The 72,089-nt window shown below is 32.1% G+C and overlaps 1 protein-coding gene and 2 long non-coding RNA genes across 3 annotated transcripts; 2 read left to right on the top strand and 1 right to left on the bottom strand.

The window, feature by feature from the left end:
- Positions 1-4,577: 4,577 nt before the first annotated feature.
- On the bottom strand, positions 4,578-7,532 carry LOC127732594 (uncharacterized). The gene is made up of 3 exons (XR_007996332.1): positions 7,482-7,532; positions 5,929-5,998; positions 4,578-4,622 (listed from the first exon to the last, which is right to left on the bottom strand). It is a non-coding gene; the product is annotated as an uncharacterized LOC127732594 (long non-coding RNA).
- Positions 7,533-54,736: 47,204 nt separating this feature from the next.
- Positions 54,737-58,008, top strand: LOC127732599 (uncharacterized). Its single transcript, XR_007996337.1, has 3 exons — positions 54,737-54,811; positions 56,249-56,342; positions 57,825-58,008. It is a non-coding gene; the product is annotated as an uncharacterized LOC127732599 (long non-coding RNA).
- A 1,654-nt stretch (positions 58,009-59,662) lies between these two features.
- Positions 59,663-71,153, top strand: LOC127732586 (nose resistant to fluoxetine protein 6-like). Its single transcript, XM_052241659.1, has 10 exons — positions 59,663-59,774; positions 61,222-61,318; positions 61,730-61,822; positions 64,408-64,573; positions 65,547-65,626; positions 67,146-67,253; positions 68,065-68,188; positions 69,320-69,509; positions 70,446-70,588; positions 71,024-71,153. Exons 1-10 carry the CDS (start codon positions 59,723-59,725, stop codon positions 71,147-71,149), a joined length of 1,179 nt encoding a protein of 392 aa, XP_052097619.1. The 5' UTR covers positions 59,663-59,722; the 3' UTR covers positions 71,150-71,153.
- Positions 71,154-72,089: the final 936 nt, after the last annotated feature.

Raw genomic sequence — 72,089 nt, 5'->3', positions numbered from 1 at the left:
ACAAATAATGTACACATACCCTTAAAAATGGAATCAAGATAATGTTCATATGCCAGATTAAACCAGACCATAAGGCAACTGCATATAAGATATGGATTAACTCATTCTACTTCAGTCTGGATTATGAAGTTTTATATCAGGAGCATCCACTGCTAGATCTGTATCCCTGTGTTTTGTATCTGATGAACCTTTATATAAACTAGATCATTTTAGAATTCTAGATCTATTTAAAGACTTGGCAGCCAATCAGGTAATCAGCAAGTCCAATGAACATTTCTGTCATGTAATTCCTAAGTATCATTTGTGTCATGAACCATGATAAGGAAGTGGGACCAAATACTCTCTATGAAAATGAGACTTGCAAATGCCAATACAACTGCATACCAATATCAGATATTAATCACTCATCTTAAACTGAATCACATGTAAATAATGCAAAACATTCAGTCAATAAACCATGACTGAGGCTGGAGCTGAACAATCTCTATGGAACTGAGATTTGTCAATGCTCATACATCTGTGTACATCTGTGTACCAAATATCATTGACATACCACTTATAGTTCCCTTTCAATTGACCTAATCACAAACCTATACAATCATGTAAACTAATTAAAAGTTTTAAGTCGACTATGACTGAGGGATAGAAGCAAAATAATCTCCTTAGAAATAAGATGTTTCAATGCTTATATAACTGCATACCAAATATCATTGACCTACCACTAGTTGTTTTCTTTAACTTGAACTTATCACAATCAAATACACTGTTAAAGCTGCTGCTTATGGAAAAAGCATGCCCAAGTCTCGCTTTTTCAACTTCGTCCATACCATACAATAAATCAGCTGTGTGTTACCTACCCTTGACCACAGAAACCTCTTCCCCCTTTATTTGTCATTCAGACTCAAATAAAATATAAGATAGGTTTTCTCAATTAAATTTTTATTTACCTATTTATTTATATCATTATCATGCATCATAATATAAAATACCCAAATGAAACCAGACCCATTCTGCTCCATCAAGTGTGTATAAATACCAAAGAAATTGTAATAATAATAAGTTTTTAGTCCCTTTATAAATAAAAGGAGGAAAAGGATCTGCATCATGGGTAAGGTATCATTGGTTAAATATTACAATTATACAAAATAACTGACAGAGCTGAGGATTCTTTTTAGTTTCTTGATACCAGTTCCCAGACTAGCTGTTTAAATAGAAATTAGAAAATCAATTCTGTTCTGAGATACATGTCTTAAATTTTAATATCCTTAGGTCTTAAAGAAATATTTTTTTTGCTCAATATTAAACTTGGTGCTTTCCAATACTTTTAAATACCAAACTTAAAATAAATTTATATAATTCCATAAAATATATGAATCCTCAGTTTGTCACATACGAAGAGACATTTACAAATATAACGAGGAATAAAATGGTAAATACTAAGATAAAAAATGCATAAAAATACATGAATCAAATTCATTTATGAGGTGTACTCAATTTATTTACTGGGTTATTTAAATAAACTAATATTGTGATCTGTGCAAAAATTATTAGATCACCAAGGAAATAGTTAACTGCATTTCATTAAACATTTATAACCCCAAGCTCTTATATTGTATATAAAGTTTCTTTATAATTCCTCCCAATTTCTAACCAAAGTCAATTCTTTATATCAAAGAAGGATAGCTATTTAACAATAAAATTGAGAATGGAAATGGGGATTGTGTCAAAGAGGCAACAACCCGACCATAGAGCAGACAACAGCCGAAGGCCACCAATGGGTCTTCAATGCAGCGAGAAACTCCCGCACCCGGAGGCGTCCTTCAGCTGGCCCCTAAACAAATATGTATACTAGTTCAGTGATAATGGATGCCATACTAAACTCCAAATTATACACAAGAAACTAAAATTAAAAATGATACAAGACTAACAAAGGCCAGAGGCTCCTGACTTGGGAGTTGGGACAGGCGCAAAAATACATGTATGATATAAGTATTTTTTTTTAATTATTTTCTTGGAACCAGAACTTTTTGCCCAGGAAGTAATAAGTAATTATTTCATATAAAATAAAAAGAGGAGATATGATTGCCAACGAGACAACTCTCCACCAGAGACCAAATGACATAGAATTTAACAGCTATCAGTCACCTACAGCCTTCAACCATGAGCAAAACCGATACCCATAGTCCATATCCTTTAGGAAATGTGCCATAGTAAGCAAGTATATCATCTGTTTGCTCATCCGTCTACAACTTCCAATCACAATTAAAGGATTGAATTGTTTTTGCCTAAACTTTCAAATGATCTTCAGTATCTGTTGGCATTGTGTATATTTTTTTCACATCCAAAGGTTCCCCAATCGAAGAATGGACTTTTCCATTTATAAAATTTTATTACTCATATTGAAGGATAGGTTGGTTCAGCTGATAAGAACATAGATTTAGTTAGAGCAAGATTCTGCATTTATAAATCTTGTAATTTGGTCAATCTTCAACGACCACTTCAATATTTATGTTCATTCATTTTTCTATTTTATCCACTAAGAAGAGTTAAAAGCATAATAAATGTCTGATCTCATTATGTAAATTTATATTTTGAATTGCATGTATAATCAAAATATATAAACTCAATCATACTAAGGCTTGGTATAACAAGATTTGACAGTAAAAACAAATAAAATCACATAAAAACCACTAAAATCAGATAAAACAAGATAAAACACAAATCTTGTTATAGCAAAGCCTTATAAAATTTACATTAAAGCTACAGTGGTAATATATATCAGTGTGAACCCCAAATTTATTTTGAATTTAAGTCATTAAAATTTTGTCATAATGAGATCCAACTACTAAAAACATGATTAAAAACAAATATATTTGAACCAACCTATCCTTCACATGATAAAATGGTGGTATGAGAAGCTTCTTTCCCTTTTTTTTTCCAATACTTAGGAGGTCCATTCATTACAATTGAGAACCCAAAAATTTCATTATAATAAAATAAAATACACACAGCCATTAGATACAGAAGATAATCTGAAAGTTTAAATGAAAACCTTCTAATAGTTTATAAGCTGTGGATGAGAGATGATGATGGACAAACAGACAGACAAATCTTCTTTAATAACCTTTTTATGCTCAACATGAGTGCAGATGGGCATGGGATTTGGTCCTGCTCTGGGTCATATCAAAGAATTGAAAATTGGTATTTGATGCTCCCCTGCTAAGCATTCAGCAATTAGGAGTAGGAGCAAAGACTGGTCAGCTGGAAGTCAGAATAATGTGTTCAGGTAGGGTTAGATGTCTTGTGCAGACTTTTACATTATCAACTAGCACATTAAAAAAATCTTGCATTTTTAATTATCCATCCATCCTTCAAAATCAAAACTTCTTTTACAGGATCCCCAGGTTATACATGTGGAGGGGGGGAGGTAATTGTTTAGAAGCTGAGTACAAGCCTCAAAAATCAAACATTAAAATATAAATAATCATAAATGAGAAAAAATATAGAAATCAATCACACAAAAATGAGAAAATATGACAAACTGCAAATTTAAAACTATGTAATTATTTTCACTTGAGTGGTCTCAGATGCTGAATAATGCATTTATAATATATAAACAAAACCAATAAATAAAACTGACAGCCATTAATTTGTATGAATGTAAAGAATGCAGAGTCAAAACAAACCATCTACCGGTAACTAAACATTTTTATTTCTAGTTCATATTGCACCAAAAACTCAGAACGTAAATTGTTTAATAGGGGATTTGTTTTATTCCCTTTTAGTGTTTGGCCATCAAAGTCCTACTTAATAGGTTTCTAACCAGAAAAAATCATTTCACAAAGGACTTATAATTCTTAACCAGTGTACATAACTTAAAAAATATATGTAAACTGAAGCAAGTCTTATGGGTATCTTGTGAAACCATACATCATACCTTTGGGACCTCTCAAATAACAATAATTTCACAGTTTTTTTTTATATTTCTTCAATCACAAAACAATAATTGAATGCAAGAAAAAATAATGAAATGAATATTTATAATTTGAATAACAAAGCATTAAAAATTAATTGCATTTATAATTCATTCTGCTTATAAGACAAATATCTGCTGATTTTTTTCCAAAAGATAGCAACAGTTCATCCAATGGTTTGCAGGATTGTAGTCTGAAGATTTTACCATACAAGGAAGGCAGCAACAGCAACTCTTTCAACTGAAAAAGAAACAAAGTTAAATTTCAATTGTTGATTCTTAATTTTAAAATAATCTAACGGGAATAAAGAAACAGACATCAGTGTATGTTAAACAATTTGTTTATTACTTATATTGATTACTCAAAAATATATAGTATCAAAAATATCCGATTTTATTGTTATCTCCCCTTCATATATCTTCTTCAGATCTAGTATCTGCTTTAAGGGTACATTATTTTAAAATGAAAAGATTGAATACTGATTTTTTTTTAAATTGTAAATTAAAATAAAATATATATATTGAAATCTATTTAGTGACATTCATCACACTATAACATAAACACATTAAAGTTGTATGTTGATGAATAAGTTCTCACCTTATAACAGCTTTATCCCAGCATGTAACCCAATGGAAACCTGATGCTAACCTGGAATATAAAAGTAGTCAGTTATACTAAACTTTCCTAAAAAAAATTATTACACATGTACTAAATTTAAAATTGCACTAAGATAACAAAAAATTCGTAAGGGTTCCGCGGAACCCAGTGTCTCGCCTACTTTTTGCTGTTAATCACAGGCTCAGCAAAAATGAGGAAAAAAATTAATAAAAATATTCCTCTCTATACTATCTTTTGATTGTAAGTAGCTTCTGTCCAAGTTTGGTAAAAATCCAGGATAGTTTATGAATCTAATAAATGTTTTAAAAACTTAAACTGCAGACTGTATGTAATGTTAACTGGAAGAAAAACTAAGTCCATTTATAAGTAAAATACGGAAAAAATGGAACAAAATTTCCTTCTAGATACTAGCTTTTAATCATAAACAAGCTTCTGTCTAAGTTTGGTACAAATCCAGGATAGTTTAAGAAAGTTGTTCAAATTTTAAAAACTTTAACCACAGAGTGAATGTAATGTTAACTGGCAGAAAAACTAAGTCCATTTATAAGTAAAATACGGAAAAAATGGATTTTTTTTTTTACAAAATTTACTTCTGGATACTAGCTTTTAATCATAAACAAGCTTCTGTCCAAGTTTGGTACAAATCCAGGATAGTTTAAGAAAGTTGTTAAAATTTTAAAATCTTTAACCACAGAGTGAATGTAATGTTAACTGGCAGAAAAACTAAGTCCATTTATAAGTAAAATACGGAAAAAATGGAATTTTTTTTTACAAAATTTACTTCTGGATACTATCTTATGATCATAAACAAGCTTCTTTCCAAGTTTGGTAGAAATCCAGGATAGTTTAAGAAAGTTATTAAAATTTCAAAAACTTTAACCACAGAGTGAATGTAATGTTTCCTGGCAGAAAAACTAAGTCCATTTATAAGTAAAATACGGAAAAAATGGAATTTTTTTTTTACAAAATTTACTTTTGAATATTATCTTATGATCATAAACAAGCTTCTGTCCAAGTTTGGTAGAAATCCAGGATAGTTTAAGAAAGTTATTAAAATTTCAAAAACTTTAACCACAGAGTGAATATTTGTGGACGCCGCCGACGCCGACGGAATGTAGGATCGCTATGTCTCGCTTTTTCGACAAAAGTCGAAGGCTCGACAAAAATCATGGAAAAAATATTTGGTATTCTGAATTATAAACTCAAGTTTTATATTTACCAAAAAAATTCAACCGGTATCTCATCAGTGTAAAATTATTTTTTTTTGGTACTAAAGAACCTAATTATGAAATTGATTTCAAATATTATATTACTAAAAAGATGCTCGATTACCTACCAACATGTTAACAATATCAGACATCCAAGTCTTACTCCCAACACCATGAAAACATCATCATTATAACAACCTAAATATAAAAAAAATAAAAAAATAATTACTTGTTTTACAGATCAATCTGTCTCTAAGAAGACTAACAAAATAATGCTATGTTTCATTTATTAAAACCTGTTATACATTATCATCTTCACTATATAAACAAACTGCTAGAGATAGAAATTGACCTTGTGCAAGTGCACGTATATGTATAAGACAATGATTTTGGAATATTCAATTACAAAATCGGATGGTTTTGTTCTCTTTTGATGGTTCTTAAAATCATTTTCATAACAGCGTAGACAACCCCAATACTTATGTTGGTAATAATACTAACTCAATTACTGTAAATTCAGAAACTATTGCAATATTTTTATTATTGCAAAAAATGCAACATGGTTGTATTGGCAATAATTTAAACTAGCATTTTGAAATTTTTTATATGAATTAAACAGGATTTTTCTCAATATCGCAAAAATTAAAATCGCATTTCAGTCTAAAATTACAAAATCGCAATTAATGAATGGTTATTTATTTTGAATTTATTGAACCATAAAATTAATTTTTGACTCTTCACATTGAATAATCCGTGAAGCGTATTATGTAAAATGTGAGGAGTCAAAAATTAATTTTATGGTTCAATAAATTCAAAATAAATTATAGCCATTCATTATGAATAAATTTCTATCAAAAATAAGGCTCAAGGAACTTTTTATATTATTTATATTAACCATAACGTACACGGATGTTGGCATATGAATATACAACGTCAGAGTGGGCGTCGCCATAAAAATTGACAACACTGAAAATAAAAGTAATACTTTTAACCAATCAGAAGACAGTAAATACACCAAATTTATTTATCAACAATTGCAGGCAATAATTTCTGAATTTACAGTACCTTTAACTTGTTTGCCATTGGCTATCGATAACAGTGATTTTACGCTTACTCAGTCTGTCAGAGGCCTTCCAATAGGGATTTAAATAGAATAAAAGAGCAAAGTACATGTAGGCACAAGAGAAGAAAAAAGAAAATAATTATTCAACATTTAAATCAACACACAAGGTTTAGTCCTCTGCTAGTAATTCGTACTATTTGATGATGGCATTTCGAGAACCTTTGGCGACCCCAGTTTAAATGTCTATAACACATTCAATGTGACAAGTGGGCGTTACAAACTTTCACCTTATCTGACCCAGTCAATAGATAACATAAGAGCGCCAAGAAATCGTCTTGTCCACGCTTTTATGAAAATGATTCTATATCAATTCAATATTCAAACAGTTACAGACTTTGCATAAAAATTTGTTCGACCCAAATGTTTACAAATTCATTGATAATAACTTGCATACAGTTGGTTTCTATCCAACACAGCTCACTCGATACCAGACAGAAAACAAATGTAAGACTAGATACTCTAAAAATCAAACACTGATAGAAAAGAACCCTTAAAAAATAATGTTAAATGCCTATATATATATTATTACCATAAAATTTGTGGAATATATAAACTTACCACATATTTTTCATGGTAAAGCCTCAGACTTGGTGAAGATTAAATTGACCATGTCCCTTAGAGCTGCTCTCCCGGCTGACAGGGTGGCTCTCTTCATCATCTTAACATCTTTTTTTTTTAAATATAGTTTTAAACATTAAATATATCAGATGCATTTCCAATAAATCCCCTTTCTTGAAAATTTCAGCAAATCAATTGTTAATGACCCAAGATTTCTCCCACCCTGCATACTTATTATCTAGAGCTCTGCTTACATTTATTTTTTTTTTATTACAGAGCTCTAAATAATAGTCAATATTAGCTAGTATACATCTGATATTTAAAAAAAATGTACAAACATGAATATCCAAGTAGATGAAAATCCTAACATTGAGGGAATTTCAAGTATGTGGAGTTAAACAGGGGTATAATAAATTGCCTCCCTTTGACCAAAATTTCACCCTGTTCGGACTCCACATCCTTGTTATATTAAACAAAATAAATAAAATAGTACAATTAAAATTAAAAAATAGATTGATAACAAAAATCTAACACATTTCAATAAAATATTTCGTACTGATCGACTTATGGTGGCAGAGTGGTCCTATAAGCTAAAAATTCGTAAGGGTTCCGCGGAACCCAGTGTCTCGCCTACTTTTGCTGTTAATAGCAGGCTCAACAAAAATGAGGAAAAAAATTAATAAAAATTTTCCTCTCTATACTATCTTTTGATTGTAAGTAGCTTCTGTCCAAGTTTGGTAAAAATCCAGGATAGTTTATGAATCTAATAAATGTTTTAAAAACTTAAACTGCAGACTGTATGTAATGTTAACTGGAAGAAAAACTAAGTCCATTTATAAGTAAAATACGGAAAAAATGAAACAAAATTTTAACAAAATTTCCTTCTAGATACTAGCTTTTAATCATAAACAAGCTTCTGTCCAAGTTTGGTAGAAATCCAGGATAGTTTAAGAAAGTTATTATAATTTCAAAAACTTTTACAGAGTGAATATTTGTGGACGCCGACGGAATGTAGGATCGCTATGTCTCGCTTTTTCGACAAAAGTCGAAGGCTCGACAAAAATGACAAAAAAAGTGCAAAAAATATATTTCTAACTTCTTAACTTCGTAAATTCCTCTGCATTAGAGCACCCTTGTCACATATCTTAAAGATATCAAAATTAACATGAAAGAAAAGGTTGTAAGGGGATATATTTACTGCAGACCATTATTCATCTTTTTAGTTTACACTAGAGAGGCATTTGCTATGGTAAGGTATTTTGAAACGTTGCTAAAAAAAACAAAAATAATTAAAACTTTTGCTGAGAAATTTACTGGGAATATTCACATCGGCAGATTTAATTGCATTAACTACAAGTATAAAGTAACTTGTAAAATTTGAAAGTATCTCAAATCCTAAAATAACAAAAAGATGGCAAAAATATATACATTACAATTTGCAAAAAAAAAAATACATTTCAATAATCGAACATTTTTTCTTTTCTTTTTTCTTTCTTTTTCTTTTAGATTATCCATTCTTAAACTGCTGGAAGTGTTTTGACTAGACATGAGTATAAACAGAAAATAGAAAGAATTTTTGTAATGTCAAATACAAGTTAACCTACAACTTCCAATCTTGTTGAAAATGGAGAATCTTTACATATATTTTTTTTTTTTTTGTAAAAAAATTATAAACATTTTCTCAGCATACACAAAAATAGTCTGAATTACATTCTTTACTGTTGCAGTTATATCACACAACCATTTTATGCAGCCACAGTTATCTGAAAAAGAAATATACATTACTCATGAACATTGAAATAATATTTAATGCAAAACAATTATAACTAACTGAGCATTACAATTATAATGTATAGAACATTTCTTTTTCTTTGTTATAAAGTGATTTGTTGACATAAATTTTAAAGTACCAGTATTTCTTAGCAATAAAAGGATGAAAAACAAGTAATTGGCTGATGTCTTGACAAATATCTTTTTAACATTGTTTTATAGCTATATATAGTATATCAGGCTAACATACTTGATTGAATTTTTTAACATTTAGTCATGTTGAACCTTTATAGCTAACTATACAATATAGGTTTTGCTCATTGTTGAAGGCATAGGGTGACATTTAGTTGCATCCACATCATTTGGTCTCTGGTTGATAGCTGTCTCATTGGCATACATACCACACTTACATATTTTCATATATGGGGACAACTATAGATAACAAAAAAAAGATTTCGCATTATACATTATACTTTTTGACTTCCCTGATATATCTTTATATCTCCTTCTAAATTGTTTATTCAACTATAAGTAAAGAAGACATAAATATGTATTTACATCTGTGCCTAACAAAAATCTTGGGCTTTAAAATGCTCTTGGATGAAAAGTTCATAAATCTATGTATTGATTCTTACCATAAAAGTCAGCTCCAATGCCCACCCCAGTTTCAATCCTTACAGACAAGCTGTGATGCTAACCTGAAATATAAAATGATAATTCATTAATAAAACCCTGTAACTCGGAAACATAAAATCTAAAATTTATAAAAATCAAAGGGAGCTCGTGTCAATAGATATAAACAATTCACCACAATTTCTTGCGAGTTGGTGAAAGCAAACTTTAGTTATTGTCCGAAAACTGGAAAACCCCCCTTTTTTTAATGAATAAAACCCCATAACTTGGAAATGTAAAATCTAAAATTTATAAAAAACGAAAGGGAGCTCACGTCAATAGATATAAACAATTCACCAAAGTTTTATGCAAATTGGTTAAAGCTTTTTGAGTTAATGTCCGACATGTTCACGACGGACAACGGTATACCATAATACGTCCTGTAAACGGGCGTATAAAAACTGTTTAAAAGGTTCTTTGTTGGTATTATGTATGTATATTGAATAGATTGAATGGTTGGTTGTTGGTTGCTTAAGGTCCAGTGGCAAATCATTAAATAGAAATAGTCTTAAAATGTGTTATATATGTCAAGAACATATGGATGAGACAGCAATCCAACAAGACAACACATTTTTATGTAAACAATTCAGATCCTAAACTTTACTCTTATTTGGTTACTGATATAATAATAAGAGTAGATTCCTGTAAAAAATCTTTTAAGCGTTCAAATCTTGTTTTTCCATAAAATATTTATAATACATTTGAGTTTTCCAAAACAGGACTAACATACTGGTATATATACCTTTGTATTGGCTGTATAAGACCACCAAGTCTTATTCCCACACCATGAAAACATGTCTCAGAAAGAACCTGAAATGAAATTATAATCAACACATTATACATTTTGTTAATCAATTTATGTGTTACCGATAACCTAAAATTTACTAAATATTGTTCTGATTTCTTATTGCAGGTAGACAACTGTATCAAATCATTTTTTTTTAAATCAATATAAAAGATAGAAAAGTAAAAAAATGTCACGATTTAAATTTAACTGCACAAAAAATATCTGAATATTTTACAAAGTTATCTCCCATTGAATGCAAAATCATGTTTTAAATTGTACTGGTCTTTTCTTGAAGTTTAATGACTATTTTTAGGATTTACTATTGATATTTTAATAGAAAATCTTGTTCATGTATCTTGTATCTTTAAATACTAAACTGGTAAATTAATTCATCAATGGTGTTTTAAATGCAATATTTCAGAAGGGTCTGTTATCTTAAAAGATCTGGCTAAAATAACTTGCCTTTTCTATTTTCATGGTAAAGAGTCAGACTTGGTTGAAGATTTAATTGACCATCTTCCTAAGAGCTGTTATCCTGGTTGACAAGGTGGTTCTTCTCAATATCTTATTGTCAATCTATGTTGTGTCCATTTGTTTTTAGAAAATAAAGTAACATACATAAAAAATATCAGATGCACTTTCAATTAATAAACTTTTTGAAAAATTTCACATAATTATTTTAAGCGACACATAATTTTTCCCACCCTAAATTTCTATTATCTAGAAAACATCTGATATGTAAAAAAAGTGCATAAATGTGAGTATCCAAGTTAATAAAAATCTTAACATTGAGGGAATTTCAAGTATTTGAAGTTAAACACAGTATAATAAATTACCTCCCTTTGACCTAAATTTCACCCTGTTAGAACTCCACATCTTTGTTATATATAACAAAAAAACATAAATAGTATACCAGTAATCAAAATAAAAAAATAATCAAATTACAAAAATTCAACACATTTCAATAACATATTTAGTGCGGATTGAGTAATGGTGGCTGAATGGTCAAAGTAGTTCAACTACTGTATCACTAGCCTGTCAACACTCTGAACCCTCACATTGTAGGTGTGTTTAACGTCAATCTTAATTGACTAGATTTGCCAGTTTCTCTGTTGAAGGGGATGTTTTCACCAGGCTGTCTCCACAAATAAAAACTGGCAGCCAAGATACAGCAAATCATGCTGAAAGTGGTGTTAAATACCAAAAAATCAATCAATCACCTTTCATCAAGATATTTTTCAACTATGCTTCTTGTAAAATATTCTTAAAATAATATACCCTTTGTTATAAACTCAGCTAAAATGACACAAAGGTGAAAAAATATATTACAATTTGCAAAAATAAAAAACATTTCAATAATTGAACATTTTTTTCTTTTTCTTTTTTTCTTTTCTTTTCTTTTTTTTTTTTTTTTTAGATTCTCCATTCTTAAACTACTGGAAGTGTTTTGCCTAGATATGAGCATGAACAGAAAATAGAAAGTAATTTTTGAAATTTCAAAGACCTATTTACCTACAACTTCCAATCTTGTTGAAAATGGAGAACCTGTACATAATTTTTTTTTTCTTTTTGTAAAAATTATAAACATTTTCTCAATCATACACAAAAATAGTCTGAATTACATTCTTTACTGTTACAGTAAAATCACATAGCCCTTTTATGCAGCCAGAGTTACCTGAAAAAGAAATATACAGAATTAAACGGAATTTTCAAAATCTGAAAATTGAAACAATATCAAATGCAAAATAATAAGTAACTGGTCATTATAATCATGATTCATAAAACCTTTCTCTTACTTTGTTTAAAAGTGATTTGCTGATATATTTTTTGAACTACCAGTCTTTATTAGCAGTAAAGGATGAACAAGAGTGAACACGCTGAAATGTCTCGCCTTCTTTACTAATCATTGATATTATGTTGATAGTCCTAAATATAAAGCTTTATTACAACTGTCACATAAACTTAACATTAGCATTTGTTGATGTGGTTCATAAGTGTTTCTCGTTTTTTATATAGATTAGACTGTTGGTTTTCCCGTTTGAATGGTTTTACACTAGTAATGTTTTGGGGCCCTTTATAGCTTACTGTTCGGTGTGAGCCAAGGCTCCGTGTTGAAGACCGTACTGTGACCTATAATGGTTTACTTTTATAAATTTTGACTTGGATGGAGAGTTGTCTCATTGGCACTCATACCACATCTTCTTATATCTATTAACCAAGAAAACTAAACATTGACCAATGAACCATGAAAATGAGGTCAAGGTCAGATGAACCATGCCAGGCAGGCATGTACAGCTAACAATTCTTCCATACAACAAATATAGTTGACCTATTGCTTATACCGGGTAATTTAAGAAAAACAGACCAAAACACAAAAACTAACACTGAGCAATGAACTGTGAAAATGAGGTCAAGGTCAAATAAAACCTGCGCGACTGACATATAGATCATAAAATATTTCCATACACCAAATATAGTTGACCTATTGCATATAGTATTAGAAAAAAAGACCAAAACTCAAAATCTTAACTTTGACCACTGAACCATGAAAATGAGGTCAAGGTCAAATGACACCTGCCAGCTAGACATGTACACTTTACAATCATTCCATACACCAAATATAGTAGACCTATTGCATACAGTATAAGAAAAACAGAACAAAACACAAAAACTTAACTATAACCACTGAACCATGAAAATGAGGTCAAGGTCAGATGACACCTGCCAGTTGGACATGTACTCCTTACAGTCCTTCCATACACCGAATATACTTGACCTATTGCTTAAAGTGTCGGAGATATGGACTTGACCACCAAAACTTAACCTTGTTCACTGATCCATGAAATGAGGTCAAGATCAAGTGAAAACTGTCTGACGGGCATGAGGACCTTGCAAGGTACGCACATACCAAATATAGTTATCCTACTACTTATAATAAGAGAGAATTTAACATTACAAAAAATGTTAACTTTTTTTTCAAGTAGTCACTGAACCATGAAAATGAGGTCAAGGACATTGGACATGTGACTGACGGAAACTTCGTAACATGAGGCATCCATATACAAAGTATGAAGCATCCAGGTCTTCCACCTTCTAAAATATAAAAGCTTTTAAGAAGTTAGCTAAGGCCGCCCCCGCCGGATCACTTTCCCTATATCGAGCTTTCTGCGACAAAAGTCGCAGGCTCGACAAAAACAAGTCAATGGTAGATGTCTAACATATTTCTTTTTTTACATATTGTTTTTTTTGTATTGGTTCTTACCATAAAAGTCAGCTCAAATGCCCACTCCCAGCTTCAATCTTTACAGACAAGCTGTGATGCTAACCTGAAAAATAAAATGATTAGTCATTCAAGATTGTTTAAAAGGATCATTTTTGATATACTGTATGTATATTCCATATTTTGAATGATTGATTCATTTGATTGTTGGTTGCTAAATGTCCAGTGGCAAATTAAATAAAAGTCTATAAATATGTAATAGAAGTTGAGAACAGCAAACCAGCATCCCAACAAACTTTTACATAATCAAGTTAGATAATTAAATTTACTCCTTTAAAGGCAATTAAAGAAAGCAAAGACTTCTTACCAAACTCCAACAAACCTTCACGCTTAGAGCACATGCTATTTCCAAATACATTTTATAATACTTTTTCTTTTTTCAAAACAGGACTAACATACTGGTACATACCTTCGTATTAGCTGTATTAGACCACCAAGTCTTATTCCCACACCATGAAAACATATCACAGAAGAACCTAAAAAGAATTAAAAAAGACACATTATATATTTTACAAATCCATTTCTCTATAAATATAAAGTCACTATATAATGTTCAGATTTCTTACAAAATGTACACAATAGCATCAACACAAGTTTGTAAGATAAACTGTTGACAGAGATGTCTCGCCTAGCAGCGGAAAATGAAAAACATCTGATGATTAGCAACATTGCTAATTAATTCGAAATTTGTTAGTAATGCAAATAAATACAAATGTCATTGATCTATAGCAAGGAGTAACTATTAACTTGACTAAACAGAAAACTTGACATAATAAAAATAAAACAAGTCAAAGGTTTTTGTTTGGAATCTAACTGCACAAAAGTGATGTGCAAATTTAACAGTTATATCCCAGTGAATGAACAAATCTTGCTGTTAATTGTACTTGTCTCCCCTTGAAGTTTTAAATATTTTGATCAAAAATTTTGTTCAAGAAAATGGTAACTTAAATTATAAAACTTATTAAAATTAATACATCATGCAATGGTGTTTTGCATGCAGAAGATCAGAAGGGTGCTGGCGTGTTGTCTTAATATGCACTTCTTGTCGAATATTTCTAGAAAATGTATACAAATATTTGGCTTAAATAAACTTGCCTTCTTAATTTCTTGGTAAAGCCTCAGACTTGGTTGAAGATTTATTTGACCATCTTCCTTGGAGCTGCTATCCTTGCTGCTTTCAAAGGTTTTCCATCATAATTTTTTATGATAATCAGTCCACTGAATCCATTTTATCTAAGTAATGAAATGTCCTTTCCATTGTACATTATAAAATGTACAATAGTCACCAGAATGTTCCAAGGCATCTCACATTATTTTTCCAATCATGAAAACTAATGAAATTCTCAATTTAAAATACAAAAAATTTATTAAATTCATTTAAAAAATACTGTAAAAATACCAGACATGCTTTTAAACAGGTAACTTGTATTTCGATAATTTACTAAATGTATTCTGTACCCCAAAATTTCTTCCACTCATTAAAAGTATATTTTAGAACTATGTTTACATTTTTTTTTATTTACAGAGCTCTAGATAATAGCTTTTATATAAGTTACCAGACATCTGATATGAAAATACTTATACAAATGTAAGAAAAAAAGTACAGTGTAGTAATAGTATAATAAACACATATAAATCAACATTTTTAAAATATTTTGAAGCATAATGCAGTAGTTTAATAAAAAATATCTCATTTTCAAGGTTTACTACTCATGTACATAGTAGTCATGTATAGTCCCAAAATTTGTAAAAGCCTCTATAGATTTGCAAACTCTCTGTGAATTCCAAAAGATATGGATTAAAAACTATTTATTTTACCTTTGATGAAAAATTACTTAGTTCCCAAGTCAGGAAAAAAATTATCAAACAATTCCATAGTACCAAGTGGACGACTTAAATATTTGTACAATCATTGTGTGAAGTTAAAAAGATTGAGATTGAAAACTGCAGGAGTTGATTACACAAAATCAGTACCATCTTTGAAAATTTTGGAAAACAATCATCAAGATCAGAATTAAGGGGAAAATGGGGGGAAATTCCTCAAACAGTTCCATATAAGCAGGTACACAACTTCAAAATGTAGGCAATTATTCTGTGAAGTTTCAGTGGTACAAGAAAAAGAAGCTGAAATGAAAAAAGGAAATATGATGCAAAATGATATTACATGTATCAAGTATGAAATCTTTAGATTTAATAAAAAAATTTAGAAAGAAAAAATTAAGAACTCAAAGAAATGATATAAATACTGATTCTTTGTAATAAAAATCAATTTCAATACTTTATAATTTAAAGTAATTTCAAAACTCAAATGGCACGTAATACTTCAATAAAATAGATTTTTAGTAAATTTTTTTGTTCCCAGATTATTTATGATAGCATTTTTGATTGGTTATATCAAAATTTGTTTTATGTAAGATTACTTCCAATGACTTTTGTCAAAAAAAAAGGAAAATCACTGATATCTTGACAATAAATTGGACTGAGGCAAGTTTACTGCACTCTCCGGAATCATTGGTTCCTTAAATGGATAAGAACCAGAAGCAGCCAATATACAGACTTACAGGAATCAGCTCTTTTTTGCTACCGGGAAAGGAAAAGAGATTACCAGTTAAATCTAAAATAGTCTGGTTATCTTTAACCTTTTTAGTGATTAAATCCCCAAAGTCTGAAACAGGGTCTAATATAAATCTAAAACTGCTTGGTTAACAGAACTGATTGTATGCTATCGCTCAGGCAAAAATAATCACGTATATAATAAAATTGAGAATGGAAATGGGGAATGTGTCAAAGAGACAACAACCTGACCATAGAGCGGATAACAGCCGAAGGCCACCAAAGGGTCTTCAATGCAGCGAGAAACTCCTGCACCCGGAGGCGTCCGTCAGCTGGCCCCTAAACAAATATGTATACTAGTTCAGTGATAATGGACGTCATACTAAACTCCAAATTATACACAAGAAACTAAAATAAAAAACGATACAAGACTAACAAAGGCCAGAGGCTCCTGACTTGGGACAGGCACAAAAATGCGGCGGGGTTAAACATGTTTTTTGAGATCTCAACCCTCCCCCTATACCTCTAGCCAATGTAAAAAAAAATGCCTACCCATGTTAAAACTACAATAAAGTATAGCTTGCAACAATCATTTCTAAATTATTATGGACTAATGGAAAACTCCTTTGAACTAATGAGGCTAAAGTTGTATCCCTGTTAAAGAGACAAGCTCTTAGATCACTCTTTGTCTGGCCATGAGTTTCAAAAAGGATCCAACGAAGAATAGCTGCAGTCAGTTATTGATAATTGGGTTTTACTTATTTTATTTTTTTTAAGTATTTTATGATGGCAAGTGCTTTACCTATATTGTAATTACCAAATTTGAAAAAGATAGAATGGTTTGATACCAAGGAGCAAATTAATTTATGTTGTAATTCAAACGGTATGATAGGGTTAAGATCAGTCTAATACCTTTTTCAATAAAAGATCTAAATTGTATAAAATGAACTATATTTCAACAAACTTATGATTTGAAATTTGAAATTTTTGTGTTGTACAATCTACTCCTTTTCATGTACACATGATAAATAGAATAAAATAGACCAGTTTTCAGCTCCTTTTTTGTGATCTTGAAATGATCCTGCTCACTGTCAATACTTTTTGATTGCAAAAAAGAAAAATTGTTTCAAGAAGCTCGGGACAAAATTATCCTTCAATATATTGATCACAGAATGGCTTGGGAAGTTAAAAAGATTAATTTTCTATTAAACAGGAAATTTTTACAAAGAAATGCTTAAACTCAAGACAATTTAATTTTACAAATTACGATGAGCAATTGTTAAATGGGACTAACAAGTAAAATTAAAACATTAATACCAGTTGTCAATTATTGTCTCATAATAATGAAGTTATCATTAAATGTCTGGATATCTGTGGATGGAAACCTAGTGTTGAAGGTGAGAGTTGAAAATTAACCCAAGGTTGAGAAGCTTGAAGCAAAGGGAGATAACTACTGTAAGATATCGGGATTGATAAGTTAGATAACTCTTCACTTGGAGATGATGATAGTTTCAGATAACTCAAAATGAAGTTTTTAGGGTATTGGAAATCATTATAAATTTCATTGGTCATCTCGACGAGATTGATTTTTCTCCCTTGAGCCGGTACCGCGAAAGTGAGAAAAACAATAAAGTTGAAATGACCAATGATAATTTGTTTATCTCTATTTCATTTATGACGACGTTGAAATTTACATTGACAATGGCACGTGCAGCCTTAGTTTCTAGAGATACTTTCCATTAATTCATAAATTTTTTTTGTATGGCAGAATTTTCATTATGGCTTGACTGTTATAAAAATGTATTTTTACTTCTTTATTATCTTAATAGCGATCAGTGCTTTAAAGATGTAGATACCCAGAAACAATTTTGAAGAAGATAAAGTATATCTAAAAAACTTTTGGGATCATTTTCCACTTCCCCTGAATTCAACTTAATTTACAAGAATATGTTTTCTAGTTTTCCATTTCATCATAATATGTCAAATACAATTTAGATTTTGATTTTGATTGAAGATATTCATTTTCAATTTTGAAAATAAGAAATTAAAGAAAGTATGAAAATCGTACAGATTCAAAGTTCAAAGCAGCTTTATGCTCAAACATTTATTTTTTTTTATGACTAGAAATATCAAATATTTTTCATTTCAGAATTACATATATAGATTCCTTCGAATGGTAAACACCACACCCTAAATACCTCAAAACCAAAGAACCATCCAAAGAACAACATCAAACAAACAGAAGATATAACCAACCTTACTACTTAAACACCAATAAGCAACTTTGTTATATGTTAGTAAAGGCACGCAGCGCTCTAAGCATAATGTATTTCTGAAATGATCATTTGATATTTGTTAAGTCTACACTAAAACTCTGAAGATAAAGAATGTTTTGCTTCGGATCTTTGCATGCACTAGACTACGAGTTTAAATCAATTTCAAGTACTATGTTATTCTATAATCTCAGACAACTGCAATGCTTTGAAAAAGTAAAAATTTTAGGAAAATATTATTTCAATATAAATCTTAAATTTTAATTTTAATGTCTTAGGAAAATTTTCATTATAAATCTGAAATATTAATTTAAATGACATCTTTTTTTTTTAACTAAGAACCAAAAAAATTGCATTTACTCATTATCTTTTGATTTTGCCATTTGATTAGGGACTTTCCGTTTTGACTTTTCCTCAGCGTTCAGTATTTTTGTGATTTTACTTTTTTTTTTCACCACAAAAAAAGCACTGATAGACCTTTAATACAATGTTAAAAAAAACTTTCAATTGTTGGATCAAATGACAGTCTGTAGTGGTGAAAATACAGAGAAATTAATCATAATCAGGATAAACCTCATCTGAAGTTATTGCAACTATCATCATCTCTGTATTGATAACTTTTAATATTAAATTAACACCCCAAATATAAAGAAGGCGTTATACCATGGGTTAATCTCCAACTTCTATATTTTGCTTCTTATGTTGTTGCACATTAATAGATGCATAATTTAACTATTGAAAATTATGGACAAATCTTTTATTGCATTCAAGAAGAAAAGATAGACATGTTTTGAGTACAGGTACTTGGCCATCATGGATCAAATGATCATTTGGCTACTGTTGTAATAAATAACATGAAAACTTTCACATATAAAAAAATTGCTCATCATAATCCTTCAGAAATATTAGAAATGTTAATGGTGAATATTTATAACAAATATAAAAGAAGACTTTTTCATATAAAAATAACTAAATCAGAATTAAAGTATTTTTAATTTGGGGTGTACTGGATGACACACACAGTACATCTGTGTTATAGAAATTTCGCCTGCAGATTAACCACATAGTAGTAGTAGAAGTAAATGTGAGCATTTTCAAATCATCAAAAGTTGAGATATTTAAAAAATTACTGCATTCAAATTTTGTTCTAAATACCGGTACATATTAAGAGTAAAAATATGAAATTTAAATAATCTGAACCCAGTCATATTTTTTCAATTGATAAATACTTCACATAAATATCTAAATTTTGAGTCTGGGGGCTGGAATCCCTCCTTTTATTCTGATTCCTCTTTTTTTTAATATGTGAACGTTTCATGGTGTTCCTAGGTTTGGAACCCCCCTTTTCAAAATGGCTGTATCCACACATTGTACTGACTCAACTTCCCTAATGTAAAATAATATACACAAATGACTTCTCTGAGCATGGTCCCTGTGTCTTACTTTACAAATGTATAGCTCAATTGGATCATGTAGTTTAAATTCTTTCAAATTTGTAAATTCATTTCATACGAGTTACCTCCCCTTCACTCAGTGAAATTTTTAAATTTTCTATCATCATGGAGGGGCATCAGGATTTTTTACAGACTTCAAGGTTATTTATTTTTGAAGCCAAAGGGAATTCAGTATAAGGACTTTATTTTTTCGTGGGAATTTGATTCACCCTTATCAGAAATCTGGAATTTAAATGAGTAATTTTTCTGACTCAGTGAGTGAAAGCTTTATTCTTTTACACAAATTTTGGTAGCACCCCTTGCTAAAGCCCCTCATAATGCAAGATACCAGTGTTTTCATGGAGTAAGACTGAGTCATCATTATCTGAACTTGACTCACATGAATGTTAAGATAACCAATATTTTCTGTGAAAAAAAGGTGCATCAATTTAATAAATTTTGGAGCATATTTTTTTTAAGTTAAATTGAAGTTAAAATTTTGTCAAACATGAAGATACTTCAAAATAACAAACAAAGAATAATATTTCTAAAAAACTATATTTGAAAATTATGTGCCATCTTTATCTTGTCACATTTAAAATTTAGAATTGAAGAAAGATCAATGAATGGAAAAAACACCCTCGACTTTGTCAATTTGTAAATTTGTTAACATATCAATTACTTACCCACTTCTGTCCTGTCCTGGTAGTAAAAAACGCATCCTATTAGTACTTCTCTCCTGGGTCACCTGAGTTCATTCCCTGGTCTCTGGTTGTCTTGATGTTGTACATCTTTAGTTTTCAGTTTAGTGTTTTGTAGACTTTTGTCTGTCATTTCTTTTGGTTCCAACTTCCTGGATCACCTGAGTACATCTTTGGTCTTTGATTGGGTTGGTGTTGTACATTTTTTAGTTTGTGTATTGTTTTGTATATTTTTGTCTGTCCTTTCTTTTGGTTATGGGGTAGTCTGTCTTTCTTCATCCATACTTATAAAGGTATTTAACTTATTTTCTTCTGTGTGTTTTATCCCATTGACATTAATACCACATACTATTTCTTTATGACAAACTTACATAGGACCAAAAAAAAATTAAAAATACGGTATACCTATATTCTCTGTATAAACTCTGTAATGGAAACAGATAATAAAGATTAGTGATGTGTTTGAGAAAATTGTTGTCAATTCCATCAAAGCAGATCTCTAATAAGCCATATTCAAGGTTTATGACTGAATCTGCCTCTGGTCCCCATCTGTAACAAACATTAAATTTACAAATTAGTAGTGTTGGGGAATGTTGGCGTCACTTCTATCAAACAGGCCCTTTAACAATCTCAGAGTAGAATGATCTTGTTACTATTGTATAGCGTTACGAGAACTATATGCTACTCTCCCTAGTCTGCTACAACGGAGTCTATCCAAGGTCTATGACTGAAACATCCTCCCAGCTGCATCTGTAACAAAAATAAAATTCATAAATTAGTAGTTTTGGAGAACGCTAGTGTCACTTCTATCAAACAGGCCCTTTAACAATCTCAGAGTAGAATGATCTTGTTACTATTGTATAGCGTTACGAGAACTATATGCTACTCTCCCTAGTCTGCTACAACGGAGTCTATCCAAGGTCTATGACTGAAACATCCTCCCAGCTGCATCTGTAACAAAAATAAAATTCATAAATTAGTAGTGTTGGAGAACGTTGGCATCACTTCTATCAAACAGGCCCTTTAACAATCTCAGAGTAGAATGATCTTGTTACTATTGTATAGCGTTACGAGAACTATATGCTACTCTCCCTAGTCTGCTACAACGGAGTCTATCCAAGGTCTATGACTGAAACATCCTCCCAGCTGCATCTGTAACAAAAATAAAATTCATAAATTAGTAGTGTTGGAGAACGTTGGCATCACTTCTATCAAACAGGCCCTTTAACAATCTCAGAGTAGAATGATCTTGTTACTATTGTATAGCGTTACGAGAACTATATGCTACTCTCCCTAGTCTGCTACAACGGAGTCTATCCAAGGTCTATGACTGAAACATCCTCCTCCGAGCTGCATCTGTAACAAAAATAAAATTCATAAATTAAATGTCTGTGGTAAACCTTAAAATGAAATAGAAATACATATAAAACATTACACATAAAAACATAAAATAAAATGGATCAACCAACCTTATTTCAATTCTTTGAAGTAACTTAACCCCCTGAAATGAAATATAAATATTTATTATACCTCAATTATCATTTTCTATATAAAATAAGTACACAATATTTTGACTTACAAGCTTTGAACTATTGGACCGGTCAAAAGTTTCCAACTATTGGACCTTGTTGAAACTACTTGACTGCAAGCTTCATTATATTTCATGGGATTTCCAATGCAGCTATAATGGACGATTTTGAAAATACCGGGGAGAGTAATTTTTACCTATTGTATCTAGGGTTGACGTCAGTGCAAGATGTAGCCTTAGCATTTCAGAATATTTATGAAGTAAACGTTATGGTTGGGTTTCTGCTTTATATATTACGATAGTTGATTTATCACAGCCATTTATTGTCTGTTGTCTTTTTTTGATATAATAGAACACTTACGGACTGGATATTTGTGGAAAAGTAAGTTTATTGTCCCCTCGGATACAACTATTGCCCTCGGCTACGCCTCAGGACAATAGTTGCACCATGAGGGACAATAAACTTACTACTACATTCATACACAGTCAATAAGTATACAATATGCATTACACATAAACATATAAAAAAAAAGAAGATTATTATTTCTTTTAAGTGACTTTAAACCTTTATAGAAACTTGAATTATTTTTTTTCAAAGTTTTTTTTACCTCACTTCACCATAAAATTTGCAGTGAATAAGACTGCTGTCAAAAAATAATATAAGATTTTTACTTTCGAAGAAAATTTCTCTCAAGCTAGTCAAAAATGGAAGCATAAAAATTTTAGTTTTACCTGTGAAAGAATATTTTATGGGGACCAAATTAGTCAGGGATGCAGTTTTTTGTGGTTGCTTCCTTTTTATTAAACTTTGACATTTCTTTACTTTAAAGATCTGACCATGCTGTACATATGTGCAACCATCCACTACTATTGGTCAAATTAAATGTTGCATGCAATACAGACCAAAATGAGGTTCAATTTTCGTCTTGGAAAACAATAATATATCAGCTATGTTTTTAAGCTCAATTTTACAAAATTTACCCAAGTGGCTGCTAAATAAATCAAATTATTACTTCATAATTTCATTTTAATTAATGTTTTAAAAAAATCCTGTTACACTTTAAGGGATAAATATTTTAAATGTTTTTTTTCTTTCAAACTTTAAAAAAAGAGTGGAAGCTGGCTAAAATACACAATATAATTAAATGTTTTTTATAACCATTTCAACCTCAAAGAAAAAAAGATAGTCTTTCCTAAGCGTGCTTTGCTTTACAAATTTGTTCGTTAATTTTTTATGTTGAGGAACAGTGACAACCTCTTTGTCCAAAAAAGTTTACTCTAGTGCATAAACCCTCAGCCTTGCTATCAAAAGTTAAAAAATATAAATTAATGGAATATTGAAATCAAATCTTCTCAACACTTGGAATAGATTAGCTGGGTTTTAATCAAACTCATTTAAACTCTGCAGACACTAAAAATAAGTCTACTGTCAAAGTCAATCAGATGTCTGGCAGTTATAATGCACTGAACATTTATATGAAACTAAGGAACATATGTTTCTATGTGAGACCTCATCTAAGAGATCAAAGCACTTAAAACTACCAACAATGACAGAGTGCTTTCCACTTCCTCAAACCCGGTCTCCAATAGTGCATTCAACTCTATTGAGTACCGGTACTTATTTGTCAGAAGTCTCTGTGCATCAGTCAAAGTGCTGGTGAAATAGTCTCTACAGAGTAGAAATGAGTAAAATCTTTTAAATAAAAATTCTTTTTCACAAACTTGTTTATTAACATTATTAAATAATATTTGCATTATGAAGTAGGATACACTTTTGACATGTTAGTGTGATGATGTGGGTCTCCATGCTGTGATGTTTTGTTAGAATGACATCCTACATCACTGCCTTATTTTTGTGAAGAATGAAAAAAAAAATGTATTGATGTAAGCATGGCAAAGGGTTATGTTATATAACCAATTTCTGTAATTCTTTATCTTCAGTTATCAATTATGAATATAAAAGACATTACAAATAGGAACAATTGAGAGAAGAAATTCAGTTTCTTTTAAAAATGAAATTTTGCTTCATTTAAAAACACATAAGAAAAAGCTATCAAAGTTACCTCCCATTGATAAAAGGTGATTTTCATCAAAACAACTTCCATTTACTTGTAAAAATTTGAATAAATTAAAGTACCAGAGCAATTGATAAATTAACAATGTTAAAGGCCAATGATAAAGTTTTTAAAAAAATAACAGGATTGAATTTTTTCTCTTGGTGTCATCTCATAGATTTTCAAAAATGTTTAGTTGCATCTGGTAGTTTTGTTTAAAAGAACATAAATTAGCAAATCTAAACTTTGAAGCCGTTCAAAAATAATTAATTCTGCTTGAAATTATGTAGTTTGATTTAGGCATTGCACAAGTTTTCATATCAACAGGTCTAAAAATTTGAGCATTCTTTAATTCATTTCTAAGGGTGGGCTTTGAGATAATGAAAAAAACACTTTCGTTGGGTTGCTGCTTCATTGATGTATACCTGCATCCCCTTTTTTCCTAATGAGGATCTAAGAAAAAATTATAGTGTCCTGATGCATAATTTTTAACCAACAAAAAAATACTTACCATGTATAATTATAGACGAGGTTCTTACCACACTCTTTGGTAACTACAAAGATGGATATCTTACTGTACACATTGCTTACTCTTCAAGGTCATTGCTCAATTTTTGGGTTCCTGAAAAATATCGGTTTTGTATATAATATTTGAAAGGGTGGAAACTTATATTATTTCTGGTTCTTTAAAAAATTTCTATCTAAGACAGTCATCATGGTCATATGTTTTCTTTGATGCATCTCCTTTAATCATTGCTATCTTTCACTTAAATTCTAATACTGTAAATTTAGAAATTATTGCAATGTTTTTATTATACAGGATTTTCTCAATATCACAAAAAATAAAATTGCATTTTAGTCTAAAATGACAAATTCGCAATAATAAATGCACGCAACAATTTCTGAATTTACAGTACATGTATATTTATCTCAAAAAGATATTAATGTTGTCCTGTAAAAATAACCGATCAAAATTTTTTTTGCATGCAAGTATCATTAACTTTGATTATGGTTATTGTTCCATGACCTATGGCTGTTTATAAACAGAAATTGTCTCAATAGCAATCATACCACATCATCTTATTAATACCAGTATTATTTATACTGTCAAACCCAGTCATTTGTTTTTTCTTTTTGTTCAGATTTGTTAGCTTATAGGTTGAACCTCTGTAAATATAGACAATGCAATTTCCAAAAGGAACTCCCTTTTAAGGATAAAAAAAAAATTACTATAAAGTTTCGTAAATAAACTGTTATCACAGAGAAATGTCTCGCTTTTTTGTAATTTCAATAATGCAAATGTTGAAATTAAAATAGCAACACTTTAACATGTAAGTTTTGCAATTATTCAAAGTAAATGAACCCTGACTGAAGGTACATGGCAAAGCAATTTCCATGGAAATGAGATGTACCAAAGCTAATACAACTGCATACCAAATACCATTGACTTATCATAAGTAGTTTCCTTTAAACAAACTTAACATGAACTGTTATCACAGAGATATGTCTCGCCTTTTTGTAATTTTGATAATGCAAATGTTGAAATTAAAATAGCAATACTTTAACATGTAAGTTATGCAAATATTCAAAGTCGATGAACCATGACTGAAGGTACATGGCTAAACAATCTCCATGGAATGAGATGTGCCAATGCTAATACAACTGCATACCAAATACCATTGACTTATCATAAGTCGTTCCCTTTAAACAAACCTAAACACAAACTTAACTTGTAAACTATGTAAAAGTTTCAAAGTCAATGAGCCATGATCAGGGGTGGGGCTATATAATCTCCATGGAAACGATACTTGCAAATGCCAATAAATTTACATACCAAATATCATTGACTTAACATTAGCAGTTCATCTTAAACTGATCTAATCACAAACTAATACATGTAAACTAAGCAAAAGTTTCAAAGTAAATAAACCATGACTGAGGGGGCGGGGCCAAATATTCTCCATGGAAATGAGATGTGGTAATGCTTATACAACTGAACACCAATTAACAATGGCCTACCACTAATGGTTCCCGTTGAACTAACCTAATCACAAACTAATACATGTTAACTTAGCAAAATTTTCAAAGTCTATAGACCATGACTAAGGTGGCGGAGCCAAATAATTTCCATGGAAATGAGATATGCCAATGCTTATACAACTGCATACCAAATATCATTGACCTACCACTAGTGGTTCCCAATAAATTGACCTAATCACAAATTAATACATGTAAACTATGAAAAGTTTCAAAGTCAATAGACCTTGACTGAGGGGGCGATGCCAAATAATCTCCATGGTAATGAGATGTGCCAATGCTAATACAACTGCATACCAAATATCATTGACCTACCACTAGTGGTTCACCATAAACTAGACCTAATCACAAACTAATACATTGTTGATGCCGCCGCCGACGCCGGAAACAGCATACCTATGTCTCGCTTTTTGACTCCGTCAAGGCGAGACAAAAAACTTATACATGTAAACTAAGCAAAATTTCAAAGTCAATAAACCATAACTGAGGGGGCAGGGCCAAATAATCTCCATGGTAATGAGATGTGCCAATGCTAATACAACTGCATACCAAATATCATTGACCTACCACTAGTGGTTCCCCATAAACAGACCTAATCACAAACTAATACATGAAAACTAAGCAAAAGTTTCAAAGTCAATAGACCATGACTGAGGGGGCAGGGCCATATAATCTCCATGGAAATGAGATATGTCATTGCTTATACAACTGCAGACCTATTATGATTAACCTACCACTAGTGGTTCCCCATAAACTAACCTAATCACAAACTAATACATGAAAACTAAGCAAAAATTACAAAGTCAATAGACCATAACTAAGGGGGCAGGGCCAAATAGTCTCCATGGAAATGAGATATGCCAATGCTTATACAACTGCAGACCTATTATCATTAACCTACCACTAGTGGTTCCCCATAAACTAGACCTTATCAAAAACTAATACATTGTTAACGTCGCCGCCGCCAAAAACAGCATACCTTTGTCTCGCTTTTTTACTCTGTCAAGCGAGACAAAAATCATATCCTGGAATCTTATGTTCATATGCACTATTATTTTTCTTTACAAAGTTCAAAACACAGGGCTGTGCAGTATATTTTCAACATGTTTATGCCTTTCAAGGCCTTTTTAATAAGCAAGGTAATTAATATTTTACTTAAAAAAAATCATTTTAATGTTGAAAATTGATGAAGGGAAATGTAATATTCAACCAATACAAACCTTATAGATGAATGCAACTGGCCGATTCTTTTATATTGTTGTATATACTATACAGCCTAGGTTTTCTGTATGTCTTCTTTAAGTTTCTGTGGTTTAACAATTCATCAAAATGAGAATGTTGTGGATAGTCTTTTAAATTCTCTGAAATACAAAATTCAATTTACTTTTCCATATATATATGCCTTTTTCAGCTGCACTGGTTTTTCTGTGATCAATTTGCTGTAATATTTTCAAAAGCATACACAAAAAAATTATGATTGGTTTAAAATAATCTTAAAAATGGAAATTAATCAATGATATAACATTGTTTTTTTTTTTGGTGTACAACCAATGAGATTACCCATAGTCCTTAGATTTTGAAAAGGAAAATTACATTTGTTGTGTAAACACAGCCAACTTTGCCAAATGATTATGATGAACTAAAACCAAAGGAAATCACATATAATAAGCTTTCCAAATAGATACCATGGTCCCAATTTATTATATTAGTAAACTCAAGGAGATGGTGTTTATAACCTCCTTGTTTAATTAAATGTCATTTACTGACCTTTGTGGCATTTTAAATAGCTACTGAAAGTACAATTTCTTTGAAAAATATTGATTTTAGTTGAAATGATAGGAGGTTTTTTCAGTGGGAACTCACTTTTGTCCTGACTGTATATACTCTGAGTCTAGCATTGTTGAAAATCTATATAATGGCGTATAGTGTCTGGTTTTCCTATCTAATACCAATGTAGATGACTTTAAGTTCCTAGAATCCAAGAACTGAAAAGAAACATTTAATATTAAAACAAGTCAATGAAAAAATGTTATACTTCTCAAATAAATAAACCAACATGAAGAAATGGTTAAGAGTCATCATTGTGTTTCCCATCCAACCTTATTATGTATGAAAAATTTGTGAAATCTTTAATTCTTTAAAAGTAATTTTCTGGAACTAAAAGTTTGAAATCCAGAACAGATACATTAAGGTTTATGGCCCCTTCTGTAGCCATCTGAATTCGAAATTTTCAAACTGCAATAATATCAAAACAGCAAAGATAATGTACAGTAGAGATTGGCCATTTTGTACATATATCAAGGGGAAACTTCGAACAAAGCATTATTATTTATAGTTTCATTGCATTCGATAGAAAATGGGAATTTTGAGACAAATAAAACCAGATTTTTGTAGAAAATCAACAGACTTTAATACTGAGATTTTCGTTATAAAATTCTAAACATAGATTACTTACTTGTTTGTCCATGGTGTGCTAGCCTTTATTGTTTACAAAATGCTAAAACCTTTTAATTCAAAAAAACTCGTGGTGAGTCATTCAAGTCTAGCGCACCCTAGAAGGTGTACTTGAATAGGTCCGTATATACATTTGTTTAAACCATGGAAGTAATATTTAAAAGGAATAACAACGACTAATTAGCATGTATTAACAGCCTGCAGAGCTCTGTACTAAAGTCATATGATTTTATCCAATTATAGTCTCAGCGGCAAGACCCCTTTGGTTACTATCTGTGATACCGCGGTTGTAAAACGGCATCTGGAATTTCTTATCAGTCATGTGATTTTATCGAGTCTGGTAATTATAAAGCACCTGTGTGAAATCCGAGGTTTATTAATAAGAAGGTGGCGCTGTATCATATAAATCCTCTACCTTCAGAAAGAAGTCGTATGATGTAAAAAACTGGAAAAACGGACGAGAATTGTTCAACCTACAACAGTTTAGCATGGAAAATTGTATTTAATTTAGCATTTTTTTTGTTTTTTACCGTTTGTTTTAAACTGTTCTAAAAGTGTTTTCCGGTTAAAAGCGGATCCCGAGTAAAAAAATTAAATACCGATGAATCGATCAGGTTTCACATGATGTTTAACAAAATAATGTAGACAAATGTAGACATAGATTTTTTTACTGTTGAAATGTGCAAAGTTTATCGAGAAGTACTCTCAATTTATGTATATGTCATAAATGTCATTGATTACATTATTGAAACTGGACATCTAAAATAGAGATAATATGTTCGTAAACATATATTTTTTTAAAAAGTGTTTATTGTGGAATACTTGTATTAATATAACAAGCTACAGCAAAAATTAAAACAAACCGACAAAATGAGCTTGACGCTATCTGTCTTACGGCAAATTCATTTTTACACGAATTAGTTTATGTATCAAGAACTATAAATTAAAAGATAGAACCGTTTAGAATTGTGAATATTTTAATTGACTAATATACGAAAGACTTAGATTATTCGTATTTAAGAAAAGGGGGTCCAAACGTATTTTTTGTACAATCATCTTCTTAACTTACGGAAATGGCTTTTTAACTGTCTGTAAATATTAATATTGAAAATGACCCAGCCTTGTTCTCCAATTTCATATGTGATAGCTGTCGGTACTTTTAAGATCGAACTAACCAGAAATAGGAAAATTGGACTAAAATAAAAATTGAACGAATGACTATATTCGACAGCGTACATCAACGGAATGTAACGAATGGACTATTCGGGTTACTTCGCACGTATATACGACAAAAACTTGTCTGTTCGTAGTTTTCCGTGAACACGAAAATGACCGAAAAGTGTCAGAGATTTGATCGATCACATGCGGAGAATCAACTTCCATGCCAGATATTAAACCAATTAACGAGTTATCGAAAGATGGGCGGTAACGCAGATGAAACCTTTGAAGTGACGACGTTGTTATTCCTTTTAAATATTACTTCCATGTTTAAACCAATATCTTAATTTATAATTTTGTTTTAAGGAAATCATTGCTAGCACTGCATGCAATTATCGTCTATCAATCAAGCACCGAATTGTCAAATATTAGATTACAAGGGGAAAGGCTGTGGATTTTCTATAAAATTTCCACATGTTTAGCATTGAACATGTTGAATCAACAGAAGGGTACATAATCCTTAAAGTAAATAATTATTACTACATTAAATACCTTGAACTCGTCATGAAACTTTAAACTTTTTCATGTCTTCAAAAATTTTAAGGAAATAATGCAAGTCTTTGTCCAAGTAAAGATCAAACTAATTTGAATTCAAATCCTAACCTGTAAGTCACATGATCATACGTACAGGTAAAAATCTTTCCACTTGAAATCTACTCACTTCATACTTGAGTAACTGGCTGGGTAGAAAAATATAATAAATGAAACCTGACACAAGGTGTTTCACAAAAAAATGTAACAGAATTTTGTTCAGATAATAAAGCATTCCCCTAAAGGGAAAATGAACAGTAAAACCTAAAAACATGAGGCTCCAATAACCTGCATAATTTTTGAAAATTTTGCATGATATTGTCTAAAGCATTTAAATGAGTACATATCTAAACACTGATATTTGGGTTAACTCAGTTAAAAAAAAACAATATGAACAAAGTTAATTTTGGACCCTTTGGGCCCTTATGTTGACCCATAGTAAAATGTGGCTAAAATAAAAAAAATTCAAATACATAGTTAAATTCAGCATATCAAAGAACCTCAACAATGTAATTTTTTATGACACTTTAGACCCCAATGTGGACCAATTTAAAAAGGGGCCCAAAATCTGAATACAAGAGTAGATTCAGCACGGGTAGTAACCTCGTCATATCGAGAAGCGTTTAGTACAGTGATTTTGTCATAGTTTGGTTAAGATGAACATGGTTGTGTTAAGTGTTTTTGATGACAAACAGTGTCAAAATATAAACATTCGAATAGTTTTTTAAAGGAACTAATGACAACAAATACAAGCTTGTAAGTATCTTTGTTTATAGCTAATATGTTAGTACATCAAAATTTGTATCATATAGTTATTAATTTGACACAGTGTAATGCGTGCGTATGTCAAAATTTAAAAGTTGTGATTCGTTTGTAATGCATAAAGAAAAGTGGTTTGCTTACTGTCTGCTACATCACATATTTTGTTATGATATAAAACTGCCGTCAATTTTCCCGAAAAACAGCCCCTAGTGCACACAATTTGAGATTACAGAATATTCGGTGTCATGGTTTGGTTCATTCGTGTCATGGTTTATTTCATGATGAACATGGTTCAGTTATGTGATTCTATTCGTGAATGAAGGAAGAGTAACGATCAAAATAAACAGACATTATATATATTGAAATACTCTTTTTTAAATAGTTTTATTTGGAATACAAAAGGACATATATACGCACATTCAATGTAGTATTTTATATATTAAGTACATGAGGTCTGATTGCCAATGATATAACTATCCACCCGAGACCAAAATGACGTAGATGTAAGCAACTATATGTCGTCGTACGGCCTTCAACAATGAACAAAATCCATACTTTTTAGCAAGCTATAAAAGGCTCCGACAAAATTATATGTAAAACAAATTAAGAAGAGAAAACCAATGTATTATACAATATTACAAAAACTAATCATTTTTATTCGTTCGTAATAATAATTGATAAATATGGACATTAAATCGGCTTCATTCTAATTCGGATTTGTGATTTTTCATATATTTAAATTCTGAAATTGTGTTTTTTTTTTGTTTTTTTTTTTTATTTTACTAATAGTTTATAAAACAAATAAGTTTTAACTGTTGTCCATGACACGCGTTACCATTTTGTTTCGTGGATTGTTGAGGACTTATTGTGTCCTCTTGATATCGTTTGGTTAGTTTTGTAGTTGGGATACTATAGCATGGGCGTATAACCCCAAATAATCTATGTGAAACAGAAGCAACGCTTTCTGTTTTTGTAATTATTATCTCAAAAGATAGTTTAAAAGAGCAGTGACTATTTAAATTATAAAAGCAAAATAACAAAAATACGGGACTTCGAGGAAAGTTCTAAACGGAAAGTCCCTAATAAAATGGCAAAATCAAAAACTGAAACACATCAAACGAATAGATAACAACTGTCATATTCCTGACTTGGTACAGACATTTTTTTCTGTAGAAAATGGTGGATTAAACCTGGTTTTATAGCCAGCTTAACCTCTCACATGTATGACAGTCGCATAAATTCCATTATATTGACGACGATGTGTGAACAAATCAAACAGACATAATAGGTAAAAATGTCAAAAAATAAGGGTACAGCAGGCAACATTGTGTTATAATCTTAGTCACTATAAAAACAAAACAAATGTTTCAACAAAGAAAAACAAAAAGGCATATAGACAAAACACATAAGCAAAAACGAAAGACAAGAATACAAAAAATTACCATAGCACAATAACACAATGACGGGATGTATAAGTACCGAGGCACGTCAAATGGATTGAGCCAAAAATAGCCTAAACAGTTAAAGTAATAATTTACAAAGACAAGAGTACCATAACAAGTCATTAAGGTGACAAACAACGTCAGTACTTAGAATCTTTACTTAAAGACCATCATTTATCATTTGTGAAGTTGAAAAGGAATATATACCCACAAGGTCTTCCGATGAATTTTTTGGAAAAAGGACGAGACGTTCTTTGACATACCACTGATTCGTCAACCTTCTGCTCAGACACTGGTGACAGTTTTCAAAGTCTGAGTAGCATCTGCAAGCTCTTGAATATCGAATGAGTTGGGAAATATATATCCCATATGCAGGAGAAGTTGGTATATTGCTACTAAGGTTGGAGAAACTGATAATTTTAAAATTAAAATAGTCTCGTTTGTCATAGATTCTGGTAGTAAGATGACCGCTCATGTCAAATTCGAGGTATAAGTCTAAAAATGAGGCAGAGGAAGCCGTGTCTGTTGTTCCTTTAATTTCTAGTTCTGGGGGATATATTAATGGAGTTCAATCAGAAAAGTCTGAATTGTTAATGGAAAGAACAATATATATGAATGTGAAATTACATGATCTGGCTTCTTTGATCTTCTTGTTTATGACAAATGTCTGAAGGAACTCCGACTAATATGAAGATAAGAAGAGGTCACTGCCGCACAGTTCGCTCCCATAGAAATACCGACAATTTGGTCACAAAGTCTACCTCCAAATTCAACAAATATTTTGTCAATAAGAAACTCCAGCAAACTGGTCATTTGTTCCTCTGTGTAGCATGTTTTGTTTTTTTGTTCACTATTAACAAAATATGCCGTATGGTATCCAAAAGTAATAAATGTATAGCGTGCGCTACCATTTTTATGTTGAAAAGCATTGCAGATTTAAATTATTCCTTTTAGACGATTTTTCAATTACACATAGGGACGGTGGTACACAGGGTTGAACAATTAAACGTTTTGATAAACTAATTTCAGAGAAAGATCGAGATTTATATTTGTTCAGAAGTTCTTTAAGAGTTTTTTAAAATCCATATATGGTTAATACCACTACGCGAGTAAACAGTTTCACGGTATTTCTTTCATTGCGGAAAGAATCTTTGTCAATCTAATTGACAATTCTTTCGTCGAACATGCAGATTAGCTGGCAATGTACGGCTGTTTGTATGGAATTTTTTGAAGCTTAGGTATCCAATACAAACAAGGTAAGTCCTCCGATTTGCTGCTCAAAGCAATGTTCATTGAAGCTATTAAGGACTTATGAACCACCAAAATCTCATCCTTGTCAAAAATGTTTTTGTATGTGGGATTACATGAGTGCTCATTTATTCCTAATTCTTTTACACGACACTCGTAGTAGTACGATTTGCATACAAAGACAAGTCACGGGCAGTTAAATTGTTTAATGTACGCTTTACAGCATCTAATTTTGGTTTAAAAGGCTTTTTTTCTTCTTAGTCAGTTGGTAAATTGTGTAACTTCGTTTAATTACAAGCGTTTTTAAACAAACTATCAAAATTGAGCTGAAACACATATATATTAATTTGGATCTAAACCATGACAAACTTGATCAAAACCATGACGAATTTCTAGACACTTAACCGAACCATGTCATAACTTAACCAAACCATAGCAATTTCGATAGTTTGCTAATTCTGCGTTAGTTTCTTGAAAACAACAATTCCACTGTAGATCGTTTGACTAACAATGCAAATTAAAACATCTTATTTGCTTTTTATTTGCTCGTTTGAATAGAACTGAGGCAATCGTTAGGGGAAGTAACTTAACACAACCATGTTCATCTTAACCAAACTATGACAAAATCACTGTACTAAACGCTTCTCGATATGACGAGGTTACTACCCGTGTTCAGGATATTTTAAAAAAGTTTTATTGATTGATTTTTGGTGTTTTGGTGTTAATATCAAGATCAGAATAATGTGATAAAGAAGAATAGTTATACACCAAACACAAATCAGAAAACGTTTTACTATCACGGGGTCATAGGACAATTTCAAAGTCAGAGTGACCTTACTTTGGTAAATGATATACCCCAATCTCCATGTTGTATCAGCATAACAAAATTGGTCTACCTAAGTTCTATGGTACACAAATTATGAGTGACCTGACTTTTGGATATGACACATCCTTGAAGCCCATGATGCAACTGCATACCAAGTTTGGTTAACGTAAGTTGAATAGTATAAAAGTATAACCTGACACAGATGGACAGACACATATTACTATATTAGATACGTGTAAGCTGTTCATCTACAGCAGAGACATTATGATCCATTATAATATCCAGCAAATCTGTGACTGTTGTGTGGGACCATAATCAGTTCTTTGAATAGTTATTTCCAATATAGAAACAAAGTTGTTATTGGTTGCTTGCAGAAAAAAATCTTATATAAACTTGATGCACCTCATGATAATGTTGGTCAATTTCTAATTCATCCCACAGTTTAGAATAAAAGTAGATGTTTGGGATGTGTTATAGAGAAAGATCGTGTATTTTTAAAACCTATGGTTTCTTCTTTTAAACAAAATTCTTATTTTCATCCATAAATGGTGTAAAGTAAAAGATTAAAAGAGTAAGACTCTTGGATGAAGATCTCTGTTACAGTCATTTCCATTGCAGTCTTGGATACAGGTTTTTTGTAATAATCTTGGAATGTCACCGATTTTATTTCTAATATTTGAGTAACAGACACAGTTGAAATCAATTTGAAGATTTTTTTTTGCTCTTATAGTCACATTAATGATTTTGACATTATATAGGCATCTGTTGAAGATCATATCAAGATCTCTTCCTATTGTTTTTGTTTTGTTATGATGTGTCTCATTGGCATATACTCCACATCTCTTTTTAAACTTATTCTTTCAAGCTGTTATTTCAATTTTGAAACTTAAAGAATCGTAGCAAGCATGCTCATGTACCTCATGCCCCCACATTGTCACCGAACAAACAAAATCTCACCAGAATCCTAAGTTCAAAGACTCATAACTCCTACAAAAGATAAGTTCTTGTAGATATACACATCTACATATTATGTCCTTTTTAACTACAAAGTTTCATGAAATTCTGTTATGTGGATTCAGATGAGTTGCTACAACTAACTGTTGCAGTAGTATATTTAGACCAAAATTCTAAGTTCAAAGGGGCATAACTCTAAGAAGAATAAAATTGAATCATAATTACCTGTCATTTTGCACATCTATTTACTATGTCCTTAACAGTAACCTACACAGTTTGATTTTGATATGGTTTCAGAGGGTGGGGTGGCAAGAACAGGACTGATGAATAGACAGACAGACTGACACGTCACAGACATATCTACTTTCAATATTATTATTTTCTTTACACTTTCACCTCAGCACCACTTGTGCCTATGTGTTTTTTATTCATTGTATTATATGTAATTCTAAATATTTCATGAAATTTTTGTCTTAAGTATATTCATCTTATACCCTATAGCGGTTATGACAAAATGGATTAGTAAAAACTGACTGTTGTCAATGTAACGAAAATAAGATACAGTCTGTGTTTGAGGCAATATATGTCAAAAATGAAAATTCTAAAACAGAATATGAAAGTAAATTTTACTAGCTAAAATGAAAGATACAACAATGAAAAAATTATATAATTTGTCCATCACATTTAATTGTAGTACAGTACAGTCTTAAGTTTCTTCTTCAGTGTACATTTAAAATTCATTTATGCCATGTCAAGTTTTTTGTCTCTTTTGATCAGGAGGAGATAATCCATTCTCTTCTTCATCATCATCATCATCATCATCATCATTATCTTCTTCATCATTTTCTTCATCATCTTTATTTTTTTCTGCAGACTTTTTCTCCTTTTTAAAATTTTACTTAACATATTATATAGGTAAATATATAAAAAAAATCTTTATTAAAAATCTATATCTTTGCAATTATATATATATATATATATATATATATATAATAGATATATGGAGATGTGGTATGAGTGCCAATGGCAATGATACAACTCTCCATCCAAGTCACAATTTGTAAAAGTAAACCATTATAGGTCAAAGTACGGTCTTCATTTTACCATGTTAATTGTCCATTATCAATACTGCCAACTCCTGCCAATTTCGCATGAGATGCCAGTCTTTTGTCCAGCAATACTAAATTATTTTAAAAGAATAATCACCCAAATTAAAAACAGTATTTTCTTCCATGAAAAGGGTCCCATGAATAACCTGTTTGTTTGTATTTATTCATTAGACCTTTGTGTACACAGTTGCGGATCCAGAGGGGGGATCCAGGGGTTGGACCCTCCCTTTTTTTAACAATCAATGCTTTGGAATGGGGACATATGGTTGGACCCCACCCCCTTTTATCCTGGGTTGGAACCCCCTTTTAAAAATGGCTGGATCCACCCCTGCTACAACATATATAAAATGATAAAATACTAATTCATTTGTTATATGTCTGTTGTTTTTTTTAAATCAAGCATCATTAGTCATGAATTTAAAAATTAATCAAAATAAAGAACTTAAGTTAAATAGTTAACATGATTCTGTGATTTTTTTAGATTTAATTAACATTTCAAATGTGCTCGACTTCAACACACTGTATGAGGGTCATGATGGATGGTACATTCATGACAAATAAAAGTAAAAATTCATGTCAAACGATGTTAACGGTAATTTTTGGTGCATGACAATAAAATGAACACTTTCTTTTAGACGATAAAAAAAAACGGCTAATCAGTTTAAATTAAAAAAAAAAGTCAGGGACACAAATTCGTCGGACAAAATAAATTAATAAATATAAGTTAGATTTCATGAGTCGTGGCATATGCACCAGACAAAAGGTGTTTTGAAATACAAGGAAAACCCAATATATCAACGGAGAAGGGCCTCTTTTGCTGTGCATAAGATTAAAACTTGTCACCAGATCTTCAGCAATCGGCTTTTTAATATTCATTTACAATGACAACACATTCATCATTATAACAGAAACCAACATTCAATGTGTTGTAAGCGTTACATTTTTTCACACAAGAACATTTCAAACAGTGTATTTCTAAAATGACCGAGAGTCAACTTACATGTGTTTTGTATTGCACCATTAAGTACAAATAACATATATATATAGAAAATGACAAATTAAAAGAAGAAACAAAAAAATAAAAGCAGCAAATTAAACTATCTATACATAGATAACACTAATCAATTTACTTCCATGGTCAAACTAAAAAGCGAGGAACACGATTCCCGTAAAAAAGAATGATTTGAAAGATTTTTTGCATTAGATTTCGAGTTCTCAAATTTGTTTTAATAGTTCCACCACTTTGATGTAATGTCATTACAGGATGATACTTCCACAACAAAGCGATACTTCCACAACAAACCGTGCATACATTCTTCTGACATCAGACTCGGACTTCTCTTGAACTGAGTTTTAATGTGCGTATTGTTATGCGTTTACTTTTCTACATTGGCTAGAGGTATAGGGGGAGGGTTGAGATCTCATAAACATGTTTAACCCCGCCGCATTTTTGCGCCTGTCCCAAGTCAGGAGCCTCTAGCCTTTGTCAGTCTTGTATTATTTTAAATTTTAGTTTCTTGTGTACAATTTGGAGTTTAGTATGGCGTTCATTATTACTGAACTAGTATGTATATTTGTTTAGGGGCCAGCTGAAGGACGCCTCCGGGTGTGGGAATTTCTCGCTGCATTGAAGACCTGTTGGTGACCTTCTGCTGTTGTCTGTTCTATGGTCGGGTTGTTGTCTCTTTGACACATTCCCCATTTCCATTCTCAATTTTATTACATGTACATATGTCACCAATTAACACAAGTTGTATTGTTTCAGATTCAATTTAATAAAACAAACAGTGGCATCCTGTTGAGCATATATAAGACATCGTAATTGGAGATAGGAAAGACAATCAAGCGACAGGGTGCCTGCTGATAATAAAATTCATTTGACAATATATCAATTTCGAGCTTTTTTAATATACCACCTTTTCATTTTCTTTAAATATTATCGAAATACAAATGATGGAAAAATGTTGTACGGGTGAAAAAAAATTGAACAGCGAATCGTTTATTATTATTTAAATGTAAATGTATACTTTATCATTTATCATAAAATACGTTTCGCCAAATATTTTGTATTCAATATTTATCGTTTCTATTTGAACAATAAAAAATAGCCGCAGTGAACACTTTGAATTTGAACTTATTATGTATTATTTCATTTATTTAAGAACAACTGGAATTTATTTTACATGTATAACAGTATGATCTCGCTAATGTTCGTTGTTTTCGTATATTACATTTGTGTTGGTTATTTTTTTCAAAGACAACTTTTCAAAACGCCGGACACCTAAGAATTTCTTAATTTAAACTGACTTCAAAATATAGCTTTTTGACAGGAGTATTCAACAGTATGTGTTAATAGTATTTCCTTTGCATATTAAGTGTGCTTCAATTTTTTTTGTTACTGCTGTCTCGTTTCTTTTGAGGTAATTCATCGTTATTTACTGATGTGAGTAAGGGAATTTAGATAATGAGATTTAAAAAAATCGGAGACCTGACAATGAGATAAGATAAACTGATTTTTTTTTATACCACCAGAAAGGTAAATCTATGTAGAATTCGGTCGTATGTGTTAATAAGAATTCAGATGATTAATAAAAATAATATGAAGAATTAATGAAGGGTACCCATTTATTTTCCCATTACTTTCTATGTTAATCGAACATCATTAAAAACATTGCACCCCGGGTGTCGCTGATAAGGGTAATCGGCCATTAGTGTCCTTCATTCTTGGGTATGTGTACATGTCCTTTTCCATATCGGGTATCATCCCTGGATCCTTATCAGCTAACGTCTCGGGCTGATATGGGGGTCTCGGGATGATACATTGCCATGCTACTAGTACTAGAATGTGTATATTTAGCCTTTTCGTTACCGGAACATTTCCACATAGTTTATTCTAATTTTTCAGCTAGGTTTCCATATCATCTGTGGATGTTCAATAAGGTCATGGATTAATTACAAATATGTATTGAGACAAAGCAAGGACTGAAATGGGATTTTTTGTAAGATGTGTTATATTGAAAGCATATATCTTGAAATAAAAATGACAACGTAATACTTCACTAATTTTTTGAATATTGTCCAGACTGCAGAAAATAGAATATTCACCGCTCGAGCTTGTGTTTGTTAATGTTGAGAGTGTCCTGACATACTATTTTTTTTACCTTTTTCTACTGGACAAAATCATTATATTACATTAATTCGTAACCCAATTTTTTTTACAATAAAATTCATTCCCCTACATGCTATTTAAGGCATAAAATAGCAAGAACTGATAAATTTGGAAGGTGTATGAAAAATCTTTGCAAGTAATATATGTTGTCCACACTAGCTAGGGACTATATTTGTGTGTGGATCTGAATTGGTGGGGGGGGGGGGGGGTAATTCTTATCGTAACTATACTTAATTTTTAGGCCATTTTTCTCTATTCTTTATAATTTTTTCCAATTATTCTCTATTCTTACGTCTCGTAAACCCCCCTCCACACCCTCTTGTGTAGCGATTATGACATCGTTGATGTGAGTTTCCGGTCAAGTTTAAAACATAAAGAATGACTCAATATTGTGAGTTATAGGTCGTAAATATTATTCAACATTAAAACCTATAGAAAATGATAAATTAGAAATGCGTAATATTCTTGTTTACAAGAAAGGCGAGACAGAAATTTTAATTACCACAATATTTTTTAAAGATGCGTGTAGTCCTTATACATTATTTGTAGTTTTACCAAAAAAAAACTTAGTACCTGCAGTGATACTCGAATTGATTTGTTTGATTCAAAACAGGAACTACTTTCTGCTCTGGAATATGTGACGTCACTAGCGGTTTTTGTAGAGTTGCTATTGCCCGGTCTTTAGTTTGTTCTGTGTAGTGTCTTGCAGACTGTTACGTATAATTAATACTGTGCAGGACAAATGTGCCTTTCCAGAATTGTCAAATCTGACTTTGTTGTTTTAAAAAGATAACAAAAATATTGTTTTTGGCCAAGCAATAGATAATTAAGAAAAATCAATTTTCCCATATGTCCCAACATGTCACTGTTGTCACTATAGCTGATTAAAAGTACATTTCCCATAGGAAATTAAAGAATTCCCATGGGAACATTAATAAATTGTTTGATTCCATGGGAAAATTACCCAACGGAAGTCATTTTTCTTCCCATGGTAACATTGATTTTACTCAAGTTATGGTTTTTCGGAATTTGAAAAGAGGTATATAATAACGTAACGAACAGACGTGCACTTATAACTGGGAACAGTTTATAACATCTTAATTTCGATAAAAAAAATATGCTTTTACACTAAATAAAAGGTATTTGTATCATACTTGTACATTCAGCAGTATTTTACTGTAAATAAATGATTGATAAAAATATACTGGCGGACTTTAGAAACGCAACACATATTTTTGTGATTTTCTTTACCAAATCATGATTGATCTTCAGGCATAGAACTACTATACATGCTTACCATACTTCTTTATGTTTAGAAAAATTCAATACCTGATTTACCTAAGGTGATTGAACATACCGTATATTTGATGTCGCACAAATTTCTTTAAGCGAAATTTGAAACCCATTATTGATTTTTTGAAGATTTCTTTTTTCGTGAAACATTTTTTTCAATCCATACCCACACTTGAATCATTAGAAAAATGTTGTATCTCCATATTGCCGAGACTGAGCAATGAAAATCTGAATCAAACCGTCAGAATATTGCAGGCAGGAATACGTGAACGAAATTCAACCAAATTTTTCCGAAGAAAGGGGGGGGGGGCCCTGGGAAACCCCTGGATCCGCCTATGAAAACCAGGGGTTTCAGTGCATACCACATGATTTGAACATTAAAAATGACTCCATCAATTCAACTTTCGAACTGCAAACTTTTTTTCAGACAATAAAGAAATGAATAAATTTTATGATTATATATTTATTTTACAGAAATTGCATATTTGAAAATGGTAATAAAAAAGACCCAGAATAATCAAGTGTTGCGTTTTTAAAGTCCGTCAGTATACATTGGTTATATTGTATCGTCGTAGATAAATTGGTTACTGTTTAACGTCCAGCAGCAGGTATTACATATCAATCATGGCTTAGGGGCTCAACTGATTCAACAGAAAATTAAAGTTGGATTCAGTGAAAATGCAGTTCATTATCGCACCGCGGGTAAATTTTGACATTGTGATTGGTTTAACGCCGTCACGTGGTGACCCCCTATGGATCCGTAGGGGGTTAGTATATTTCATAGGGGGTTCATGACGTCAGGTCTACTGTTAATGGTGACGTCATCTTTTGTTGTAAAAAATGTTGTTGTTGTTGTATTTCAGTGTTTACTTTTCTACAAAACGCAACAGGAAAAGTTCTGCGTGCGATAAATTCGTTATACGGTCCACCACTGACCCCCTTCGGCCTGACCCCCTATGGATTTTACTAACCCTCTATGGATCCGTAGGTGGTCAGTAGCGAACCATATAACTTATATTATGCTACAGAATTGTAACCTTTAATTCAAATATTTTAACATTTGTGTCGAGGAACATATAAAAGTGACATGAATATGTGCATTGCTTTGTTCTAGACTGCAACGGTGAGCGTATGCCGGCTATAGGTTATGTCTACCAGTTCTGTGAATTCAAGCCAAATTAACTTTTTTTCCAACTTTACTCATTAATACTCCGTGCTTATACTCATATTAATCAATCTTGATTGAGCGTGTTGGGTTTTTGAACCCTGTATGAGTTTATGTACATGGGAAATCATGAATCATATTTTAGGTTGTTTTCAATCTATAATCCTTATTTCCTGGATGGTAGTACACATGTGTATATACCCTTAGGCTGTCTTCGGGTTGACTTTTGAAAATTTACAGTTAAAAGCAGCATTATTCGTCTTTGGTAATTAGATCAAAGACTTACATGATTGTTTTTTCCAATTGCATATACAGGTAACAGAACTCAGTCTTACCTAAACACCAAAACTGTTTTATGTATTCCAGCCATGACATGCTAGGTCTTACTTATACTCTTGGGATATAATATGTGGTAGAGATAACTGTAATAGGTAACTGTGTCTGCTTCATTATACGCATTATACTGAAAATGTGTTTGTGTATGTGTGTGTGTGTGGGAAAGGAAAAAAAGGGGGGAGATTCTAAAAGTGGAAAGCAAATAACAAAACAAAACACTTTTATATAGTCAAATAGTCTAGAAGTAAGTCTGTTTTGCCCATTGCCCAACGACCTTGAAGTTTGACAGGCACTTAATTTCAATTTCTGAATAAAGGCAAACCAAACGATTTTTCCGATAGACTTTGAATTTTCCATATCACAAAAAGTCAATAGATGTCTATGCGTGTTATTTTTTTTATGTTAGGTTGCTGACCCACTGACTTTTAACTAATTATCTCCTTATTCATAAAAATTATCTTAAATAATAGTATTTAGTTGGCTCCTTTACTTATAAATTGACACGTAACCACTCCCGGTTTTTAAAAGTTACTTGCTCCACTACTGTTTGAGCAGGGCCGTATCAAGGCATCTGAAACAGACGAGCCCCCAGGCCGAAAATTGTAATATAAGGGTCCGAAATAAAACTTGTTACATCCGTTTTTGTTTATGTTTCATATTTACCGTATGAAGAACTGCTATCATAATTTTGTACCATCAAACGTGCATCCATTTATACAGTAAGATACATATGCGATAGTAGAAAATTAATTGATTGTTGGTCGGTCCGGTGTCAAATATGTCATGCATGTTTAGGTAGGTCCTGTAATAGAGGCCGTCCGGGTGATGGTCGGGGGAAATTTGGACTGCCACGGGAAAATGATGGTATATTGGATAGGGACAGAAATTTCGCCTTGCAACAGGCCACTAGCTACGGACCCCTCAAAGAGTTATTGCAAGGGTTCTTAACATGCAAAGAGCCATCGGATTTAACGTTTTAACATTTTAACTTGTCATCAAAAGGGATATCAGAACGCAAAATAATGCATCCAGGACAAATAATTTAATTCAACTTCAATAAGTATGTTCACTTTTCAAAAGAAAATCTTATTTGTTATCGGAGACGTTATCTTTCATAATCAATTTTTTGTTTTAAAGCTATGCAGGCTTTTATCGACACGTGCCATATTTCTCTTATATGTCATGCATGACCAGTGTGTATTGTACATATCTGATCATGTTGATTAGAAATTATTATATAGTTCAAGGATTTATATAGTAAGATAAATTTACTTTTATTTTAGATTATTTTCAGCAGTTTAATACGGTCTTAAAATGTTATAGAAAAACAAAGTTTTAATAACAGGATGATAACTATTATGTGTTTCAAGTGTTATGAAATTTGAAGAATTACGCGATAGGCGCATCTTGATCACTTTTAATAAAACAGTAATGCATTAGTGTTACATCGTTGATCTTTGATGCTTAGAAGTTATTTGTGACCATTAAATACACATACGTTTAAGCTTGCTATAAACACAAAAACAGAAAAATGGTTTCTTCTTTGAAATATTAAAATATGTTAAACAATTAATTTTTTGGTAGACCTTATTCAAAAAGTTTTTTGCTCTGATTATTTCAAATGAAGTCATTTGAGAATTTGAGAAATCTACATATAGTCAGGAGAAATTATCCTACGTTTCATTTCATTTGAATGCTTAAAAATAGTATAAGCCCAAACCCTAAAACCTTTTCGTTAAAAAAATTAAGGGGCGAGATAAGCCCCCCACCCCCCCCAAAAAAAAAAATTAGAAAGAGGAATGGTGGAAGTTTAAAACTGAGGCAAAAGTTATGTCACATTCCAGTGTTATGTGCGTTGATAGGACCATTAATGTGTGCTACAAAATAATTAAAAGCTAGGGAAAATATAAATTTTTAGGGAAATATACTGTAACAGTTTTGATTTTTGTTTGTGTGGCTTTTTGGTGATCATTTATTAAACCTTGATGTTTATCCTTTTTTTATTAGTACGTCTGGATTTCTACAGAAGTCACACTATATATATGAATAACAGAAGTCTTGGTACATATACATCATAGACATAGCAACCAACCACAAAAATACATAGAGGGCATGTACAGATCTGTTTGGTCGAAGCACGTATAAAACTAGTTATTGTAAGATATAAGGGAAAATAATCGAAATATTACTGTTTTTTTTTATAAATCTTTTAAAAAACACATACATGAGAAAAGAACAGGAAGGTCCATGAGCCAAGCTGCGGTGCAATAATGATGCAATTAAGATTTTAGACAATTATACCAATTCAAAACTCACTGGTGCATTTCATGTCATTGCTACCTTTAGGCGAACAAGTTCCATCTAGTACTATGCACTAGTCCCAGCTTCCATGTATCTTGACATCTTAATCGCTGACTACATGTTCCTTGTATATAACCATACATGTTTAACGATCGTTGATTACTTCAAAGTTCGATTCCTTTGATGTGTAGGTGTTAAACTGAAGAGATAGTCCTCAATCTAGATGTTATCCGAGGGTAATCAACAATTTTATTTATATTACGTTTATCTAAATTTTAAATGTTTAAATTTGTGAAACAACTTTCCTGATCATTGTTGGTTTTCTACTGATGCCAAAATTCAAAAATATCATTTTTGTTTTTGTTTTTGTTTTTGTTTTTGAATCTTATTAACGTTCTTGAGGGTATACGATACGGTTACAGGGGAGATAATGACGTTGCTAACGTAATTTGTTATTTTTCTCGACGTCAAAAAAGATGCATTTTTCGAGTAATTTTAACCATTAGCTCGAAAACGAGTACATGGACCACTCTTTTTTAAAGTGACGTTTTGTTTGATTATTTATGAAGATTATTTATCCCAGTTTTAAAAAAGAAATCACCGATGATTTTTTTTATTTAGATAAATATACAGCAAAAAATGCCGGTTTTTTTTTTCTAAAATCATGAAAATTTAGTGAAAGTGAATTATTCCCAAAGAATTGTTACACAATTTTAGGGCATAATTTTGTCAGGAAGATATTCCAAATCTTTTTACAAAAATCCGCATGAGTTTTATCTTTTATTACAAAAATTAAATATGTCCGTCCGAAGGATAGAAAAGTCCAATAAACAGAAATTTGGAGTAAATGTCTAAAATTTCGACCACATTTATCTCTAAATGTAGCACATGAAGGTATATTTTTTAAACCATAATTGAGTTGGCTAGGTGAAAAATAGCTCGTATGCCTTTTTCGCAAAAAAATCACCGTGCGATCAAAACTGTATCTTATGCCCATAATCCTATACCCTCTCCTATCAATTGTCTAAAAATTCGGTCATTTTACATTGTTTGTAACTTTTACCCTCTGTCCTTCAAGAAACGCCATTGGTGATTTTTTTAAATGATTACATCAGCTATTTTGTGTTGTTGGATTGCGGTCTCGTTGATTTATACCTTTATCTCCTCTTATTCATACTTATTTCCAAATAACGTTGGTGACATACATTTTTTCAGTATTTAAGGAATGGCTGTAATATTTTTTTCTGTCTATGAAGAAATAACATAAAAAATGTGGTGCACACTAAATAACCTGCGTAGCGGTTTATTTGAAAGTGTGCACCACATTTTTTAGGTTATTTCAAATAGACAGAAAAAATATTACAGTCATTCTTTATGTATAATTTAATTCTAAATTCCATTTCTATGAAGTAAATCATGAAAAACGATGATGACATCACGGTCACATGACAAAATTATGTCTGAGCTGATAGACAAAAAACGTTCAGCCAATCAGAAGACGCGTTACATCCAAAATTAAATTATTCCAAATAACGTTTTCAATACTTTTGATTGGAATTGTATACAGGTCGAGGCAAATATAATATAACTGAAATCTTTCCATAGCACAATAATGCCTTTAATGTATATTTTTCTAATCATGCAGTCAGTATTTAAAAGGATACTTAGTATTTATTTTTATGGAACAATTGAATAATATTTAAACGAAAGAATCAAAGTGTGCATAATTATTGCGAAAGAATATTATGGTAATCACAACACACACAAACAACTTGATTTAAAAAGTACTTTTTCACAAGGAACTTTAAATTTTCCCATGGGAACTTCTAATATTCCCATGGGAATTCTTAATTTTCCAATGGGAAATGTACTTTTGATCAGCAGAAAAACAACTAACAAACCGACCGAACTTGCGAGGGAATTTATACATCTTCTTAACTCTATTGTTACTGTCTCTTTGGCTTTCTTCTTTCCATTTTGGTGTCTTGTATTTCTTTGCTAACCGTTTGTTTGTGTCGCGTTGAGCAAAATCAAAATACAAACTGAAATAATAACAAATATACGGTATGGGTTTTTTCTCATTGTTGATTGTCTAACGGTTGCCTATAATTTCTTCCATCCACGTCATTTGAACTTTAGTGGATAGTTGGCAATCATAACATATCTTCTTATTTTCAAATCATATGTGTATATGCAAACACTGATTAATCACCAATCAATCATGATACAATTTTAATATATACACACTTTATAAGGTACATATCATAAAGAACACAATTATGAAAAAAAGATAAAATGTTAAAAATCTCCAATCCTGATACCTTGGACTCGTTCCGCCTCGTGATCAGTGTTAAACGAAAATAATCGAGGTTATTGGTGAAAATCAGCTGAATATGATAACAATTCATATCAAAATAATTTATTTATATAATAAGCGATAGTACTGATATACACTTGTTTGTTTCATAACTAGGACATACCCCGTCAGACAGGGACATGCATGGAGTTATTGCTATAGTGACCATTTCTTTACTGGCAAGAACCGTTCTACTAGGTGATGCAGACGATATTCAAGATGTCATTGAAACGCGTCGATTGGTCAGATACATTAATTCTTCACCAAAGGAGTATGCAAAAATAGCAAAACTCGTAGAAAACGCGGCGAATATAAATGGAATGTTTCGTACGTTGAAAACCGAGCAAAGCGAGGAATTCAGGAATGAAAACATTCCCTATGTAATGGCAGACAACGTGACAGAAATACCCATGGCAACTATTCCTTCTACTAAGCCTACCACAAAGAAACCGCCAAAACCAAAGAAATTTCCAATATCTGAACTATGTGCAAACCATTCGGAGGCATTGAAACAAGGACTTGCAAGTCAGGAAGTTTGGGCTGTAAGAAGTAAGAAACCGGCAAAATATTATTAACATTTTTTTTTTATTTTTATTTTTTCTACAATTAACCTTTTTTCTTTTTTGATAAGGGAGCAACCATTTGACTTAAAAAAAAGGGTGGGTATGGTTTTATGTCCGAGTCAGAAAATATATTTCGCGCAAAACGAAAACATTTTTTTTTTAGTTTTTCAACGCTATCACTCAAATTATTTTTTTCAATATTTTACACTATATCAAGGTATGGGATAAATCTGGATTCAGAATATTTTTGTTTGTCTTCTGCTTGACCAGTATTTTTTTTATCAAATTGAGGTTAAATGGTCGTTCCCTAATGTGGGACCATATGTGTACCAGTTATCATGTCTACTATATAGGTTTCTGTATATTGTTACTGTAAAATATCAGCTGCGAGTTACAATAAGTTTATTGGCGAGTGAGTTCAAAATGACTTCATATTGTGTCGATCATTTTAGAAAATCAATTGAATGAAAATCTGAGAACCAATCATTGGAACGCATTCGTATGTCTTTCTACTGTATATTTTCTATCAAAGAACAAATATTGAGATCACACAAGATAACACCTGACAAGGTTCCTGACTTGGAATGTGATGCGATTAAACTTCCATTTTATATTTTTCAAAAATACAAGTGTGGACACATATTAGTGTGGATAGTGTGTTTTTTAAAATATAACATGAAAATAACACTGTACCATTTCGGTTGTCCACAAGGTCTTACTGTGTTTACTTTTATCAGATACGCTCAACCATTTGAAAGCCAGGGATGTATTGATACGTATAAACGTAATGCGCATTATGATCAGAAGGGACTTGAAAGTAGCAAAAATCATCTTAGGATTTGTTTTGCGAGAAAAAGTTGGAATGTTAGTTTCTTTCTAGATCTTAACTTTTACAATTGTTTATTGGTCTTTAGCAATGGCGAGGTCAGTTTTATTTTCGACTTGTGAGTTTGAATGTTCCTTTGGTATCTTTCGCCTCTCTTTTTCAAGTCTGAAAATTGTTAATGAAAATAACACTTTTAAAAATTTCGTGCATCGAAAAGCTTTTCTTTTTTCAAAAACGCTCAAAACTAAAAACTTATAAGCCCATTATGTACAAAAACTTGAAAACCCGAATGGGACAAAAAGAAATAGCCAAATCCCACGAAGGCCAACTTTTACCAACTGATAAGCAGTTTACTCTAATAGTCTTCGAAATTGCAAAATATAAAACTATTCAAAAGAGAAAACAAACAACGTTAACAAAAAGTATTAAACATTCAGATTGAAGGCAGACAGTAACAAACGATCACCACTAGACTTTAGGCTCAAAACTTTGGAGAAAGGGTTATCACATAAAGAGAGCGTGTCCTCTAACCTTTCAACTGCAAAAACCAGTTGACTATAAGTAAAACCCATACCGCATAGTCATCCATTAAAGACCCCGAAAGGACAAATGTAAAACAATTTAAACAATTCTGACGGCCTGAGTTATGTACAAAACAAAAAAAACAAAAAAACAAATATGATAGACAGCAACTAAGGACAACCACTGAATTACAGGCTCCTGACTTTGGATAGGCATATACTGAATATGGCGGGGTTTAACTAGTTTGTTGGCGCCAACCCTCCCCTAACCTGGGACAGTGGTGTAACATCACAAGCATAACAACTATGCAAAACAATGAAAAAAAACAAATTTGAGAATCGGCAAAATACGACAACCACTAAATTACAGGCTCCTAACTTGGGACAGGCGTACATAGAATGTGGCAGGGTTAAATTTGTTTGGACGCGCAGACCAACCCTCCCCTAACCTGAGACAGTGATGTATAACTGAACATCATAAGAACAAACTATAAAAACAGTTGAAATGGGCTTGATTATGCAAAAGTATCTTGGCTTTGGTTAAAATCCTGTAATTTTCGATTTTAAACCAATAAAATTGGAAATGGAAATGCGGAATGTGTCAAAAAGACAACAACTCGACCAAAGAGCAGAAAACAGCCGAAGGTCACCAATGGGTCTTTCACACAGCGAGAAAATCCCGCACTTGGTGGCGTGCTTCAGCTGGCCCGTAAACAAAAATATATACTAGTTCAGTGATAATGGACGCCATACTAAACTCCAAAACATATAAATGAAATAAATTAAAAATCATACAAGACTTACAAAAGCCAGAGGCGACTTGGGACAGGCGCTAAAACGCGGCTTGGTTAAACATGTTTTGTGAGATCTCAACCCTCCCCCTATATCTCTAGCCAATGTAGAAAAAAAACATACACCAATACTCACAGTAAAACTCGGTTTAAAAGAAGTCCGAGTCCGATGTCAGAATATGTAACAAAAGAAACTAAGCAAAATGACAATGACACAAAAATTAACAAAGGACTACTAGCAGTAACTAACATGCCAGCTCCAGACTTCAATTAAACTGATTGAAAGATTATGTCTTCATCATATGAAAATCAAGCACAATCCCTCCCGTTAGTGGGTCTCATTGGGGTCTAAGCGTGACGCGGGATTGCAGATTTTTTGTAAGCATGACACGTGAAAGTCAATTGTGCCGTGAAAACGGGAAATGAAGTCTAGCGGGACACGGGAATTTACAAAAAAAATGAGAATTGCTTACGTACATAGTGTAAGCGGGATACGGGAATCTGACAAAAAAGTAAGCGGAATCCGGGATCAGAACCTCCCAATGAGACCCCCCGTTAGGGGTTTAGTATCATACCATCATAAAATATATGAGAAGAACATAACCCGTATATGCAAATATACAAATCTTATCTATCAATATTGCTAACATGTTAAACTACCGAAGCTGACATGATTAAAACTGACATGCGATCGTTGGAAAAGGGTGGTGTAATGTTTATTGGTCGTTATAGTAACATACAAGAAAAATCTGGTTGTATCTATATATGTTTCACGCAGAAGGAAGCGTTGTGTCAATTTAGACGTTTGGCGGGAAAGTCAGTGGTTGGGTCAAAGGGTATGGGGGTGTTTGAGAGGGATTCTTGTGTTCGGTATCGGGAACATTTAGAGAACACCCCTAATCAGTAAATAGTGTATTCGCCCTGGAGTATATAAGGGGGTGAGGAATACAATTCGGTTTCTGTCGATATTCTTATTAAGAAGACCAGTGTACAAGAGTAAGCACGTTACATAGCTGTAAGTGATATAGTCGAGGACAAGTTGTACTGGGGACAACTTGTACTGGGTACAAGTTGGTCTAACATAGGAAGTTGGCAGAGCAGACTGTCCCATACGGAGGACGAACTGCAACAACCCGCACTGTCTGATAGTGACAGACTGTCCCACTCGGAGGACAGCTGTACCAGCAGCACTGTCTGGTATTGACAGACTGTACCAGCCACACTGTCTTGTAGTGACAGACCGTCCCATCTGGAGGACAGGCTGTAAGATTGTATTATATTTGTATATATATATACATATAATTGTTAGTCGTTACTTTATATCGGCAAAGAGCTCGTGTGTATATTTTAGTTCATTGTGTATAACATAGATAGTTAATAGTATTGCCGTATTGTTTATAGACAGCTTGAATCCAAGTATTTACTGGAACGTTCGTTTGAAATATAAACGCCTGGTTACACGTTACAGTGGAATGTAGACAGACGACCTTGCGACATGAAGGTCTTGTGACCTTCAAAAACTTCTGAACCATTTAAATGTTTTCCCCTAGAAATGACCAGGTGACCACAGGTAATTTGACCTACCTTATGACCCTACATTCCCTTTCAATCACTATTTACTGTTTCGCATCACAACAACAATCGAATATAGACTGATAACTATTATCAAATCTGGTGATATAGACGTGAGCGTAGGTATCAAGCCAGGGGACAGCACTCGTCAGCTGTTTAAGTTAAGAAACAACCACGTGTGTAGCTATGAGAACGTCTTTCACAATTATCTATGATAGAACAAAAATATAATACCAGCTTAAATTTATATACATGTATATACAATATACAAAATGTTATAATATAATATCTAATAAATATTTACTGCAGAAATCAAAATGATAATCTGAATGAATGTAAACAATTGATAATCATTATTTACTTAAACTTTTGCACTATACACGTAGATCATTGTTGATTAATTAATGTGCATGTGCACTTTGAATATTCTGTTTATGAATTACTTATCATTATATATTATCATGCATTACTACACCTATGGCGATCGTGGTGCATGCTGGTCATGTGACGCTTTTTACTGTGACAGATTCTTACAATTTTAGAATTCAACCGGTGTTGAAACAAGTAATTATGGGTGACAAAATTAACCACATTAGAGTGTGTAATCCAATGTTTGTTGCGGTGCGCATATTTCCACTACTTTTATATCTTTGAAAATGTAGATATTAGTTAGGGCACGTCCGGTGGAAAGCTTATAGTAATTAGCTTGCCCATCCGTGCGTCTGTGCGTCCCTGGTGTATGTGCGTCTGTCACAAATCCTTTACACTCTCTAATTTTTAAACCTCTCGGTGTTTCGTAATGAAATTCACCCCTACAAGTGCCGCGTAAAAGCAAGAAAACCCTACAGTGAAGGTCAAGATAAAAACAACTCGTTCAACTTATTCATCCTTGTGAATCATTCGTCACAACTCGGCCGATTCCGTACCTTCATCTAAGGATAGAAGGAGAGTAGCGGATTCACCCGAGGATTGCCGATAGCCCTGTGAATATGTAGAACATATAAGTCGTTTCCGCATTGAAACCGCTTGAAGTTGATCAATGAAACTCTGTATGATTATTTATCACTTCTTAAAGATGTATCGGATACAAGGAAAGAATCCATTTACAAAAAGTTACGAAAAAAAATAAGTTCAACTTAGCAATCCTTGTGTATTAGGGTCTGGATGGGGTTTACATATTAGAGAATGATGGACAAAATGTGCAGAATAATGGTAAAAATTTAAAGAATAGAAAATATAGGCCAACAATATAAAGAATGCAGTTAACTTGAGAGGCGAAAGATACCAGAGGGACATTCAAACTAATATGTCGAAAGTAAATAGACAACGACATGGCTAAAAAAGAAAAAGACAAACAGATAAACAATAGTAAACAAAACACAACATAGAAAACAAAAGGCTGAGCAACACGAACGTCACCAACAATTAGGGGTGATCTCAGGTGCTCAGGAAGGGTTGTGATGGTTCCAATCGTTATTCTCTTGATAATTTAAAAACGTGTAAAATTTTTAAAAAAATCAAGTAACGCATATTCCTTCTTTACCTGATGTAGATTATATTAATATAAAAAAGAAGATGTGGTATGATTACCAATGAGACAACTCTTCACAAGAGACCAAATGACACAGAAATTAACAACAGAATGTGGCGGAGTTAAACATGTTAGCGGGATCCCAACACCAACCCCCTAACCTGGGACAGTGGTGTACATGTACAACATAAGAACGAACTATAAAAATCAGTTGAAAAGTCTTAACTCATCATCATGTAATAGATATCACATAAGTTGTATATTTTGACATATATTTGCAAGATGGAAGTATTGAGCACATGCAGGGGCAGATCCAGGCATATTTAAAAGGTTGTGTGTGGGGGTGGATCCAAACATATGTCCCCATTCAAAAGCATTGGTCGTGAAAAAAGGGGGTTACAACTCCCATCAAACATCCTTGGCGGAAGAATTGTTTTGTTAAGTGACCTTGATGACTTTTATACTTTATGTGATAGATGCAGCCGGTATACTTCCATCAAACACCCTTGGCGGAGGAATAGTTTGGTTTGATAACTTTGATGACTTTTATACTTTAAGTGATAGATGCAGCCGGCAAACCGCCAGCAAACATCCTTGGCGGAGGAATCGTCTGGTTTGGAGATTTTGATGAGTGTCTAGCTGTACAGGATGTCGCCACCAATGTTAGCGGTATCAAGTACAGATTTGATGCACAATATTGCAAAGCACGTGTTCCGCTGAAGGGTCCCCTCGGAAATATAATACCTGTAAGTAACAAAATATAAAAGCAGTAAGTAACAATACTGCAAAGCACGTGTTCCACTGCGGGGACTTCTAGGAAATATAATACCCGTAAGTTACAATTGATTGGCGTTAAATGAAAAAATTCTGTAACCTGGAACCCACGTCTATTTCTTTAAGAAAATATATGTTATGTAATGGCATATAGATACAATTTCAAATACGAAACTCCATATGCTAATTTTAAAATTTCGAAGAAATTCACATATTTGAGCCTCATTATGTCATAAACCAGGAAAATATATATCACATCAGGTTAAACAAAGAAAAAGGGTAAATAGTTATTAGCTAGGAGTTTAAAACACTACCAGTTTTTCTGCTATATTACAAAAGTTGCACATGTAATTTTTTTAAAATGTCTCTCAATGTTTCAAAAATATCGCATTTAACCCAAACCTATTACATATTCTTTCAGGGAAATCCGACAGTCACTATTGGTGTATGTGTGCCTGACAGTTGTTCTAAGAAGGACGTACAAAATTTGCTTCGTAAATGTAAGACGTAATTACCACCACTAAAATGATATTCGAAACTTTGAATAAAACCATTCCTTTAATTAGGGCAACACAACATTTTCTAACACGTGCATGTCTTTAATCATAAAACAAAAATGCATTCGTATCTTATTCTAGAATGGTTGAAAGCATTATTGCATATGCATTTTATTTTTTATTTAATAAAACAGACGGAAGAAACCAAAATGAAAATAAACCCCATTAGTCGACGAGAGGCCAACAAAATCATGGCAAAAAAAAAACGACGACATATCTTCTACTAATGATTTATGTGCGAGCTAGCAGTTTATGTTACACCTCAATCTTTTATGTGTTCTCAGAGACGCTAGTTAATACAATTTTTACTAAAAAAAAACAATAATAAAAATATCAAAAATACCAAACTCCAAGGAAAATTAAAAATGGAAAGTCCCTTATCAAGTGGCAAATCAAAAGCTCAAACACATTAAACGAATGAAAAAACAACTGTCATATTCCTGACTTTTGTACTGAACCTATCTTTAAAGACTTGTCAGTATTTTAATGCATTCGTCTTATCAATTGCGTTATATTCAGTATTGCTGTTTATACTTGTCACACACAGTCCATTATACATATGTTCATTACCGGAGCAAAACAATCGAACTAAGTTACTTTAAAACTGTTTAAGGATGTTTGCTACTCTGTTTCAAAATAACAAGCTTTTTAAAAGACTGTTATGAATTGATAGTATATTTGTAACTGAACTTATAAAGAAGAAAAAAATGATAGGTCCGTGTGCTTGTTTTTGAGATATAAGCCATTGAAAATTTGGCGGGAAATGATTCTCTCTAGATTTTTCATAAAATTAACATTGGCAGCATTTTCTTTCAAAAACTATGAAAAAATAACAAGGTTTTTATAAGATTTTCAAATATGACTTTTAAAACTATATGTAATAAAATTATGAAATGAAAAGTAGGGCTTAATGGGCAAAATTTTTAATTGGTAGTAGATGGATAAAACCAGAGGATTCCGAATATCTGACAAAAAATCAAAAAGAAGAGAAGCGAACATCCTTAATTGTTTTACACATGTAAATTACAGTGACTGCACATACTTTTCAAATTAACATTTTTTAAATTATACTGTGGATTCATTAATTTTCGATGATTAAATTTGTTTAAAGAAGTTTTCGAGGATACTAGATTTTGTGGTTTTTGACTTATTAGTATGATGCGGAGACTTTGTAATTTACGAAACACTTAAATGCATATTTCATCAATACCCGATAAATGGGCTTACATTAGTATCCCAAGAAATGAATACAAAGCATTGCAGATTGGAAACATCGTACTCTGCAGGCCAGTTGAAAAACATGATTACCATATGAAAACTAAGCTGCACAAATATATCATCATTTGTAAATGTTTAACGATTGCTTGACGTGTTATTCAGTTTTATATGAGAATGTATCAACCGAATTGACAGCCAGTATACAGACCTGTGTAGAAACAGACATACCATACGATTCTAGGGCTCAAATAGTACTGTAAGTATTTAACTAAAACTACATTAAAATATAACTCAGCATGATAGAACCTTTAAAATAACGTTTCTTAGATAAGCTCATCTTCGCTAGACAAGGGTTACGATCCAGTGCCCTCTTCTCCACCGTGGGCAGATTAAGGTAGAATTTCGGATCCACGAGGTAAAGATTTCCATCGGTCGCAGTTGTAACTGGTTGCATCCAATCAAAATGCGCCTTTAAGGTGATCACGTGTAAATGTAGAAACTGTTAATAAACAATTGCCACGTGTTGATTGTGCAACAAATATTAATCCCAAAACATATGACGATATGTAGTGAAAATTGCAATGTTCAAAATAAACTAATTGAAAGTTCTTGTGTATGTTTCTCGAGCAAATGTTGGAATGTCAACGTGTAATTTCGGTTCCTGCTTCAGGAAATTTGTAAACACTGGACACAACATTTTAACACCTCCACACTGAAGAGAGTTTAAGTGCTTACATTGGTCGAGAACGATGTAATCGGAATAGGCGTGACATTTATCTACCGGTAGATGGTGCAGCATTGTAATCACAAATGTTGGCTTAATTTGCCAAGGGTGGAGAGGATGGGACTGGATCGTAACCCTTGGCTTGCGAAGAAGAGATGAGCTATTGATGTCAAAGAAATAAAATACAGATCCGTGTCAGAAAAACATCATCGAGTCAAAACCAATAGGATCTAACAGAACAAACAATTCAAAGATAAGGTCATCTTTATTAATGGGAGAGTGTTTAGCTTTCAGCTTATATAAAGAAAGTCATAAATGATATCTATGTGATTCATTTGAATTGTGACATTTATCCAATTTCAATACATTAAATTTTCTTCGGAAGAAAATGGTGTTTTTTTATTTCAAAAGCGGTCTACTTTATTGTTTCGTTTTTTAATGCAACAACTGATATTGATTGTATAAATAATTAAAATCATGAAAAAAATCATTTCAAACAAGACTTTAACAAATTCCATTTATAGATATTAGAAGATGTAGTATGAGTGCCAATGAGACAACTCTCCATCCAAGTCACAATTTGTAAAAGTAAACCATTATAGGTCACAAAGTACGGTCTTCAACATGGTGCCTTGGCTCACACCGAACATCAAGCTATAAAGGGCCCAAAAAATTACTAGTGTAAAACCATTTAAACAGGAAAACCAACGGTCTAATCTATACAAAAAAAACGAGAAATGAGAAACACTTATGAACCACATCAACAAACGACAATCACTGAACATCAGGTTCCTGACTTGGGACAGGTGCAAACAAATGCTCAAGAACTCAAAAAGATAAAACTTCCAATTATAGTTACTAGGGACCAAGACTTTTTATTTTTTAATAAGTTTTATGATCTAAATGAGGTTCCTTTCTATATTTCAGTAACGACCTAATTAGTTCATATTTTTAATTAAGATTCTGTTGAAGTTGTACATTGTTGTTTTAATAATTGAGGCAAATGTTTTACAGGGTTGTGATAGGACTGTTTATTTCCGCCATGTTACTCGGAACCGGATATGACCTCATTGTTATACAATGGCCGAAATGGCGACGGATAGAAGAAATCACATCAAGTGAGGAGATCGCAATCGAAGCAAGTGAAAAACAGCAATTGATTGAAGGAACTAAATCACGCATCAAAGAATATCAACCCGGTATTACCATGATATAAATCATAAGGTTTTTTTTCTATATTATAAGTCAGGCGTTAACTGTGAAAAAGGACTAAGTCCATATAACGATTTTTGTTTTCACGTTAACTGTGAAAAAGGACGAAGTCCATATAACGATTTTTGTTTTCATTGTTTTGTTGTCATCATTCTTTTGTGGTGATCGGATATACAAATTTGCGAGAAATCTTATAACTTACAACATGGCAGCGGTCGTCAACAGAACAGGAACAGGGAAATTCGCAAATGCAAAAGTTAAAAAAAGTAATCTAGTTTAAGTTGATAGTATAGTGATCTTTATATTGATTTTTTTTGTTTCATTACATGTTTTACTGTTATTGAGAACTTCGTCCTAATATTAATAGTTTTTTAAGTATATACATGTAGGCATTATTATATTTAATACAATTTTTATGGGTTCGTTTGGCGGGAGATGCATACACGGCAGGATGCGTGCACCCTATCGATGCACTCGGTCTCGCTCATTTTAGAGTTCATTTTTCGGTAGTTTGTGTGTGTTAGCTTGATTCATCTTCTTAAAACGATTTATGATATTAGATCATCGATAGACTACTGTTTCTTTAGTTGGATTCATTAAGTTCTAAAAAAATCTTTGAGCAAAATATAACTTAATTGAAAGTAAATTTTTCTTATACACAGTTATGATTAATACAATATGTCGCCAAAGTAAAACATAAAATAAAAAAATACACAACGCAGCTATTAACAGGATGAACACTCACTTGGGTAATGAAATATGATTGATTGATTGATTGATGGTTGCTTAACGTCCAGTGGCAAATATTTCATGCATGTTCAGGACGAGAACAAGTTAACAATCAATAGGTAGGTCTTGTAATAGAGGCCTTCGGGGATGAAGGTCGGGGAAATTTGAACTGTCACTGGAAAATGAGAGTATATTGGATAGGGACAGAAATTTTGCCTTGCAACAGGCCACCTACGGACCCCTCAAGAGTTGTTGCAAGGGTTCTTAACGTGCAGAGAGCTTGACTCTCTCTTTACACGAGTCATCGGATTTAACGTCCCCATTCTGACCGGACGTGGCTGCAAACTTGTACATCCCGCACAGCCAAACGGACGCCCCACTTTGGCAAGCGTTTTACTGCCGGTCGGAAGAAGACCGAGTGACCATACTTCTATTCCCCAGTCACCCTTGGGGGGTAATGAAATATGAAAAAAAAACGGTATTTGATTTAGAAAGTAGAATAAAAATGTGCTCGCTACTAGAAGAAGCTAGGTGAAGTGACTGCAATTAAAAGAAAACAAACAAAAATCAAACACTCTTGATAGACCAAACTTACTTGAAATTGGCAGTAATTATAAGAGCCAATGTGCAAGTATTCATAACCGTGAAAAGAAATAATTGGTTTTTTTTTTTGGTAGTTGAATTAATAAGTATTTCACTATTTGGGATGTAAGAACTTTTCATTCTTTAAGCAGTTAACCTTTTTAGTTGAATGAAAAGAGAATACCCAAAATATTATATTAAACATTATTTGTATTTAAGAAAAATAGAAACAAAATATCTTGGATAGTTTCTGAATACAACTTATATTTTCAGGTATCCCAGGGAAGCTACTGTTATCCTTCTCAGTGTACTCAAATGGTTCTAAAATTCTAGATACAAATCAGGGAAAAGGAGTTATAACATGTATAAATGGAATCCGATTCCTGTCCATGACGTGGGTAATCATTGGTCATGCATTCAGTGCACCTAATAATATTGCAGGTAAATAGACTACTAAAAAAAATACCGAACTCCGAGGAAAATTCAAAACGGAAAGTCCCTAATCAAATGGCAAAAACAAAAGCTCAAATAAAGGCAACAGTAGTATACCGCTGTTCGAAGGTCATAAATCGATTGAGAGAAAACAAATCCGGGTTACAAACTAAAACTGAGGGAAACTCATCAACTATAAGAGAAAACAACGAAACAACAGAAACACTGAAGTGAACAAAAAACAAACGGCAATGCAACACACACAGAAACGAACTATAAGTAACAACTGCCATTTTCCTGACTTGGTACAGGACATTTTAAGAAAAAATATCAAACGAATGGATAACAACTGTCATATTCACAATGTTGCAAGATATGTCCAGGAAAACGGAGTTGTTTATGATATAATATACTAGGGATATTTTATTGAACAAATTATGAAGAGTGTCATGACATTTTAAACCTATTATCTCTTCATAAGAATACCGGTATGTTGATTAGACATTTTATATCATTTCGGTTGTTTTTTTGCAAATAATAGTTCCTGCTTTGTTAAACGTCTTATAAACATACCCATTATCCTGGCAGTAACAGCTGCAACGTTAAGAACAATTCAGGGTGAGCATATGAAAACATTAGAATTTTGTGTTTTGTGTACTGATTTTTGTCTTTTCGTCGTTTTCGTTTGGTTTGTTTTTGCCATGGCATTATCAGCTTGTTTTCGATTTAAGAGTTTCAATATCCATTTGGTATCTCTCGCCTCTTTTCTCATGCATTTATTGTTAGATTTCAATTCAGAATTGAATGCTTCTTTTTGTAACTTCATTGGGGTGTAAAAGCGTTGACCGAAGTACATTTTGTATGAAGCGCGGAAGCGCTTCATTCTAAAAATGTGCGCACGGTCAACACTTTTACAACCCTATGAAGTTACAAAAAGAAGCATTCAATACTTATAATTACATTTTTTAGCTATGATCAATAAAACACGATTTTTATCAAGTTTTTATTTAAATTACCTGTGCACTTTATTGTGGGACCTCGTGTCATCATGAATGATAAATTTCATTGTGTAATGAAGTTGATTAAGGAATAACGCGAGATTGTAGTTATAATAGCCAATCAGAATAACGTATTATAATGAAACCTACATCTAATGTAATTATTGTTTGGTATTGGTACTACTACATTAATCATCAAATTGGGGTTAGTTTAACCTAGTGCGACAGGAAATCATGCTCGAATAATATCTTAATATCAAATTTCATTTTTCCAATATTCAGTTATACATGAACGCATTAGATTGGGTACCGTTTATGTCATTATAACAGATATACGATGTCATTTCATATCTTCCAATGCAATGATAAAAGTAGCAAAAAATTTGAAACAACACGTTTTATAATTTCATGCGTCCGAAGCGCTTTTCAAAACATATCGTTGTGCATTTTCATTTCAGATAATATTGCAGAATTTATGCCACGCATGCTCAAACGATGGACATTTATGGCCGTTTGTAATGCATATGTGTCCGTTGATTCCTTTTTCACCTTAAGGTAAATATACAGAACTTATAAAACAAGAAGTAGAATATGCACATATCATGCTATGAACAAGTGTTAAATCGAGGCTGCTACAGCTTTTGTCTTTGGCTGCTACAATGAAGATAGAAGGTGCATGTTTATTTAAAACAATTATTGATATTTACACAAGCACAGCATAACCAGGTTGGTTGTTTTGCGCCAAAGAGAACTCGTTGTTGTTGGGGGTTTTTTTTGTTGGCGATATTGTTATCCCCATGCAAAGGCAATTAATTGGACGCAACAGTGTAAAATCGTACTAGGTAATCATAGCTATCAAATGCAAAATAAAATAAACGTTTGTCTTCTGATATAACATAGAATTAAAATGAGGAAGTTTTAAACATTATGTAAATAATCGCTGCATGATGTTTATTCATATTGTAGTGGACTTTTACTGACATATTTGGTGATGAAAGAACTGGCGAAAAACAAAGGACGTCTAAAGTGGTTCATGTTTTATTTTCATCGATTTTGGAGGTTAGATACTAATGTTTATGTTAAGCAAATAGTGATAAGTCTTCTGTTAACACCAACACCCTTAAAGTGTATCTTTTTATATAAATAAGAAATGTGGTATGAGTGCCAATGAGACAACTCTCCATCTAAGTCACAATGTATAAAACGTTAACAATTATAGGTCAAAGTACGGCCATTAACACGGAGCCCTGACTCACACCGAACAGCAAGCTATAAAGAGCCCCAAAATGACTAGTGTAAAAACAATTCAAACAAGAAAACCAACGGTCTTATCTATATAAAAAGTCCTTTATCAAATGGCAAAATCAAAAGCTCAAACAAATCAAACGAATGGAAAACAACTGTATTTCTGACTTTGTAAAGGCATTGCCTTATGTACATGATGGTGAATTAGACCTGGTTTTATAGCTAGCTAAACCTCTTACTTGTATGACAGTCACCTCTCACGTGTATGACTTTCGCATAGAACGCATCATATTGACATCAATGTGTGAGCAAAACAAACAGACATAATAGGACAAATGTCAAAAATAGGGGTACAGCACTCAACATTGTGTTATAATCTAAATCACTATAACAAAAAAATAACCGGTTCAACAAAGAAGAACAAATTAACATATAGACACTCTAAAGACAAAGTACAAAAGCAAACATAAGAATGCAAAAAAGTCCATAGCACAATAACACAATGGCGGGATGTATAAATACTGTGACACGAAGAGGAGGATAAGGAAGCCGACCATGCGAGGGCTGTATAGCCAGTCAAGGTCGTTAAAAAATCCCATCATCGAGAATTATATTATCCTGTGTTGAAGAATGATAAATAACACTGTGGGATGGTAAAAAAAAGTTGTAGAATTGTGTGGATTCATTTGCTTACGTGGATTAATTGTATGTTCATTTTAAATATAAGCTTTGGTTTGATGTGTATTTGCCAATTACTTACCGGAAAAGATACTGTAAACATACTTATTTTCGCGGATACTTTATTTCGCGTTTTGCATTTTCAATTCGACTTCGCGGCGATTTATTTTCGCGATGTTTTAATTTCGTTGGTTTATTAATATAAGAGACGATCGAGGTTTAACATATTCGCGACGATTTATATTCGCGATATTTTTCTACTCGTGAAAGTCGCGAAAATTAATTGCTCGCGAAAATTAGTTGATTTACAGTACTTTACACCCATACAATTTTTGTAAAGCAATTCTTTAAGCAAAATATATTTGTGGGTCAATGTTTAAGATGATTTACCCTAAAAAAAAAAGGCTATTTTGGAAGTTTTAGAAGTTTCCATTTTAAAGAAAGAAGTTTTGACTAAACATGTAAAATAGAGAATGCCCTATAAATCTCCCATGGATGTTATTTGGTAGATTTATAAACCCTTTTTATACGCCCGTCAACTTTTTGACGGGACGTATTATGTTATACAAATGTCCGGCGTCCGTCCGTCTGTCCGTCTGTCTGTCCGTCTGTCCGTCTGTCTGTCCGTCTGTCTGTCCGGCGTAAACATGTCGCACCGTAACTTGAGAATGACTTATCCAAATTTCATGAAACTTAACATAGTTGTTTCTTATGATGGTCAAACGATCTGTATACTTTTTGGTGAAAATAAGATTAAAACTTTTTGAGTTACGGGACTTAGTAACTAAAACAGGTGTGTGTTTTTTTTCACATGTCGCGCCGTATCTCAAAAACAATTTATGATTATTGCTTAAAACTTTACACACTTCTTAGTTATATTAATCTTAAGATCTGTATACTTTTTGGTGATGATTCAAATTTTATTTTTGAGTTATTGAGTATTTGTTAAAAAGGGGGAGGGGTTTTTCACATGTCGCGCCGTATCTCAAAAACAGTTTATGATTATTGCTTAAAACTTTACACACTTCTTAGTTATATTAACCTTAAGATCTGTATACTTTTTGGTTTTGATTCAAAATTTTATTTTTGAGTTATTGAGTATTTTGTAAAAAAAGGGGGAGGGGTTTTTCACATGTCGCGCAATATCTCAAAAATGATTTATGATTATTGCTTAAAATTTTACACACTTCTTAGTTATATTAATCTAAAGATCTGTATACTTTTTGGTTTTGATTCAAAATTTTATTTTTGAGATGTTGATTTTTTTTTTTAAAAGGGGTGTTTTCACATGTCGCGCCGTATCTCAAAAACGATTTATGATTATTGCTTAAAATTTTACACACTTCTTAGTTATATTGATCTAAAGATCTGTATACTTTTTGGTTTTGATTCAAAATTTTATTTTATAGATATTGAGTTTTTTGTAAAAAAAAAAGGGGGTTTTCGCATGTCACGCCGTATGTCAGAAACTATTTATGCTTATTGCATAAAAATTCACACACAAGACGACGGGCGTATCATGCGCTCATGGCGCAGCTGTTTATAATATTTTTGAGTTCAAGGAAGCAATAGTCGCCTTATCATACTTTTCATTTTGAGTTTTGAATTTTTTTTTATTGTGCATTTTGATAAAGAATACACTTAAACGATGTGTAAGTAAGTACTCATTAATCTATTTTTTTACAAGTACTGATTTAACTATACCTCAATACAATATACAGGTTAACGCCTCCATATATGTTAGTTATCATGGTTTCCGTATCACTATTCCACTACACTGGAAGTGGACCGAACTGGCCAACAAGTGGAATAGACAAAGGTTGCGAAAAGGGATGGTGGTACAATCTATTGTATATCAATAACTTTGTAGAGGACAACAAGAAGAAGGTATGCATTATAAGGCATTTGTTGCCACGTCCAAGTGATTCAACAAAGTATACATTTCGTGCTATACATGTATCACTAATCAAACTAAAATCATATCCAGTAGTGTCACTACTGTGAGTATCAAATCTAAGAATCCATAGAAATTAGCATAATTAGGAAAAAAGCTCATACGAAAACAATAAGTTTAAAATTTAATATGCCCAACGCGCGTTTCGTCTACATAAGACTCAATTTGTGGCATTCAAATAAAAAAATGTAGAGAAAGAAGTTTTAATATATCTAAGCATCTGAGATACGCAAACCCTACAGACATAGGTAGATGGTATTAAGTAGATGAAGTCAATAGGAAAAGTAGTTGTATCGATTCAGTTGTAGTTAATAAAAACAAAGCACAATTTATTTCCTGTGATTATCATTTCTGTATCAAACCTAGACAGTCAATTTGGAAGCTTCATAATCCCGTGTGCTACAAAGTCTTTTGCATACCATCTATCGACATAAACAGAAATTCTTTCAAAGAAACAAAACAAATGGAAATCTTTTTAAAAAATAAAATATTAAAAATACCGAACTCCGAGGAAAGTTCTAAACGGAAAGTCTCTAAGCAAATGGCAAAATCAAAAGCTCAAACGCATCATATAATTGGATAACAACTGTCATATTCCTGACTTGGTACAGGCATTTTCTTATGTAGAAAATGGTGGACTAAACCTGGTTTTATAGCTAGCTAAACCTCTCACTTGTATGACAGTCGCATAAAATTCCATTATATTGACAACAATGTGTGAACAAAACAAACAGACATAATAGGTAAAAATGTCAAAAATAGGGGTACAGCAGTCAACATTGTGTTATAATCTTAATCACTACAAAAACAAGCAAATATGTCAACAAAGACAAACAAAAAGGCATATAGACAAAGCTCATTATCAAAAAACGAAAGACAAGTAAATAAAGATGGTTTTTATTGCAGTGTTTTGGAGTTGCATGGTACTTAGCGAACGATATGCAGTTCTATATCCTTAGTCCACTCATACTTCTACCGTTATACCAGTAAGTGTTTTCATTAATAGTATTATTAATAATATATTCGTGTGCTTACATCTTAACTCTAAAAAGTATTCAAAGATACTATTTAAAAATTGTGATTATTTTTTTTAAATTTTTATATCAAAGTAAATATCTTTGGATTTTTGTTGGGTTTTTTTGTTTGCCATGACGTTGTCAGTTTGTAAACAACTTATAATTTTGAGTATCTATTTGGTATCGTCCGCCATTGTTTTGCACGTTCTATGATATATTTAATCTAAAAAATAATTCCGCAAGACCATGCATTTCTTAATTTTAATCTTTATCCTTAATTAAAATGATTATCTTTACAGGAAATTGTCTATTATTGTGGGTTTTTTTTCGATGCACATCAAATGTTAAATTGTTTATTGCAGGTTAATGATAATATAAGAACTAAGTTTGGATTAGACCTTTAAATTTCTATTTGATAAACAAACGGCTTTTTTTATCATCAGTTGTTTTGAAAACAAATACCAGTAGTTTGAAATGAATATTTCATAATATTTATCAGCTCAGATAGCTGTGATATATAATCTGATTTACTTGTTTTGAATTTATTATATTGAAAACATGAAAATAAATAAATGGGACAGTAGTTCATAAATCGATTCAGCGAAAACAAATCCGGGTCACAAACCAAAACCAAGGGAAACAGACCAACTCTGAGATGAAAAAATGGAACAACAGAAACACTGAACTGGAACAAAACCAAACGCCAACATACATAGAAACGGACTATTTGATAATAACTGCCATATTTCTGACTTGGTTCAGGACATTAATAGATTAATAGAAAAAATGGTGGATTGAACCTGGTTTTATGGCTAGCCAAACCACCCGTTTGTATGGCAATGTTAAAAATACCACTAAAATTACTTTACCTGACAGGAATACAGTACAAATAAACGCAAGAACACTCAGCACAGAAAAACACATAAATAAATAATAAGTACATTACAACATATTAACCACAGAATAACAACCGACACCTCCCTTGAATTTACGACAGTATGTACCAGGACACCACAATAGAATTATACTGTGTGTCACACAAATGTATCATCGCCACAAATAGTTATGTATTAATGTATCGAAAATAACAATAAAGATTGTTTTTACTGTTTTACATCATGTATGTTATATTTACTTTAAACTTCCCGCATGTATTTGTTATAAATTATAAGTAAAAAATTTAAATCAAACATTAAATTTTCAATAAACAAGCATCAGTAATTAAATAAACAATACTAGTAGAATGAATTGAATATTTCATGTATATTCATAAGGTACTTGTTAAAGATTTATTATATTGGAAACACGGATATAAAATGTATCGGGAATAACAACAAATCATATCAATAAAGATTATATTTACTGTATTATATCACATATGTTATATTTATTTGTGTACGTCCCGCATGTATATGTTATTTGTGTACGTCCCGCATGTATTTATTTGTGTACCTCATGCATGTATTGTTTTATCATTGTTCCATTCTAGCTTCCATTTACTTGGTGTTGGTATTTTGATGGTGTTCCTTGTAGGCACTACAATAACAGCAGGAGTTATATCATCTCATTATGATATTCCCGCCAATAATTTTGACGCGTAAGTTTTGGTTTTCTTTTATCTAATTAAGAATCATACATCTAAATATCTGTTTATAAGTTTTTTTATTAACATTTTAACAGTTTTCATTAACACCATAACATAATGTATAAAAAAAAGTAAAGCTTTTAATCAATTAGGAAGTTTAAGAGTACCAAACAGTTTATGACAAGCGTTGACAGTGTTAGTTAATTCTATCTTAAAATATCTAAGCTGAGAGACTGATAAGAATGTTCTCAATCAACTGATTACTTGGAAGATGATAGTCTCTGCCTTTTTAAATGGCAAAATTTATTTAATTTTAAATCATTACCAACTGAACTTCTGCACTCAGAGCTTGGTTTTGTCATCTATATTTACGAAGACTATTCAGGAGTTTAATTCATTGCGTGCTCAGCTATTTTACTTATTATAAAGAGGAATATGTTATGCAAGCATGCTTACTTTTGTCTGAAAGAGCTTTATAATTTACAAAATTCATGGATCGAGATCTTATGAAAATAAATACTGCTTGTGGAATTATAATGGAATCGTCGATTAGGATTCCATGAACGACTTAGATGTACGTCAAAACAAAAAATAATGTAATATCTTTAAACACTTTATTCAGAGGAAATAGCAAAGACTGGTTCGCGAAAATCTACATTAAACCATACTGCAGAATGGGTCCCTATTTGGTGGGAATGTATGCCGGGTATCTACTATATAAAACCAACTGTAGACTTCAAATAAACAGGGTATGTTGATTCAGGGTATGTTATATAAAAGAAAGGGTAAGTCCACCATGTTATATCTAATTATTCATGTTTAGTGGAGACGCTACACATTGGAAGAAACTGTACGTTAAACCCTACTGTAGAATTGGACCTTATCTGGTTGGCATGTATGCTGGTTACATACTATATAGAACCAATTGTAAAGTTCACATCAACAGGGTAAGTTTTCATTGTCAAATATAATTATCTGCCTTTCTAATGCAATTCGTTTAGAACGATAATTTCATTGGACATTGACAAATATCTTAACGGGTTAGATTCCACGTTCAACCAGTCCGTTACTAAAGAAAGCCACCATTTTGAATTCCGAATTGTTTTGGTGTTGGTTACATTCTATATAGGACCAATTGTAAAGCCAATATCAATAGGATAGATTTTCATTGGCTAATAAATATAATTGTCTGCTATTCATATGAATTTCACTAATTCTGTTATAATTTTAAGCCTGGTATCTATGATGAGTTTAAACAAAGGTTTGCCAGAGAATCATTGAATGGGATTAACAGTGGTTAAGTCTTGATAAAAGGCAAATAAATGAAATGTTTGTAAAAAATAAAAAAAACCCACCTAATTTAAAAGAGTTGGTTGGATAAGGCCATAAACTTACGCATTAGCGTTCTTTTCATGACGTCACAAATGTCTCACATTTTGATTTTCCACGATAATTCAGGAAAACAAGTAAAATTCCATTCATCTTTTGGACTGGAAACATAACAAGAAGGATATTTGTACATATTGTTTGTATAACATTTTACATATCTGATTTTGATATTTAGTTTGACGAAGCCTACGCTATATGTTTCCTAGCCATAAATTTGGTAGAAATCCAGACGATTGTGTCAAATTTCATTAGAATCTCTGCTTTGGCCTATTTTGGGTTGTAAATGTTAACGCTTTGTTAGAAAAGATGCACAAAAGTAGTTCTATTTCACTTTTTTTCATCAACATTTCATCAACTTAAAACATTTTTTATCTATGGACTTAATATTCAGGGCCAAATATGGTCCTAAACGAACTTACTTCTTTAATATTAGAGAACCGGTAAACTACTGGAAAACATAGTAGATAAAAACTTCTAAACATACATCACAGACATATAACACAACTGACTAAAAATATCAAACAAACATACAAATTAATCTAACAAAGATGCTAACAAAAAAGGTCCGAGTAAGTAAGATAGTTCATAACTCAAATTACGAAATACATATTTAAAGCACGTATTCGCATTTGTCAAACATACAGGTAACAATTTTGTTAATGATATTTCTTTTATACAACTTTATTTAGTATCTGAATTTGGCTATCTGGTCAGCGGCTATAGGTACTGGAATGGCCATTGTTTACGGGTTATACGATGACATCAATAGCGACACGCCGCTTCCAACATCGGTAGCAGCTTTTTACAACGCTGTACACAGAACAGCTTGGGGACTCTGTATTTCGTGGGTTATTTTTGCTTGTGCAACTGGAAATGGAGGTACTGTAAAGCATAGCAAACCTTTTTTCTTTACGTGAAATATAGTAAAAAAACACTTGAAAATTACGATTTAACAATTATGATTATTCACATGTTCCCTGGCATTACTTCTTCCTGTCTGTAACAGATTACTTTACTAATATAATAATAAGGAAATGTAGTATGATTGCTAATGAGACAACTATCCACCAAAGTTCAAATAAAGTGGATGTAAGTAATAATAGACAACCGTACGGCCTTCAACAATGAGCAAAACCCATACCGTATAGTCGGATATAAAAGGCCCCGACATTAAAAATATGAAACAATTCAATTGAGAAAAATTAATGGCCTAATTTATAACAAAACAATTTACGAAAAACAAATATGACAGACATGCACCAACGACAACCGCTGAACTGCAGGCTCCTGACTTGGAACAGGCAAATAAAGATCATAAATAGGCTAAATCCTCCCCAATATTTTTTCCAGATCTCTCTTAATGGAATTTGATATTGGAATGAAACATAACTTTAATATAGCTTTTGTGTTTCATCTGCAACTCTAAAAAGAAGTATGAAAAAAGACGAAATGTGCAATGGATAAGCATTTGTAAAACGTGTATCATTCATCATGCAATACAAACAACAGGTTGCATATGAGGAATGCATGAAAAATATAGCTGATAAAAATGCAGGCAATGTAGCCCTGTAGTATTATGTAGTAAACCAAAAAATCAAACTTTAATTAATTTAATTAACCAGGTTGAAAAGTTATTGTGAAAAGCATAGGGCAATTTGAAAATGTTATCAGCCCGTGGAAACATATATGGGCAATGTGAAAAAGAAGAACAGATTTTCAGCTGAGAGGGTTTTTGTGTGGCGTTTTAATATATTCTTCTCATCTCATCTCGCTCATATACATCATTCTGGTACTAATGTGTTTTATTTTTAATAGGATTTATTAACACTATCTTGTCATGGAAAGCTTTTATCCCATTGAGTCGGCTGACATATATGGCTTATCTGGTCCACATGATGATACTCAACCATTGGAAGTACTCACAGACGAAAACTATACACTTGTCTGATAGTGAATACGTGAGTATAACCAGCGTCACTGATTAGTTTTTTAAGACGACACGCAGGTTCGGCGTTAAACATTTTACTAGGGTTCGAGACAACTCGACCCGGAGACAACTCGGACCGTCTTCAAAAAAGACAACTCTAGGTTAGTTATAATGAGTATGTTTAATTCATCAATAAAAACGAAAACGAGTTTTCAAAAATGTTTTATTTTCATTGTCGAGACTCACTAACATTTTTGACATGTCTAACATTTACCAAAATCAAAGATAAGGAAATACAGTATAAGTATTGCATCCTCAAAATGGCAAAAGGTTTCATAAAGTAAAACGACGAAAAGATTATATGTTTAATAATATATTTTTTTAATTGCCCTTCATCTTTGCTGTTTAGTTATTTTCGAAGATACAATGAAAACATGGAACACATAATGTTTACTTTATTTTACAGATTTACGAGATTGTTGGTCATATTGTGTTGTCGTTTATGGCCGCTTTTGTGACGTCATTAGCGTTTGAATCACCAATGTTAGGACTTGAAAGTGTTATATTCAGGAGGAAACAAAATAAGAGATAACAATGTGTCATTTATGAACAGTGTTTTTTAAAAACTAAGAATATGATTATGAAAATTGTATGTTTTTGTCAATAACTTTAAAATAAACATTTAAATGCTTGCCTTGATACATTTAAGATAACTTTGTATAATGATAGAACTTGTGTGACACATAATTTCTACCTAGGGCTAACAATGGTATCACTGAAGTTAAAAGTAAAATCACAAAAATACTGAACACCGAGGAAAATTCAAAATGGAAAGTCCCCAATTAAATGGCAAAATCAAAAGCTCAACAACTGTCATGTTCCTGACTTGGTACAGGTATTTTCTTAAACAGAAAATGGTGGATTAAACCTAGTTTTATAGCTAGCCAAACCTCTCACTTGTATGACAGTCGCATAAAATTCCATTATATTGACAACGATGTGTGACCAAAACAAACAGACATAATAGGCATAAATGTCAAAAATAGGGGTACAGCTGTCAACATTGTGTTACAATCTCATTCACATAAAAACAAACAAACAAGTAAACAAACTTTACCATGGCACAACAATACAATGAGGAATAAATTATTTGTCTGAGAGAAGCTTAAATTCTGCTTTAGATTATATATTGTGTTTTAGAAATTATTTTTGAATGATTCATTTTCTCATGGATCGCACATAATCTATTTATGTGGTTTTTAGCGACATTGACAGTCTGTTAAGCCCTTACACGGTCGCACATGATGATAAGTTTTCTGGAAGGTTAAAGGGTAGATACAATATAAGTGGAAATAATTCTAAAAATTATTCTTTTGCATATCAGTTTCCAGTTTGCAATATACAATGTATATAAACACTAGTTTTTGATAAACTGCGTTTGCATTAATTAATCTATGCGCTTACTAAAACAATAAAACATTCAATGCCATTTCGGTCGAAAGCGCTTTTTGGGATTTACCTTCATTAGGAGC

Source organism: Mytilus californianus, unplaced genomic scaffold (assembly GCF_021869535.1).
Source record: "Mytilus californianus isolate M0D057914Y unplaced genomic scaffold, xbMytCali1.0.p SCAF_25, whole genome shotgun sequence".
NCBI lineage: Eukaryota > Metazoa > Mollusca > Bivalvia > Mytilida > Mytilidae > Mytilus > Mytilus californianus.
The sequence above is the reverse complement of the archived record's forward strand: the minus strand, read 5'-3'. Positions and strand labels throughout refer to the sequence as shown.

Excerpts from the sequence above, each read along its gene's own strand:
- LOC127732586 (XM_052241659.1), top strand. The coding sequence starts at position 59,723 with ATGACGTGGGTAATCATTGGTCATGCATTCAGTGCACCTAATAATATT. Across the intron at positions 64,574-65,546 it reads TAGAGGACAACAAGAAGAAG|TGTTTTGGAGTTGCATGGTA; the intron begins GTATGCATTATA and ends TTTTTATTGCAG. Across the intron at positions 68,189-69,319 it reads GTAAAGTTCACATCAACAGG|TATCTGAATTTGGCTATCTG; the intron begins GTAAGTTTTCAT and ends AACTTTATTTAG.